Raw genomic sequence first — 71,802 nt, forward strand, 5'->3', positions numbered from 1 at the left:
AATGGACCTTCGTATGTGGGAGTCCATTTGCCTCTGGGGTCAGTTTGTGGTAGGATGATGCGTTTGATTACCAAGTCGCCAATTTGATACACTTGTCTCTTGACCTTTTTGTTGAATGCCCTGGTCATGCGCTTCTGATATATCTGCCCGTGACATACAGCCGCAAGTCTCTTCTCATCCATCAAATTTATCTGATCGAGTCGAGTCTGAATCCATTCGTCCTCGTCTAAGCCCGCCTCTTTCATGATCCTTAGAGAGGGAATCTGAACTTCCACTGGTAAAACGGCTTCCATTCCGTAGACTAAAGAGAAAGGAGTTGCCCCTGTCGAAGTTCGCACGGAAGTACGATAACCATGAAGAGCAAATGGTAACATCTCATGCCAGTCTTTGTATGTTACCGTCATCTTTTGTATAATCTTCTTAATATTCTTATTAGCCGCTTCTACAGCGCCGTTCATCTTTGGCCGGTACGGAGAAGAGTTATGGTGTTTTATTTTGAACTGCGTGCAGAGTTCAGTAATCATCTTGTTGTTCAAATTAGTGCCATTGTCAGTGATAATTCTCTCAGGGACGCCGTATCGGCAGATGAGGCTGTTCTTGATGAATCGTGCCACCACATTCTTAGTAACAGAAGCAAATGAGGCTGCCTCCACCCACTTTGTGAAGTAATCAATAGCAACAAGGATGAAACGATGTCCATTAGAGGCGGTAGGTTTAATTTCGCCAATCACATCAATGCCCCACATTGCAAAGGGCCAAGGCGTTGTCAACACGTTTAAGGGAGTAGGAGGCACATGTACTTTATCCGCATAGATCTGGCACTTATGACAAGTTCTGGAGTGATGGTGGCAATCAGTTTCCATGGTAGACCAATAATACCCTGACCTCAGAATCTTCTTGGCCATTGTATGTCCACTAGAATGAGTCCCAAAGATACCGTCGTGCATGTCTTCCATAATCTTCTCTGATTCCTTTCTATCCACACAGCGAAGCAAAGTCGAATCATGGTTACGTTTGTACAATATTCCATTACTCAAAAAGAATTTAGCGGAGAACTTCCTCAGAAATTTCCTGTCATTGATGGATGTCCCTTCAGGGTATTCCTGAGCTTCTAAATATCTTTTTATCTCGTGGAACCAAGGCTTCTCTTCTACTTCATCAGCGTTAAGTTCATAACAATATGCTGGTTCGTCTAGTCGTTCAATGGTAATCCGGGGAGCTTCATTGTCCCATCTGACTCTGAACATAGATGACATGGTAGCCAATGCGTCTGCCAACTGGTTCTCCTCTCGGGGAATATGTTCGAATGTGATCTCTTCAAAGTATGGGATTAATGTCAACACCTGCTCTCGATAGGGGATGAGGTTCGGATGTTTAGTGTCCCATTCTCCTTTGACCTGACTGATTACTAAGGCTGAGTCTCCATACACCCTCAAAAACTTGATTCTCAGGTCTATAGCAGCTCTGAGTCCCAAAATACATGCTTCATACTCAGCCATATTGTTGGTACACTCAAAACATAGTCTAGCGGTGAAAGGCGTATGGCCACCCTTGGGGGAAATGATCACGACGCCAATACCGTTGCCCAATGCGTTAGACGATCCATCAAAAACCATAGTCCATCGGGATCCCACTTCGGGTCCTTCATTCGGTCCAGGTTCTTCATAATCAGTAACAAGCATAACATCCTCATCTGGGAACTCAAAATTCATAGACTGATAATCATTCACGGCCTGATGAGCCAAATGATCAGCTAGCACGCTTCCTTTGATTGCTTTTTGGGTGGTATACTGGATATCATACTCTGTTAAAATCATCTGCCATCTTGCTATTCTTCCGGAGAGGGCGGGTTTCTCAAATATGTATTTGATAGGATCCATCTTAGAAATCAACAAAGTGGTGTGATTCAACATATACTGTCTTAGTCGGCGAGCAGCCCAGGCCAAAGCACAGCAAGTTTTCTCGAGCAGTGAGTATCTTGTTTCACAGTCGGTAAACTTTTTGCTAAGGTAGTATATGGCATACTCTTTTCGACCGGACTCGTCATGTTGTCCCAACACGCACCCCATTGAGTTTTCTAAAACGGTTAAATACATGATTAGAGGTCTTCCCTCAACTGGTGGCACCAGAATTGGAGGTTCTTGGAGGTACTTCTTGATTTTGTCGAAAGCTTCTTGACATTCATCATTCCATATCATCTCTTGATTTTTTCTCAGTAACTTGAAGATGGGTTTGCAAGTAGCGGTCAAATGGGAAATAAATCGGGCAATGTAATTCAAACGTCCCAAGAAACCTCTGACTTCTTTATCCGTACGGGGAACTGGCATCTCTTGAATAGCTCTCACCTTGGCTGGGTCGACCTCAATACCTTTACCACTGACAATAAAGCCCAAGAGTTTACCAGATCTTACTCCAAAGGTGCATTTGTTCGGGTTCAATCTCAACTTGTATTTCTTCAGCCTCTCAAACAGTTTGTATAAATGATCGAGATGTTCTTCTTCAGTATGAGACCTGGCTATCATATCGTCCACATATACTTCTATTTCATGATGGATCATGTCATGGAACAAAACCACCATAGCACGCTGGTATGTTGCTCCTGCGTTCTTTAAACCAAACGGCATTACTTTATAACAGAAGGTGCCCCATTGCGTCACAAACGTAGTCTTCTCCATGTCCTCAGGTGCCATTTTGATCTGGTTATAACCCGAGAATCCATCCATGAAGGAGAATACCTTGTGTTGAGCGGTGTTGTCTACCAGAACATCAATGTGTGGCAGTGGGAAATCATCCTTGGGACTCGCTCTATTCAAATCTCTGTAATCCACACACATTCGCACCTTACCATCCTTCTTTGGCACTGGTACCACATTAGCAACCCATTGAGGATAAGAAGTAACCGCCAGAAAACCAGCATCGAATTGTTTCATGACTTCGGCCTTGATTTTCTCGGACATTTCAGGACGCATGCGACGAACCTTTTGCTTAACAGGACGACAATCTTCCTTCGTCGGTAAACGATGCACTACTATATCGGTATCCAGCCCTGGCATGTCTTCGTAAGACCAAGCAAAAATCTCCACATAGTCATGTAGCATTTGAATCAATCTTCTTTTGACACTGATTTCCAAGCCTGCTCCTATTTTGACTTCTCTCTTGTCCACCTCGGTACCCAGATTTACAGTCTCAACTGACTCCTCATGCGGCTGTATAGTCCTTTCTTCTTGTAGTAACAGTCTGGCAAGTTCTTCAGGTACTTCACAATCTTCCTCACTTCCATCTTCGGCTCGGTAGATCGGATTTTCAAAGTCATAATGAACAGTAGTAGAACTATTATCAACAGGATCCAGAGTGGATAGGGATCTGCAATTCGTTACGTGCGTGTGTGTAAGAAAACATAGCTTGTTTGAAAGATAATAGGAAAGACAAAGAGCGCAATATTTGAATGCAAAACGTCCATTGATTTATTGAATATAAATATGCTTATGAAAATGACAAAACCCTTAACAAATTAGCTATTGTGCCTCGGGCATAGACACAATGCTTTAAGAAGTTTGATTGTAAAAGAAAATTAAAATTTGCAATTCTAGAATAAACAATAACAATTACTCCTGACTAAAGGAAATCGGGATAATGTCTTCAGTCTTCCAATTGTTGAGTCCGTCACCAATTGTTGGGAAAATCCAGCTATCCAAGTCGCAATCAATATCAGCATCCTCCATAGCATTAATCTGATTTTTGACTATCTTTCCAGAGTTAAACCCCAGGCCAGCTTTATCAGACTTGTACGGTACATTGATCAGTTGACCCCAACCAGCACGATCACCATTTTCAATCGCGGCTTGAGCATCTTTCAGAGAGATCATGACAGGGGGAGCACGAACAACCTTGGGCACAAGGGGAGTTGGCTTAAGGACAGGACTGGGTGGAGGAACCACTTCAAATGACTGAGAAGGAGTCTCAAAGAATTCACCATCCATCTCGACGTATTTGAAGGCTTGCACACTACTGACAATATACTCTTCTTCTCCACATACAGTGACAACCATGCCTGCTATTGGATACTTCAGCTTTTGATGAAGCGACGAAGCTACCGCACCTGCCCCATGGATCCAAGGGCGCCCCAACAAGCAGGAGTAGGCGGGACGAATGTCCATCACGTGAAAGGTAGTGTTGAAGACTTGAGGTCCTATCTTGATAGGGAGAACCACTTCACCATAGACAACACTCTTCGCACCATCGTAAGCACGCACCACAACATCACTAGGTTTCAGTTCAATGCCTTTGTAGTCAAATTTATCGAGTACAGCTTTCGGGAGCACATTCAAGGAAGAGCCGTTGTCGATCAACACGTGAGCCAGGGTGATCCCCTCACACTCGATGGAGATATGCAGAGCTTTATTGTGATTCTTTCCTGCTGGCGTCAGGTCAGCATCGGAAAAGCCTAGGCCATTGTCAACAGTCAAATTAGCAACATAATGTTCGAATTGATCGACGGATGTTTCTTGAGGCACATGAGCGGTCTTCAAGAATTTCATCAATGCATTGGCATGGGATTCAGAGGATAATAACAAGGACAACATTGAGATTTTAGACGGAGTATGCCCCAATTGTTCCACTACATCAAAATCGCTCTTACGGATGATTTTCAGCATCTCTTCCATTTCCTGTTTGGCAACATCTTCAGAAGTAACTTCGACCGATGTCTCTGACTGAGGAGGATTGACTGGTCTTTTTCCTCGAATTTCGGGAGCGGGAGGTGAGATTTCTGGGGAGTAGATCCTTCCACTTCGAGTAACTTTACTAGTCCCCACAATATCATTAGGATTAGCAGAACTACCAACTTGCTTTATGCCATGGATGTAAACGTCGCCTCCATAGTTCCACGGAATAGCTTTGCTGGAGGAATATGGCACGGGGCCAGGTGCGGTAATAATCAGGGGAGCCACTTTGGGCTCAGCGGTAATCTTCACAGGCACTCTAGTAGCGGTAATCTTCACTGGAGCTTTGGACCTAGCAATCACAGATACCTCTTCAATAGAGTTGTCCACCTTAGGAACCCTTTCAAATAGAATTGTACGATCATCCATCAGCCGTTGAATGCCGTTCTTCAACTTCAAACAATCATTGGGTCGGAGTACACAGAGATCGCAATCTTCAGCACAACCTGGAAATAAACCAGCTTGCAATAAATTCTTCTTAACGATCAGGAGAGGAGATGCTAAATCAGCAACGTCAGTAACGTGAGAATTGTCGTCCACAACATTAACATTCTGGTCATGATTAGGCATAGGTGTTGTGATGACATTGGGGGTCGCCGGAGGATCAAATTCAATTTCTCCAGCGTCGATCATATCCTGAATCTTGTTCTTCAACAACCAGCAATCATTCGTATCATGCCCGGGGCTATCGGAGTGATAGGCACACCTGGCGTTGGGATTATAACGAGGAGAAGTAGTGTTGGGATTTGCAGGAGGGCCTCTGAGGGTAATCAAATTGGCCTTTAACATACTCTGCAGTGCTTGGGTTAAAGTCATATTGATCTTGGTAAACTGTCTTCTCGACCTGTCTTGTCTGTGTTGGAAGTTCTGAGATGGCGGTGCGGCAATTGTAACTGCCCCAACAGTATGGTCACGATTCTTCTTGTTATGCTTCCTCTCACTGTACACAGCATTTGATTCATTCTTTCCCTGATAGGACTTTTTGGTGCTTGCAGAAGTAGCTGCCTGTATCTTTCCACTTCGAATGCCGCTTTCAACCCGTTCACCTGTCAAGATAAGTTCAGTGAAACCTGACGAGGAACTTCCCAGTAGATGGCTGTAGAATGGGCCAGTCAGTGTACCCATGAACATGTCCACTAACTCTCGATCAGTCATAGGGGGTTTGACTCTGCCAGCCAAATCTCTCCACTTTTGAGCATATTCTTTGAAACTTTCTTTAGAGCCCATAGTCATATTTTGTAGCTGTAGCCGAGTAGGCGCTAACTCAGAATTATACTGGTAGTGCTTGTAGAAAGCTGTTGCTAAATCAGTCCATGTGCGGATGTTAGAGCTCTCAAGCTGATAATACCACTCTAACTGTGTGCCAGACAGACTCTCTTGGAAGAAATGGATCCACAGTTTCTTATCAGTAGTGTGCGGCTGAATCTTTCTCACATAAGCCCTTAGATGCATCTGAGGACAAGAGGCACCATCATACTTAGTGAAAATGGGAACCTTGAATTTGCGGGGAATGACCACATCAGAGACCAGACCCAAGTTTTCGAAATCCAGACCGGGCACTTTCTGCCCCTCCATAGCTAGCATACGTTCTTCCAGCAACTTGTACTTATCATCCTTCGGAGAGTACTGTTCATGTTCATAATCTTCATCGTCGTCCTCAGAATTGACGAGATTAGGATTCTCATCTTCCGAATCATTCTCGGTCTCTTCTTCTGAATCCTTCGGAATTCTAATCTTGACTCCTGTAACCTGTCCCTTAAGCCTTCTCCCCGGGTTGATGTAACCCACAGGCTTCTGGTCCTTCTTCTTCTCCATCAAAAGAGCTTTCAGTTCTTCCTGCCCCTTAGATAAGCTCAGCATCATTTCCTGGAATTGAGCATTCTGGGCCTGGAGATCTTTGACAGTTTGTTCGAGAGCCATTGTTCAATCTGTTTGAATCTGCTGGAATCTGTTTGATAGGAAAATCGTGAGAACACTGATCCTTTAGAATACCTGTTATGCGATGCAATGCAATGTATGAAATGTTTTCAAGGACTTTCGGGATTTAACTTTGCATAAACTAACAAAAAGAGCTTTTTTTTTTCTTTTCTCTTTTGTTTTTGCTTTTGTTTTCACTTTTCTGTTTCTTTTTTTTTAGCAGAGTTAAATCCCTAAATCCTTGAAATGGTTAGTACAATGCCATGATGTTATGATGTTATGTTGTTATGATGTCATGTTGTTAGATAAATAACAAGCACAAGCAAGTCACACAACAATCATTCCTAGGTTTTAAGGCTTGCGTGAGTTCCATAGGTAAATACCCTCCCCACTGAAGTTTGGTTGGTTCAACCTGTCTTAGAATAGTAACCGGGTTCTAGAAGGATCTCAAATCATTGACCTTTCCTTAAGTCCACTTCAGTGCAACACCAAGTGGTTGACCGAAGCTTCCCTAAAGTCCAATCTCAAAGAGTGTAGTATCGAGTCTCAACCAACTCCAGTCGGAACCGAAGCCAGTTATCTCACTACTTTCTAATGGCCAGGATGAGTCAATTAGGGTTCTAAAGGTCTGGTTAATGCTTTTATGACACCACGCGAATGCCAAATATTTCCTCAACTAACATGAGGAACATCAGGACATCCAAAGTGCCACATTAACCGTAGCCATCATTTTGACCATTCCAGTATACGCCGGACAGTCGCGATGATCTCTTGCTACTTACCTAAGGTACACTAGATCCGGGTGTAGGATCTTTCACTCAAGCATAACATACCCAAGCAATCCCTTAAAAATAAATCAGACAAATTGAATAAGTGATCTTGTTTTTAAGGTAACCTCTCTTTTTAAGGTCCCCAGCAGAGTCGCCAGTTCTGTCATACGGTGAACTGGACTTTTTGTGGTTTTAATCGCAATGTCGCGGTTAGCAAGAGTCGCCACCGACTTTTCTTTTATCCAATAAGGAAAGGTGGAAAAGAACAGGAAAGACCTTAATTTAGATTTTGGGTTCGGGAGGTACATTATACAAAGGGAAGGTGTTAGCACCCTTTGTATCCATGGTTATCCATGGGCTCTTAATTGCTCGATCACTTATATTATTTTTGTCTAAAAAAAGTGTTTGTGAATTGTTTAGAACAATTGTTTTGAAAAGAGAATTTAACTTTGCAATGATTCTTGTATGAATGTATACAAAGTGATTATCTCGTTTAGTTTTGAAAATTGTTTAGAAAAATATAACTCGGTAATGATTCTAGTATGAATGTATACCAAGTGGTGATTTTCTGAAGGTATTTTGAAATGTGTGAGGTGTGAAAAAATGTTTTAGGTTGTGAGCCAGCAATTAAGAGTTATACCGACCCAAGGTCTTTAGGAGTATTTCCTATCCTTATGAGGGTAAAACTGTCCTTATTATTGAGAAATAAGTAGTTTTATCCTTTGGATGTAAAAGGGTCATCGTAGGGTCATCGATTGGTCATTGAAGGCAACAGTTACGAGGATACCTTAGCATTCGAAGGGACTATCATCTTTTAACCGTAGGCAACATCGGAGGGTCATCGAGGGACAAAGTTGTATATTCGAAGGCAACATCCGAGGGACTATAATTTATTTTATGATGATTTAACCGAAGGGTCTTTGCTAAGGGTATCCCCACGTTCGCGGGACATGACCGTAATATCGTAATCGTAAGGCAACAAAGAGAGGTCCAAGATCACTTATTCAAAGGCAAAGTTTTACAATTAATTATATAATTAGGATGAAACTCCACATTAAAATTATTAAAAATAATATATTAAAAAATTAATACATTAGAAATTAATACATTAAAAATTAATTTAGGGTGAAACTCCACAAGGGTATCCCACAAATAAAGTGGAATACCTAGCCAATAACCTTTTCCTGGGATATGTGAACCTTTACGAAACTCAAAAAAAAAGAAACATGTCAGAACACCAAATCAGGGTGCAATCGAAGATTACACCGGAGAAATATCACAACAATAAATAGGATAGGATGAATAATGCATGGCTATGATAAAACATAAAAAAAACAGACTAGAAGAATCAGGTACTGTCTCGTTCGCCTCTGCCTCGCCTAGCGAAGGCCACGGATTTTGAATTTGAAAACAGCCCCATGTTAGGAACTTTGAATTTTATGGCATTTTATCACAGGAATAACATGGTCAAACATTCAGGGTATTCAGGCATATTTAAATTCCCATACGAAAGCAAATTATATATCAACATTTAATCATGATGCATTATATATGTAGATATGGCCAATTGAAAGTATAAACAATAGAGATACGCAAACCTGTTTGCCAATTCAAGGTTGAAGGGATTGACCACTTGTAGTATCGGAATAAGTTAGGCAGCGGGAATTGGACGGCGATGGCTTCGGTGCAGATGGGCTGCCTTCAGGGTTTCTTTACTCTGAATTCTCCGGGTAGGCAGGGTTCCTATGCCAAAGTTTCTATCCGTCCTTCTCTGTTCTCTCTCTTTCTTTTTCCTCAAGGTTTTGTTCCAAGGAAACCTCAGAGTGTTTTGCTTCTCTTCCTTCTTTCTCCAGTGAATCTCCCAGTGTAAACTCCAAGTCTCACTTCAGTATTTATAGACTAATTTCGTGGGTAATGGGCTTGAAATGAGGGGGACCCAAGTCCAAAATAATTTGTTATATTTTATTTATATATTTATTTTAATTATTTAATTAATTAATTAATTAATTAAATTTTTTTCTTTTTTTTTTTTTTTTTTTTTTTTTTTTCGTTTTTTTTTTTCGTTTTTTTTTTTTTTTTTTTTTTTAGGAAAAATGATGGGTAATTTTTGGGGTATGACAGTCTCTTAGGCTAGACTTCAGTCGTACCTCTTGGGCGAGATTCATATGTTGGATCCTGCCTGAGGAAACTCCAAGTCCCTTGGACAAGGAGGTTAGATAACCTGTTTGATGGGAACTCTTAGTCCCACAGGTGAAATTATATTGAGCCTGGTTGAAGAGACTATAAGTCTCTAACGCGAGGATTTGGACCTCTCGAGCAAAGCGTATTTTAAGCCCTCAAACAAGTCTCTGAACTAAGTCTCTTAAGCTAGAATTTAGTCGCGCCTCTTAGGCAAGATTCATATGTCAGATTCCGCCCGAGGAAACTCTAAATCCATTAGGCAAGAAGTTTTAATTTCCTATTTGATGAGAACTCTTAGTCCCATAGGTAAATTTAGATTGAGAATGGATGAAGAGACATTAAGTCCTTCATGCAAGGCGTTAGACCTCTTGTGTGGGACTTCTATCAAGCCCTCAAACGAAACTTTAAACTAAGTCTCTTATGCTAGATTTCATTTGCACCTCTTGGGAGATTCATATGTTGGATCCTGCCTAAGTAATCTCTAAGTCCCTTGGAAGAGAAGTTTAAATACCCTGTTTTATGGGAACTCTTATTCCTACTTGTGAAGTTAAATTGATTCGGGCTGACGAGACTATTAGTTCCTCAAGCGAGGCGTTGGACCTCTCGGATAGGACTTCTATCAAGGCCTCATACAAGACTTTGAACTAAGTTCTTAAGGTAGACTTTAGTCGCGTCTCCTAGGCGAGATTTCATAAAGGTTGTCATTAACAACATGTTGTCTATATTATCTTTCCCTCATAACAAACTTCAATATCATAAAATTATCCTTTTCATCATCGTTGCGGATAAGATCATTTAAGAGAGAAAGAAAAAGATATATTTCAAAGCGATAATAAAGGATAGAATATGATATGAAATTGGTAGAAGATGATACACTCATAAATTTTAAAAAATCGAGGACGATATTATAGAAATAGTGAGTCATAAATTGAAATAAAATAAATAATAAAGAAACATAGAGGAAAAGAGAATGTGGAAAAAAAAGATGAATAGAGAAAGAGAAAAGAGACGTTCAAAGTGGTTGAGAGAAATAAGATTGAGTATTTAAATCAATGTGATCTAAATATGTTTTAAAGTTAATATTGAATTGATGACGGAAAAAAAAGAAGAAAAAAAAGTGAATAATGATGTAGTGGATACTCAGACTATTCAATTTAATGCTTACCTTTTATGACTTTTTTTATTGGAATTAAATTAATAAAGTTATTGAATGTGAAATCTGTTTTGATTTTAATTAATAAATATGAAAATAAATGATAAATATAATGTTTGAAATGCAATATAATTTCAAGTAAGTTATATCGTAAAATATATTATGTTTTAAATATTAAATTAAATTATAAACTAACTTAGTTAATTTCTATTTGTCAGCGCTTGTAGCTCAGTGGATAGAGCGTCTGTTTCCTAAGCAGAAAGTCATAGGTTCAACCCCTATCTAGCGCGATAACGGTTTTGTTCTGAAAAAATTAAATAATTGCCTAACATAAATCAAAATTATACAATAGATTTTCACGAAAATGGTTTATTTTATTCTTTCATATATTTTTATATAAAAAAAGGTTAAAAGAATAAAAAAAATGATCCTCAAACGAGACTTTGTACAAAGTCTCTTAAGCTAGACTTTAGTCGCGCCTCTTTGGCTTGATTCATATTTTGGATTCTGCCATAGAAAACTCCAAGTACGTCAGCAGAGGAGTTTAGATAGTCTGCTTTATGGGAGCTCTTAGTCCCACATGCAAAGTTATAATGAGCATGGCTGACTAAACTATTAAGTTCCTTAAGCAAGGAATTACACCTGCCGGGTGGGACTTCTATCAAGCCTAAGACATGAATTTGAACATAGTCTCTTAGGCTAGACTTCAGTCGTACCTCTTGGGAGAGATTCATATGTTGGATCCTTCCTGAGGAAACTCCAAGTCCCTTGGACAAGGAGGTTAGATAACCTGTTTGATGGGAACTCTTAGTCCCACAGGTGAAATTATATTGAGCCTGGTTGAAGAGGCTATAAGTCCCTAACGCGAGGATTTGGACCTCTCGAGCAAAGCGTATTTTAAGCCCTCAAACAAGTCTCTGAACTAAGTCTCTTAAGCTAGAATTTAGTCGCGCCTCTTACGCAAGATTCATATGTCAGATTCCGCCCGAGGAAACTCTAAATCCATTAGGCGAGAAGTTTTAATTTCCTATTTGATGAGAACTCTTAGTCCCATAGGTAAATTTAGATTGAGAATGGATGAAGAGACATTAAGTCCTTCATGCAAGGCGTTAGACCTCTTGTGCGGGACTTCTATCAAGCCCTCAAACGAAACTTTAAACTAAGTCTCTTATGCTAGATTTCATTTGCACCTCTTGGGAGATTCATATGTTGGATCCTGCCTAAGTAATCTCTAAGTCCCTTGGAAGAGAAGTTTAAATACTCTGTTTTATTGGAACTCTTATTCCTACTTGTGAAGTTAAATTGATCCGGGCTGACGAGACTATTAGTTCCTCAAGCGAGGCGTTGGACCTCTCGGATAGGACTTCTATCAAGGCCTCATACAAGACTTTGAACTAAGTTCTTAAGGTAGACTTTAGTCGCGTCTCCTAGGCGAGATTTCATAAAGGTTGTCATTAACAACATGTTGTCTATATTATCTTTCCCTCATAACAAACTTCAATATCTTAAAATTATCCTTTTCATCATCGTTGCTGATAAGATCATTTAAGAGAGAAAGAAAAAGATATATTTGAAGCGATAATAAAGGATAGAATATGATATGAAATTGGTAGAAGATGATACACTCATAAATTTTAAAAAATCGAGGACGATATTATAGAAATAGTGAGTCATAAATTGAAATAAAATAAATAATAAAGAAACATAGAGGAAAAGAGAATGTGGAAAAAAAAGATGAATAGAGAAAGAGAAAATAGACGTTCAAAGTGGTTGAGAGAAATAAGATTGAGTATTTAAATCAATGTGATCTAAATATGTTTTAAAGTTAATATTGAATTGATGACGGAAAAAAAAGAAGAAAAAGAAGTGAATAATGATGTAGTGGATACTCAGACTATTCAATTTAATGCTTACCTTTTATGACTTTTTTTATTGGAATTAAATTAATAAAGTTATTGAATGTGAAATCTGTTTTTATTTTAATTAATAAATATGAAAATAAATGATAAATATAATGTTTGAAATGCAATATAATTTCAAGTAAGTTATATCGTAAAATATATTATGTTTTAAATATTAAATTAAATTATAAACTAACTTAGTTAATTTCTATTTTTAGCGCTTGTAGCTCAGTGGATAGAGCGTCTGTTTCCTAAGCAGAAAGTCATAGGTTCAACCCCTATCTAGCGCGATAACGGTTTTGTTCTGAAAAAATTAAATAATTGCCTAACATAAATCAAAATTATACAATAGATTTTCACGAAAATGGTTTATTTTATTCTTTCATATATTTTTATATAAAAAAAGGTTAACAGAATAAAAAAAATGATCCTCAAACGAGACTTTGTACAAAGTCTCTTAAGCTAGACTTTAGTCGCGCCTCTTTGGCTTGATTCATATTTTGGATTCTGCCATAGAAAACTCCAAGTACGTCAGCAGAGGAGTTTAGATAGTCTGCTTTATGGGAGCTCTTAGTCCCACATGCAAAGTTATAATGAGCATGGCTGACTAAACTATTAAGTTCCTTAAGAAAGGAATTACACCTGCCGGGTGGGACTTCTATCAAGCCTAAGACATGAATTTCAACATAGTCTCTTAGGCTAGACTTCAGTCGTACCTCTTGGGTGAGATTCATATGTTGGATCCTGCCTGAGGAAACTCCAAGTCCCTTGGACAAGGAGGTTAGATAACCTGTTTGATGGGAACTCTTAGTCCCACATGTGAAATTATATTGAGCCTGGTTGAAGAGACTATAAGTCCCTAACGCGAGGATTTGGACCTCTCGAGCAAAGCGTATTTTAATCCCTCAAACAAGTCTCTGAACTAAGTCTCTTAAGCTAGAATTTAGTCGCGCCTCTTACGCAAGATTCATATGTCAGATTCCGCCCGAGGAAACTCTAAATCCATTAGGCGAGAAGTTTTAATTTCCTATTTGATGAGAACTCTTAGTCCCATAGGTAAATTTAGATTGAGAATGGATGAAGAGACATTAAGTCCTTCATGCAAGGCGTTAGACCTCTTGTGCGGGACTTCTATCAAGCCCTCAAACGAAACTTTAAACTAAGTCTCTTATGCTAGATTTCATTTGCACCTCTTGGGAGATTCATATGTTGGATCCTGCCTAAGTAATCTCTAAGTCCCTTGGAAGAGAAGTTTAAATACCCTGTTTTATTGGAACTCTTATTCCTACTTGTGAAGTTAAATTGATCCGGGCTGACGAGACTATTAGTTCCTCAAGCGAGGCGTTGGACCTCTCGGATAGGACTTCTATCAAGGCCTCATACAAGACTTTGAACTAAGTTCTTAAGGTAGACTTTAGTCGCGTCTCCTAGGCGAGATTTCATAAAGGTTGTCATTAACAACATGTTGTCTATATTATCTTTCCCTCATAACAAACTTCAATATCATAAAATTATCCTTTTCATCATCGTTGCTGATAAGATCATTTAAGAGAGAAAGAAAAAGATATATTTGAAGCGATAATAAAGGATAGAATATGATATGAAATTGGTAGAAGATGATACACTCATAAATTTTAAAAAATCGAGGACGATATTATAGAAATAGTGAGTCATAAATTGAAATAAAATAAATAATAAAGAAACATAGAGGAAAAGAGAATGTGGAAAAAAAAGATGAATAGAGAAAGAGAAAAGAGACGTTCAAAGTGGTTGAGAGAAATAAGATTGAGTATTTAAATCAATGTGATCTAAATATGTTTTAAAGTTAATATTGAATTGATGACGGAAAAAAAAGAAGAAAAAAAAGTGAATAATGATGTAGTGGATACTCAGACTATTCAATTTAATGCTTACCTTTTATGACTTTTTTTATTGGAATTAAATTAATAAAGTTATTGAATGTGAAATCTGTTTTTATTTTAATTAATAAATATGAAAATAAATGATAAATATAATGTTTGAAATGCAATATAATTTCAAGTAAGTTATATCGTAAAATATATTATGTTTTAAATATTAAATTAAATTATAAACTAACTTAGTTAATTTCTATTTGTCAGTGCTTGTAGCTCAGTGGATAGAGCGTCTGTTTCCTAAGCAGAATGTCATAGGTTCAACCCCTATCTAGTGCGATAACGGTTTTGTTCTGAAAAAATTAAATAATTGCCTAACATAAATCAAAATTATACAATAGATTTTCACGAAAATGGTTTATTTTATTCTTTCATATATTTTTATATAAAAAAAGGTTAAAAGAATAAAAAAAATGATCCTCAAAGAGACTTTGTACAAAGTCTCTTAAGCTAGACTTTAGTCGCGCCTCTTTGGCTTGATTCATATTTTGGATTCTGCCATAAAACTCCAAGTACGTCAGCAGAGGAGTTTAGATAGTCTGCTTTATGGGAGCTCTTAGTCCCACATGCAAAGTTATAATGAGCATGGCTGACTAAACTATTAAGTTCCTTAAGCAAGGAATTACACCTGCCGGGTGGGACTTCTATCAAGCCTAAGACATGAATTTGAACATAGTCTCTTAGGCTAGACTTCAGTCGTACCTCTTGGGTGAGATTCATATGTTGGATCCTGCCTGAGGAAACTCCAAGTCCCTTGGACAAGGAGGTTAGATAACCTGTTTGATGGGAACTCTTAGTCCCACAGGTAAAATTATATTGAGCCTGGTTGAAGAGACTATAAGTCCCTAACGCGAGGATTTGGACCTCTCGAGCAAAGCGTATTTTAAGCCCTCAAACAAGTCTCTGAACTAAGTCTCTTAAGCTAGAATTTAGTCGCGCCTCTTACGCAAGATTCATATGTCAGATTCCGCCCGAGGAAACTCTAAATCCATTAGGCGAGAAGTTTTAATTTCCTATTTGATGAGAACTCTTAGTCCCATAGGTAAATTTAGATTGGATATGGATGAAGAGACATTAAGTCCTTCATGCAAGGCGTTAGACCTCTTGTGCGGGACTTCTATCAAGCCCTCAAACGAAACTTTAAACTAAGTCTCTTATGCTAGATTTCATTTGCACCTCTTGGGAGATTCATATGTTGGATCCTGCCTAAGTAATCTCTAAGTCCCTTGGAAGAGAAGTTTAAATACCCTGTTTTATGGGAACTCTTATTCCTACTTGTGAAGTTAATTTGATCCGGGCTGACGAGACTATTAGTTCCTCAAGCGAGGCGTTGGACCTCTCGGATAGGACTTCTATCAAGGCCTCATACAAGACTTTGAACTAAGTTCTTAAGGTAGACTTTAGTCGCGTCTCCTAGGCGAGATTTCATAAAGGTTGTCATTAACAACATGTTGTCTATATTATCTTTCCCTCATAACAAACTTCAATATCATAAAATAATCCTTTTCATCATCGTTGCTGATAAGATCATTTAAGAGAGAAAGAAAAAGATATATTTCAAAGCGATAATAAAGGATAGAATATAATATGAAATTGGTAGAAGATGATACACTCATAAATTTTAAAAAATAGAGGACGATATTATAGAAATAGTGAGTCATAAATTGAAATAAAATAAATAATAAAGAAACATAGAGGAAAAGAGAATGTGGAAAAAAAAGATGAATAGAGAAAGAGAAAAGAGACGTTCAAAGTGGTTGAGAGAAATAAGATTAAGTATTTAAATCAATGTGATCTAAATATGTTTTAAAGTTAATATTGAATTGATGACGGAAAAAAAAGAAGAAAAAAAAGTGAATAATGATGTAGTGGATACTCAAACTTTTCAATTTAATGCTTACCTTTTATGACTTTTTTTATTGGAATTAAATTAATAAAGTTATTGAATGTGAAATCTGTTTTTATTTTAATTAATAAATATGAAAATAAATGATAAATATAATGTTTGAAATGCAATATAATTTCAAGTAAGTTATATCGTAAAATATATTATGTTTTAAATATTAAATTAAATTATAAACTAACTTAGTTAATTTCTATTTGTCAGCGCTTGTAGCTCAGTGGATAGAGCGTCTGTTTCCTAAGCAGAAAGTCATAGGTTCAACCCCTATCCAGCGCGATAACGGTTTTGTTCTGAAAAAATTAAATAATTGCCTAACATAAATCAAAATTATACAATAGATTTTCACGAAAATGGTTTATTTTATTCTTTCATATATTTTTATATAAAAAAAGGTTAAAAGAATAAAATAAATGATCCTCAAACGAGACATTGTACAAAGTCTCTTAAGCTAGACTTTAGTCGCGCCTCTTTGGCTTGATTCATATTTTGGATTCTGCCATAGAAAACTCCAAGTACGTCGGCAGAGGAGTTTAGATAGTCTGCTTTATGGGAGCTCTTAGTCCCACATGCAAAGTTATAATGAGCATGGCTGACAAAACTATTAAGTTCTTTAAGCAAGGAATTACACCTGTCGGGTGGGACTTCTATCAAGCCTAGGACATGAATTTGAACATAGTCTCTTAGGCTAGACTTCAGTCGTACCTCTTGGGTGAGATTCATATGTTGGATCCTGCCTGAGGAAACTCCAAGTCCCTTGGACAAGGAGGTTAGATAACCTGTTTGATGGGAACTCTTAGTCCCACAGGTGAAATTATATTGAGCCTGGCTGAAGAGACTATAAGTCCCTAACGCGAGGATTTGGACCTCTCGAGCAAAGCGTATTTTAAGCCCTCAAACAAGTCTCTGAACTAAGTCTCTTAAGCTAGAATTTAGTCGCGCCTCTTAGGCAAGATTCATATGTCAGATTCCGCCCGAGGAAACTCTAAATCCATTAGGCAAGAAGTTTTAATTTCCTATTTGATGAGAACTCTTAGTCCCATAGGTAAATTTAGATTGAGAATGGATGAAGAGACATTAAGTCCTTCATGCAAGGCGTTAGACCTCTTGTGCGGGACTTCTATCAAGCCCTCAAACAAAACTTTAAACTAAGTCTCTTATGCTAGATTTCATTTGCACCTCTTGGGAGATTCATATGTTGGACCCTACCTAAGTAATCTCTAAGTCCCTTAGAAGAGGAGTTTAAATACCCTGTTTTATGGGAACTCTTATTCCTACTTGTGAAGTTAAATTGATCCGGGCTGACGAGACTATTAGTTCCTCAAGCGAGGCGTTGGACCTCTCGGATAGGACTTCTATCAAGGCCTCATACAAGACTTTGAACTAAGTTCTTAAGGTAGACTTTAGTCGTGTCTCCTAGGCGAGATTTCATAAAGGTTGTCATTAACAACATGTTGTCTATATTATCTTTCCCTCATAAAAAACTTCAATATCATAAAATTATCCTTTTCATCATCGTTGCTGATAAGATCATTTAAGAGAGAAAGAAAAAGATATATTTGAAAGCGATCAGATAGAATATGATATGAAATTGGTAGAAGATGATACACTCATAAATTTTAAAAAATCGAGGACGATATTATAGAAATAGTGAGTCATAAATTGAAATAAAATAAATAATAAAGAAACATAGAGGAAAAGAGAATGTGGAAAAAAAAGATGAATAGAGAAAGAGAAAAGAGGCGTTCAAAGTGGTTGAGAGAAATAAGATTGAGTATTTAAATCAATGTGATCTAAATATGTTTTAAAGTTAATATTGAATTGATGACGGAAAAAAAAGAAGAAAAAAAAGTGAATAATGATGTAGTGGATACTCAGACTATTCAATTTAATGCTTACCTTTTATGACTTTTTTTATAAGAATTAAATTAATAAAGTTATTGAATGTGAAATCTGTTTTTATTTTAATTAATAAATATGAAAATAAATGATAAATATAATGTTTGAAATGCAATATAATTTCAAGTAAGTTATATCGTAAAATATATTATGTTTTAAATATTAAATTAAATTATAAACTAACTTAGTTAATTTCTATTTGTCAGCGCTTGTAGCTCAGTTGATAGAGCGTCTGTTTCCTAAGCAGAAAGTCATAGGTTCAACCCCTATCTAGTGCGATAACTGTTTTGTTCTGAAAAAATTAAATAATTGCCTAACATAAATCAAAATTATACAATAGATTTTCACGAAAATGGTTTATTTTATTCTTTCATATATTTTTATATAAAAAGAGGTTAAAAGAATAAAAAAATGATCCTCAAACGAGACATTGTACAAAGTCTCTTAAGCTAGACTTTAGTCGCGCCTCTTTGGCTTGATTCATATTTTGGATTCTGCCATAGAAAACTCCAAGTACGTCGGCAGAGGAGTTTAGATAGTCTGCTTTATGGGAGCTCTTAGTCCCACATGCAAAGTTATCATGAGCATGGCTGACAAAACTATTAAGTTCCTTAAGCAAGGAATTACACCTGCCGGGTGGGACTTCTATCAAGCCTAAGACATGAATTTGAACATAGTCTCTTAGGCTAGACTTCAGTCGTACCTCTTGGGTGAGATTCATATGTTGGATCCTGCCTGAGGAAACTCCAAGTCCCTTGGACAAGGAGGTTAGATAACCTGTTTGATGGGAACTCTTAGTCCCACAGGTGAAATTATATTGAGCCTGGCTGAAGAGACTATAAGTCCCTAACGCGAGGATTTGGACCTCTCGAGCAAAGCGTATTTTAAGCCCTCAAACAAGTCTCTGAACTAAGTCTCTTAAGCTAGAATTTAGTTGCGCCTCTTAGGCAAGATTCATATGTCAGATTCCGCCCGAGGAAACTCTAAATCCATTAGGCGAGAAGTTTTAATTTCCTATTTGATGAGAACTCTTAGTCCCATAGGTAAATTTAGATTGAGAATGGATGAAGAGACATTAAGTACTTCATGCAAGGCGTTAGACCTCTTGTGCGGGACTTCTATCAAGCCCTCAAACGAAACTTTAAACTAAGTCTCTTATGCTAGATTTCATTTGCACCTCTTGGGAGATTCATATGTTGGACCCTGCCTAAGTAATCTCTAAGTCCCTTAGAAGAGGAGTTTAAATACCCTGTTTTATGGGAACTCTTATTCCTACTTGTGAAGTTAAATTGATCCGGGCTGACAAGACTATTAGTTCCTCAAGCGAGGCGTTGGACCTCTCGGATAGGACTTCTATCAAGGCCTCATACAAGACTTTGAACTAAGTTCTTAAGGTAGACTTTAGTCGTGTCTCCTAGGCGAGATTTCATAAAGGTTGTCATTAACAACATGTTGTCTATATTATCTTTCCCTCATAAAAAACTTCAATATCATAAAATTATCCTTTTCATCATCGTTGCTGATAAGATCATTTAAGAGAGAAAGAAAAAGATATATTTGAAAGCGATCAGATAGAATATGATATGAAATTGGTAGAAGATGATACACTCATAAATTTTAAAAAATCGAGGACGATATTATAGAAATAGTGAGTCAGAAATTGAAATAAAATAAATAATAAAGAAACATAGAGGAAAAGAGAATGTGGAAAAAAAAGATGAATAGAGAAAGAGAAAAGAGACGTTCAAAGTGGTTGAGAGAAATAAGATTGAGTATTTAAATCAATGTGATCTAAATATGTTTTAAAGTTAATATTGAATTGATGACGGAAAAAAAAGAAGAAAAAAAAGTGAATAATGATGTAGTGGATACTCAGACTATTCAATTTAATGCTTACCTTTTATGACTTTTTTTATAAGAATTAAATTAATAAAGTTATTGAATGTGAAATCTGTTTTTATTTTAATTAATAAATATGAAAATAAATGATAAATATAATGTTTGAAATGCAATATAATTTCAAGTAAGTTATATCGTAAAATATATTATGTTTTAAATATTAAATTAAATTATAAACTAACTTAGTTAATTTCTATTTGTCAGCGCTTGTAGCTCAGTGGATAGAGCGTCTGTTTCCTAAGCAGAAAGTCATAGGTTCAACCCCTATCTAGCGCGATAACTGTTTTGTTCTTAAAAAATTAAATAATTGCCTAACATAAATCAAAATTATACAATAGATTTTCACGAAAATGGTTTATTTTATTCTTTCATATATTTTTATATAAAAAAAGGTTAAAAGAATAAAAAAAATGACCCTCAAACGAGACATTGTACAAAGTCTCTTAAGCTAGACTTTAGTCGCGCCTCTTTGGCTTGATTCATATTTTGGATTCTGCCATAGAAAACTCCAAGTACGTCGGCAGAGGATTTTAGATAGTCTGCTTTATGGGAGCTCTTAGTCCCACATGCAAAGTTATAATGAGCATGGCTGACAAAACTATTAAGTTCCTTAAGCAAGGAATTACACCTGCCGGGTGGGACTTCTATCAAGCCTAAGACATGAATTTGAACATAGTCTCTTAGGCTAGACTTCAGTCGTACCTCTTGGGTGAGATTCATATGTTGGATCCTGCCTGAGGAAACTCCAAGTCCCTTGGACAAGGAGGTTAGATAACCTGTTTGATGGGAACTCTTAGTACCACAGGTGAAATTATATTGAGCCTGGCTGAAGAGACTATAAGTCCCTAACGCGAGGATTTGGACCTCTCGAGCAAAGCGTATTTTAAGCCCTCAAACAAGTCTCTGAACTAAGTCTCTTAAGCTAGAATTTAGTCGCGCCTCCTAGGCAAGATTCATATGTCAGATTCCGCCTGAGGAAACTCTAAATCCATTAGGCGAGAAGTTTTAATTTCCTATTTGATGAGAACTCTTAGTCCCATAGGTAAATTTAGATTGAGAATGGATGAAGAGACATTAAGTCCTTCATGCAAGGTGTTAGACCTCTTGTGCGGGACTTCTATCAAGCCCTCAAACGAAACTTTAAACTAAGTCTCTTATGCTAGATTTCATTTGCACCTCTTGGGAGATTCATATGTTGGACCCTGCCTAAGTAATCTCTAAGTCCCTTAGATGAGGAGTTTAAATACCCTGTTTTATGGGAACTCTTATTCCTACTTGTGAAGTTAAATTGATCCGGGCTGACGAGACTATTAGTTCCTCAAGCGAGGCGTTGGACCTCTCGGATAGGACTTCTATCAAGGCCTCATACAAGACTTTGAACTAAGTTCTTAAGGTAGACTTTAGTCGTGTCTCCTAGGCGAGATTTTATAAAGGTTGTCATTAACAACATGTTGTCTATATTATCTTTCCCTCATAAAAAACTTCAATATAATAAAATTATCCTTTTCATCATCGTTGCTGATAAGATCATTTAAGAGAGAAAGAAAAAGATATATTTGAAAGCGATCAGATAGAATATGATATGAAATTTGTAGAAGATGATACACTCATAAATTTTAAAAAATCGAGGACGATATTATAGAAATAGTGAGTCATAAATTGAAATAAAATAAATAATAAAGAAACATAGAGGAAAAGAGAATGTGGAAAAAAAGATGAATAGAGAAAGAGAAAAGAGACGTTCAAAGTGGTTGAGAGAAATAAGATTGAGTATTTAAATCAATGTGATCTAAATATGTTTTAAAGTTAATATTGAATTGATGACGGAAAAAAAAGAAGAAAAAAAAGTGAATAATGATGTAGTGGATACTCAGACTATTCAATTTAATGCTTACCTTTTATGACTTTTTTTATAAGAATTAAATTAATAAAGTTATTGAATGTGAAATCTGTTTTTATTTTAATTAATAAATATGAAAATAAATGATAAATATAATGTTTGAAATGCAATATAATTTCAAGTAAGTTATATCGTAAAATATATTATGTTTTAAATATTAAATTAAATTATAAACTAACTTAGTTAATTTCTATTTGTCAGCGCTTGTAGCTCAGTGGATAGAGCGTCTGTTTCCTAAGCAGAAAGTCATAGATTTTCAAAATTATACAATAGATTTTCACGAAAATGGTTTATTTTATTCTTTCATATATTTTTATATAAAAAAAGGTTAAAAGAATAAAAAAAAATGATCCTCAAACGAGACATTGTACAAAGTCTCTTAAGCTAGACTTTAGTCGCGCCTCTTTGGCTTGATTCATAGTTTGGATTCTGCCATAGAAAACTCCAAGTACGTCGGCAGAGGAGTTTAGATAGTCTGCTTTATGGGAGCTCTTAGTGCCACATGCAAAAAAAAAATGATCCTCAAACGAGACATTGTACAAAGTCTCTTAAGCTAGACTTTAGTCGCGCCTCTTTGGCTTGATTCATATTTTGGATTCTGCCATAGAAAACTCCAAGTACGTCGGCAGAGGAGTTTAGATAGTCTGCTTTATGGGAGCTCTTAGTCCCACATGCAAAGTTATAATGAGCATGGCTGACAAAACTATTAAGTTCCTTAAGCAAGGAATTACACCTGCCGGGTGGGACTTCTATCAAGCCTAAGACATGAATTTGAACATAGTCTCTTAGGCTAGACTTCAGTCGTACCTCTTGGGTGAGATTCATATGTTGGATCCTGCCTGAGGAAACTCCAAGTCCCTTGGACAAGGAGGTTAGATAACCTGTTTGATGGGAACTCTTAGTCCCACAGGTGAAATTATATTGAGCCTGGCTGAAGAGACTATAAGTCCCTAACGCGAGGATTTGGACCTCTCGAGCAAAGCGTATTTTAAGCCCTCAAACAAGTCTCTGAACTAAGTCTCTTAAGCTAGAATTTAGTTGCGCCTCTTAGGCAAGATTCATATGTCAGATTCCGCCCGAGGAAACTCTAAATCCATTAGGCGAGAAGTTTTAATTTCCTATTTGATGAGAACTCTTAGTCCCATAGGTAAATTTAGATTGAGAATGGATGAAGAGACATTAAGTACTTCATGCAAGGCGTTAGACCTCTTGTGCGGGACTTCTATCAAGCCCTCAAACGAAACTTTAAACTAAGTCTCTTATGCTAGATTTCATTTGCACCTCTTGGGAGATTCATATGTTGGACCCTGCCTAAGTAATCTCTAAGTCCCTTAGAAGAGGAGTTTAAATACCCTGTTTTATGGGAACTCTTATTCCTACTTGTGAAGTTAAATTGATCCGGGCTGACGAGACTATTAGTTCCTCAAGCGAGGCGTTGGACCTCTCGGATAGGACTTCTATGAAGGCCTCATACAAGACTTTGAACTAAGTTCTTAAGGTAGACTTTAGTCGTGTCTCCTAGGCGAGATTTCATAAAGGTTGTCATTAACAACATGTTGTCTATATTATCTTTCCCTCATAAAAAACTTCAATATCATAAAATTATCCTTTTCATCATCGTTGCTGATAAGATCATTTAAGAGAGAAAGAAAAAGATATATTTGAAAGCGATCAGATAGAATATGATATGAAATTGGTAGAAGATGATACACTCATAAATTTTAAAAATCGAGGACGATATTATAGAAATAGTGAGTCATAAATTGAAATAAAATAAATAATAAAGAAACATAGAGGAAAAGAGAATGTGGAAAAAAAAGATGAATAGAGAAAGAGAAAAGAGACATTCAAAGTGGTTGAGAGAAATAAGATTGAGTATTTAAATCAATGTGATCTAAATATGTTTTAAAGTTAATATTGAATTGATGACGGGAAAAAAAAGAAGTGAATAATGATGTAGTGGATACTCAGACTATTCAATTTAATGCTTACCTTTTATGACTTTTTTTATTGGAATTAAATTAATAAAGTTATTGAATGTGAAATCTGTTTTTATTTTAATTAATAAATATCAAAATAAATGATAAATATAATGTTTGAAATACAATATAATTTCAAGTAAGTTATATCGTAATATATATTATGTTTTAAATATTAAATTAAATTATAAACTAACTTAGTTAATTTTTATTTGTCAGCGCTTGTAGCTCAGTGGATAGAGCGTCTGTTTCCTAAGCAAAAAGTCAGAGGTTTTTGTTCTGAAAAAATTAAATAATTGCCTAACATAAATCAAAATTATACAATAGATTTTCACGTAAATGGTTTATTTTATTCTTTCATATATTTTTATATAAAAAAAGGTTAAAAGAATAAAAAAAATGATCCTCAAACGAGACTTTGTACAAAGTCTCTTAAGCTAGACTTTAGTCGCGCCTCTTTGGCTTGATTCATATTTTGGATTCTGCCATAGAAAACTCCAAGTACGTCAGCAGAGGTATTTAGATAGTCTGCTTTATGGGAGCTCTTAGTCCCACATGCAAAGTTATAATGAGCATGGCTGACAAAACTATTAAGTTCCTTATGCAAGGAATTACACCTGCCGGGTGGGACTTCTATCAAGCCTAAGACATGAATTTGAACATAGTCTCTTAGGCTAGACTTCAGTCGTACCTCTTGGGCGAGATTCATATGTTGGATCCTGCCTGAGGAAACTCCAAGTCCCTTGGACAAGGAGGTTAGATAACCTGTTTGATGGGAACTCTTAGTCCCACAGGTGAAATTATATTGAGCCTGGTTGAAGAGACTATAAGTCCCTAACGCGAGGATTTGGACCTCTCGAGCAAAGCGTATTTTAAGCCCTCAAACAAGTCTCTGAACTAAGTCTCTTAAGCTAGAATTTAGTCGCGCCTCTTAGGCAAGATTCATATGTCAGATTCCGCCCGAGGAAACTCTAAATCCATTAGGCGAGAAGTTTTAATTTCATGTTTGATGAGAACTCTTAGTCCCATAGGTAAATTTAGATTGAGAATGGATGAAGAGACATTAAGTCCTTCATGCAAGGCGTTAGACTTCTTATGCGGGACTTCTATCAAGCCCTCAAACGAAACTTTAAACTAAGTCTCTTATGCTAGATTTCATTTGCACCTCTTGGGAGATTCATATGTTGGATCCTGCCTAAGTAATCTCTATGTCCCTTAGAAGAGGAGTTTAAATACCCTGTTTTATGGGAACTCTTATTCCTACTTGTGAAGTTAAATTGATCCGGGCTGACGAGACTATTAGTTCCTCAAGCGAGGCGTTGGACCTCTCGGATAGGACTTCTATCAAGGCCTCATACAAGACTTTGAACTAAGTTCTTAAGGTAGACTTTAGTCGCGTCTCCTAGGCGAGATTTCATAAAGGATGTCATTAACAACATGTTGTCTATATTATCTTTCCCTCGTAACAACCTTCAAAATCATAAAATTATCCTTTTCATCATCGTTGCTGATAAGATCATTTAAGAGAGAAAGAAAAAGATATATTTGAAAGCGATAATAAAGGAAAGAATATGATATGAAATTGGTAGAAGATGATACACTCAGAAATTTTAAAAAATCGAGGACGATATTATAGAAAGAGTGAGTCATAAATTGAAATAAAATAAATAATAAAGAAACATAGAGGCAAAGAGAATGTGGAAAAAAAAGATGAATAGAGAAAGAGAAAAGAGACGTTCAAAGTGGTTGAGAGAAATAAGATTGAGTATTTAAATCAATGTGATCTAAATATGTTTTAAAGTTAATATTGAATTGATGACGAAAAAAAAAAAAAGTGAATAATGATGTAGTGGATACTCAGACTATTCAATTTAATGCTTACCTTTTATGACTTTTTTTATTGGAATTAAATTAATAAAGTTATTAAATGTGAAATCTATTTTTATTTTAATTAATAAATATGAAAATAAATGATAAATATAATGTTTGAAATACAATATAATTTCAAGTAAGTTATATCGTAATATATATTATGTTTTAAATATTAAATTAAATTATAAACTAACTTAGTTAATTTTTATTTGTCAGCGCTTGTAGCTCAGTGGATAGAGCGTCTATTTCCTAAGCAGAAAGTCATAGGTTCGACCCCTATCTAGCGCGATAACGGTTTTGTTCTGAAAAAATTAAATAATTGCCTAACATAAATCAAAATTATACAATAGATTTTCACGAAAATGGTTTATTTTATTCTTTCATATATTTTTATATAAAAAAAGGTTAAAAGAATAAAAAAAATGATCCTCAAACGAGACTTTGTACAAAGTCTCTTAAGCTAGACTTTAGTCGCGCCTCTTTGGCTTGATTCATATTTTGGATTCTGCCATAGAAAACTCCAAGTACGTCGGCAGAGGAGTTTAGATAGTCTGCTTTATGGGAGCTCTTAGTCCCACATGCAAAGTTATAATGAGCATGGCTGATAAAACTATTAAGTTCCTTAAGCAAGGAATTACACCTGCCGGGTGGGACTTCTATCAAGCCTAAGACATGAATTTGAACATAGTCTCTTAGGCTAGACTTCAGTCGTACCTCTTGGGCGAGATTCATATGTTGGATCCTGCCTGAGGAAACTCCAAGTCCCTTGGACAAGGAGGTTAGATAACCTGTTTGATGGGAACTCTTAGTCCCAAAGGTGAAATTATATTGAGCCTGGTTGAAGAGACTATAAGTCCCTAACGCGAGGATTTGGACCTCTCGAGCAAAGCGTATTTTAAGCCCTCAAACAAGTCTCTGAACTAAGTCTCTTAAGCTAGAATTTAGTCGCGCCTCTTAGGCAAGATTCATATGTCAGATTCCGCCCGAGGAAACTCTAAATCCATTAGGCGAGAAGTTTTAATTTCATGTTTGATGAGAACTCTTAGTCCCATAGGTAAATTTAGATTGAGAATGGATGAAGAGACATTAAGTCCTTCATGCAAGGCGTTAGACTTCTTATGCGGGACTTCTATCAAGCCCTCAAACGAAACTTTAAACTAAGTCTCTTATGCTAGATTTCATTTGCACCTCTTGGGAGATTCATATGTTGGATCCTGCCTAAGTAATCTCTAAGTCCCTTAGAAGAGGAGTTTAAATACCCTGTTTTATGGGAACTCTTATTCCTACTTGTGAAGTTAAATTGATCCGGGCTGACGAGACTATTAGTTCCTCAAGCGAGGCGTTGGACCTCTCGGATAGGACTTCTATCAAGGCCTCATACAAGACTTTGAACTAAGTTCTTAAGGTAGACTTTAGTCGCGTCTCCTAGGCGAGATTTCATAAAGGTTGTCATTAACCACATGTTGTCTATATTATCTTTCCCTCGTAACAACCTTCAAAATCATAAAATTATCCTTTTCATCATCGTTGTTGATAAGATCATTTAAGAGAGAAAGAAAAAGATATATTTGAAAGCGATAATAAAGGAAAGAATATGATATGAAATTGGTAGAAGATGATACACTCAGAAATTTTAAAAAATCGAGGACGATATTATAGAAAGAGTGAGTCATAAATTGAAATAAAATAAATAATAAAGAAACATAGAGGCAAAGAGAATGTGGAAAAAAAAGATGAATAGAGAAAGAGAAAAGAGACGTTCAAAGTGGTTGAGAGAAATAAGATTGAGTATTTAAATCAATGTGATCTAAATATGTTTTAAAGTTAATATTGAATTGATGACGAAAAAAAAAAGAAAAGAAAAAGTGAATAATGATGTAGTGGATACTCAGACTATTCAATTTAATGCTTACCTTTTATGACTTTTTTTATTGGAATTAAATTAATAAAGTTATTAAATGTGAAATCTATTTTTATTTTAATTAATAAATATGAAAATAAATGATAAATATAATGTTTGAAATACAATATAATTTCAAGTAAGTTATATCGTAATATATATTATATTTTAAATATTAAATTAAATTATAAACTAACTTAGTTAATTTTTATTTGTCAGCGCTTGTAGCTCAGTGGATAGAGCGTCTGTTTCCTAAGCAGAAAGTCATAGGTTCGACCCCTATCTAGCATGATAACGGTTTTGTTCTGAAAAAATTAAATAATTGCCTAACATAAATCAAAATTATACAATAGATTTTCACGTAAATGGTTTATTTTATTCTTTCATATATTTTTATATAAAAAAAGGTTAAAAGAATAAAAAAAATGATCCTCAAACAAGACTTTGTACAAAGTCTCTTAAGCTAGACTTTAGTCGCGCCTCTTTGGCTTGATTCATATTTTGGATTCTGCCATAGAAAACTCCAAGTACGTCGGCAGAGGAGTTTAGATAGTCTGCTTTATGGGAGCTCTTAGTCCCACATGCAAAGTTATAATGAGCATGGCTGATAAAACTATTAAGTTCCTTAAGCAAGGAATTACACCTGCCGGGTGGGACTTCTATCAAGCCTAAGACATGAATTTGAACATAGTCTCTTAGGCTAGACTTCAGTCGTACCTCTTGGGCGAGATTCATATGTTGGATCCTGCCTGAGGAAACTCCAAGTCCCTTGGACAAGGAGGTTAGATAACCTGTTTGATGGGAACTCTTAGTCCCAAAGGTGAAATTATATTGAGCCTGGTTGAAGAGACTATAAGTCCCTAACGCAAGGATTTGGACCTCTCGAGCAAAGCGTATTTTAAGCCCTCAAACAAGTCTCTGAACTAAGTCTCTTAAGCTAGAATTTAGTCGCGCCTCTTAGGCAAGATTCATATGTCAGATTCCGCCCGAGGAAACTCTAAATCCATTAGGCGAGAAGTTTTAATTTCATGTTTGATGAGAACTCTTAGTCCCATAGGTAAATTTAGATTGAGAATGGATGAAGAGACATTAAGTCCTTCATGCAAGGCGTTAGACTTCTTATGCGGGACTTCTATCAAGCCCTCAAACGAAACTTTAAACTAAGTCTCTTATGCTAGATTTCATTTGCACCTCTTGGGAGATTCATATGTTGGATCCTGCCTAAGTAATCTCTAAGTCCCTTAGAAGAGGAGTTTAAATACCCTGTTTTATGGGAACTCTTATTCCTACTTGTGAAGTTAAATTGATCCGGGCTGACGAGACTATTAGTTCCTCAAGCGAGGCGTTGGACCTCTCGGATAGGACTTCTATCAAGGCCTCATACAAGACTTTGAACTAAGTTCTTAAGGTAGACTTTAGTCGCGTCTCCTAGGCGAGATTTCATAAAGGTTGTCATTAACCACATGTTGTCTATATTATCTTTCCCTCGTAACAACCTTCAAAATCATAAAATTATCCTTTTCATCATCGTTGCTGATAAGATCATTTAAGAGAGAAAGAAAAAGATATATTTGAAAGCGATAATAAAGGAAAGAATATGATATGAAATTGGTAGAAGATGATACACTCAGAAATTTTAAAAAATCGAGGACGATATTATAGAAAGAGTGAGTCATAAATTGAAATAAAATAAATAATAAAGAAACATAGAGGCAAAGAGAATGTGGAAAAAAAAGATGAATAGAGAAAGAGAAAAGAGACGTTCAAAGTGGTTGAGAGAAATAAGATTGAGTATTTAAATCAATGTGATCTAAATATGTTTTAAAGTTAATATTGAATTGATGACGAAAAAAAAAGAAAAGAAAAAGTGAATAATGATGTAGTGGATACTCAGACTATTCAATTTAATGCTTACCTTTTATGACTTTTTTTATTGGAATTAAATTAATAAAGTTATTAAATGTGAAATCTATTTTTATTTTAATTAATAAATATGAAAATAAATGATAAATATAATGTTTGAAATACAATATAATTTCAAGTAAGTTATATCGTAATATATATTATGTTTAAAATATTAAATTAAATTATAAACTAACTTAGTTAATTTTTATTTGTCAGCGCTTGTAGCTCAGTGGATAGAGCGTCTGTTTCCTAAGCAGAAAGTCATAGGTTCGACCCCTATCTAGCATGATAACGGTTTTGTTCTGAAAAAATTAAATAATTGCCTAACATAAATCAAAATTATACAATAGATTTTCACGTAAATGGTTTATTTTATTCTTTCATATATTTTTATATAAAAAAAAGGTTAAAAGAATAAAAAAAATGATCCTCAAACAAGACTTTGTACAAAGTCTCTTAAGCTAGACTTTAGTCGCGCCTCTTTGGCTTGATTCATATTTTGGATTCTGCCATAGAAAACTCCAAGTACGTCGGCAGAGGAGTTTAGATAGTCTGCTTTATGGGAGCTCTTAGTCCCACATGCAAAGTTATAATGAGCATGGCTGATAAAACTATTAAGTTCCTTAAGCAAGGAATTACACCTGCCGGGTGGGACTTCTATCAAGCCTAAGACATGAATTTGAACGTAGTCTCTTAGGCTAGACTTCAGTCGTACCTCTTGGGCGAGATTCATATGTTGGATCCTGCCTGAGGAAACTCCAAGTCCCTTGGACAAGGAGGTTAGATAACCTGTTTGATGGGAACTCTTAGTCCCAAAGGTGAAATTATATTGAGCCTGGTTGAAGAGACTATAAGTCCCTAACGCGAGGATTTGGACCTCTCGAGCAAAGCGTATTTTAAGCCCTCAAACAAGTCTCTGAACTAAGTCTCTTAAGCTAGAATTTAGTCGCGCCTCTTAGGCAAGATTCATATGTCAGATTCCGCCCGAGGAAACTCTAAATCCATTAGGCGAGAAGTTTTAATTTCATGTTTGATGAGAACTCTTAGTCCCATAGGTAAATTTAGATTGAGAATGGATGAAGAGACATTAAGTCCTTCATGCAAGGCGTTAGACTTCTTATGCGGGACTTCTATCAAGCCCTCAAACGAAACTTTAAACTAAGTGTCTTATGCTAGATTTCATTTGCACCTCTTGGGAGATTCATATGTTGGATCCTGCCTAAGTAATCTCTAAGTCCCTTAGAAGAGGAGTTTAAATACCCTGTTTTATGGGAACTCTTATTCCTACTTGTGAAGTTAAATTGATCCGGGCTGACGAGACTATTAGTTCCTCAAGCGAGGCGTTGGACCTCTCGGATAGGACTTCTATCAAGGCCTCATACAAGACTTTGAACTAAGTTCTTAAGGTAGACTTTAGTCGCGTCTCCTAGGCGAGATTTCATAAAGGTTGTCATTAACAACATGTTGTCTATATTATCTTTCCCTCGTAACAACCTTCAAAATCATAAAATTATCCTTTTCATCATCGTTGCTGATAAGATCATTTAAGAGAGAAAGAAAAAGATATATTTGAAAGCGATAATAAAGGAAAGAATATGATATGAAATTGGTAGAAGATGATACACTCAGAAATTTTAAAAAATCGAGGACGATATTATAGAAAGAGTGAGTCATAAATTGAAATAAAATAAATAATAAAGAAACATAGAGGCAAAGAGAATGTGGAAAAAAAAGATGAAAAGAGAAAGAGAAAAGAGACGTTCAAAGTGGTTGAGAGAAATAAGATTGAGTATTTAAATCAATGTGATCTAAATATGTTTTAAAGTTAATATTGAATTGATGACGAAAAAAAAAAGAAAAGAAAAAGTGAATAATGATGTAGTGGATACTCAGACTATTCAATTTAATGCTTACCTTTTATGACTTTTTTTATTGGAATTAAATTAATAAAGTTATTAAATGTGAAATCTATTTTTATTTTAATTAATAAATATGAAAATAAATGATAAATATAATGTTTGAAATACAATATAATTTCAAGTAAGTTATATCGTAATATATATTATGTTTTAAATATTAAATTAAATTATAAACTAACTTAGTTAATTTTTATTTGTTAGCGCTTGTAGCTCAGTGGATAGAGCGTCTGTTTCCTAAGCAGAAAGTCATAGGTTCGACCCCTATCTAGCACGATAACGGTTTTGTTCTGAAAAAATTAAATAATTTCCTAACATAAATCAAAATTATACAATAGATTTTCACGTAAATGGTTTATTTTATTCTTTCATATATTTTTATATAAAAAAAGGTTAAAAGAATAAAAAAAATGATCCTCAAACAAGACTTTGTACAAAGTCTCTTAAGCTAGACTTTAGTCGCGCCTCTTTGGCTTGATTCATATTTTGGATTCTGCCATAGAAAACTCCAAGTACGTCGGCAGAGGAGTTTAGATAGTCTGCTTTATGGGAGCTCTTAGTCCCACATGCAAAGTTATAATGAGCATGGCTGATAAAACTATTAAGTTCCTTAAGCAAGGAATTACACCTGCCGGGTGGGACTTCTATCAAGCCTAAGACATGAATTTGAACATAGTCTCTTAGGCTAGACTTCAGTCGTACCTGTAACACCCCGATAATAATAAAATAATTATTTAAGTTGAGTTAATAATTTATTTATTAATTTAATTAAATAATTGGAAATTTTATTATTATTATTTTTGGATTATTATTATTATTCGGAAAATATATAAGTTGGAATTTAGAAAAATCCCATTTTTTGGTAAAAAGATTATTTTCACGTGAAAAGGGAAAAGAGGCAGAAAAGGGAAAAGGGCAAAAGCCAGAGAACGAAGGTTAAAGGAAGGGAAAGCTTGGAGCTCAGAGACTGCCGGATTTACTCAGGTAAGGGGGGTTTATCATCGATTAATGGGTATTATGGGATGATATGTGATGGGTAGTGAGAAACCATTGAATTGCTTCTGATGGAACGATGTATGATGAATTTGTGAATTTTTGGGATGAACGAAATTGGGTTAAAATTGAAGAAATTCGTAGGAATTAGAGGTAGAGAGGTTAGTAAATTGTGAAATCGAAAGTGTATGATTCGTATTAGATGAGATAAATGAATTGTGTGTAAAATTTGGACTGTGGAAGGTTGAATTGGATCGATCTCGTAGCAGCAAAAGCCATTGCAGATCTGGAACTTCTGGTTTCTGGTCATACGCGTATGGCACTAGGCAATACGTGTATGATATGGGTGGTACGCGTATGGATGAGGCCTTACGCGTATGAGTGGAAAAGATGATGTTTTGAACGTGAAATTGTCTCTGTTGGTACGCGTATGAGGATGTGGTACGCGTAGCATACGCGTATGGGCATGGGCAATACGCGTATGGATTTGGTCAGGAATGGGCAATACGCGTATGGGCATAGGCGATACGCGTATGGGCAGACTTGTGGTTTTTCTGAACTGTGGTTATGTAGTTTTTGGTTGTTTAGGCTGAGTGATGTAACTTAGCTGATGTATGACGTAGTAGGGATCATTTCCCGTTGTTTTGAGTAGTATAGGTATTAGTAGAGTGTGCTAATACTGTGTTTGATTATGCGGCATGATATGATATGCTTTTGTGATAAAATGTGTTGATGATGTGTGATGGTATGCATGATGCTGTGAATGTATCAGTTATGTATGCATTTGTGAATAGACTGTTTTATGGCTTAGAGTGTGAGCATATGTCTATTCTTGAGTTGTTGTTGTTGTTGCATTGCTAGGTGATTAGCATGCATATTGTGGCCCATTTGGGGTGGTAGCTAATTCCCATGGTGAGGAATTAGTGAGTAAATCATTTTGATTGTTGTTGATGTTTGCATGCTAGGTGATTAGCGTGCATAGCATGGCCCATTTGGGGTGGTAGCTAATTCCCATGGTGAGGAATTAGTGAGTGAGTCACTATGTCTCAAATGAGTGGGACTAGTGAGCTTGGTAGCCGTGCCTGGATTTGGACGGTGAGGTTGAACTATATGTTCACAAATAGTCGGTACCGCATGCATGGAGTCTCATTGCATAAAATGTGTATGGCGTATAATATGAATGGATGTATTCCAATATTATATGTGTGTTTGTGTTGATGTCGAGTACGAGCATGAGTTGCATTTGTGTTGAATATGATATTTGATGTGATGTGCCGTTACTGAACGTATGATGTGATTAGGGTGATTAATATGTTAAATTACTTAGCATTACATAATGTTTTATAATGCTTATTATATTGATTGAGGAACTCACCCTTACAACTATTTTTCAGGTAACGAGAAATGAGTTGAGTAGAAGTTAATGCTTGGAGTCTAGTGTAGTCTCCTTAGTGGGTCGTGCTCTGATAGATGTAACATCGGGATGGGTTGTCTTAACTTGTTTTGAATGTTTTACTGTTGGTTGAGAACCATTTTCCATGTAATGTTTTACATGATTGATGAAATTATATCCGCTGTGTTTTATGCAATTGTTTAAGTTTTAAATTAATAAAAGAGCATGACCTTTATATTGTTGAATAGTGTGGAAGATTGTGTGACACCCTTAAAGGGCATAATTACTCTGATGTTATATTTTGATATTTAATTAAATTATTGGGGTATTTTAGAAGGGTGTTACATTAGTGGTATCAGAGCATTGTCGGTCGAGTCGAGTCGTAATTATTCTGTTTCCCCTGTACGGGATGGGTGTTGTGTAACCCTATCAGTACTTATTGTTTTAGTTGTTGGGTTTTCAGAATAGAGATGGCTGGAAGAGGTAGAGATGATGCTGCGATTGCTGAGGCTCTGGGTATGCTAGCTGGAGTACTTGGAGGAAATCCGAATGTTGTGGGAATGGGAGCTGCTCGTCAACTGAGTGAGTTCCAGAAGAACAATCCTCCAATGTTCAAGGGAGCATACGATCCAGATGGTGCTCAGAAGTGGTTGAAGGAGATTGAGAGGATCTTCCGAGTGACTGAGTGTGCCGAAAACCAGAAGGTCAGGTTCGGTACGCATATGCTGTCAGAGGAAGCAGATGATTGGTGGGTTGCTACCCGCACTGAGTTGGAATCTGCTGGGAATGCTGAGATCACTTGGGCTGTGTTCAGAGAGAGATTCCTGAGGAAGTATTTTCCAGAGGATGTTAGAGGGAAGAAAGAGATAGAATTCTTGGAATTGAAGCAGAGTAACAAGTCTGTTACTGAGTATGCTGCTAAGTTCACAGAGCTGTCAAAGTATTATACTCCCTATAGTGAGGCTGCTGGAGAATTTTCTAAGTGTGTGAAGTTTGAGAACGGGCTGCGTCCCGAGATCAAACAGGCTATTGGATATCAGCGGATCAGAGTGTTTTCTGACTTGGTTGACTGTTGCAGGATTTTTGAGCAGGATTCCAAAGCCAGAGCAGAGAGTTATCAGCAAAGGGTTGATAGGAAAGGCAAGAGTCAGAATGACCGTGGAAAACCGTATGCAGCTGGCAAAGGTTTTCAGAGACAGAGTGGGATGAAGAGGCCTAGTGGGGGAGACTCTAGTGCTCCTGCTAAGTGTTACAGATGTGGTCAGGCTGGACATCGTATCCATGAGTGTACCAGTAATGAGAAGAAATGTTTCAAGTGTGGAAAAGGTGGTCACTTGGCTGCAGACTGCCGGTTGAAGACTGTGACTTGTTTCAACTGTGGAGAGTTGGGTCATATCAGTCCACAGTGTCCTAAGTCGAAGAAAGAGAATCAGTCAGGAGGCAAGGTCTTTGCTTTATCAGGTTCCGAGACTTCTGCAGATGATCGTTTGATCCGAGGTACGTGTTATATTAATGGCTTTCCTCTTGTAGCTATTATTGACACCGGTGCTACTCATTCCTTTATATCTTTGGATTGTGCTGTGAAACTTAAGTTAGAGATATCTGAGATGCTTGGAAGTATGGTGATTGATACTCCTGCGAAGGGTTCAGTGACTACTACTTCAGTTTGTTTGGATTGTCCTTTGAGTATTTTTGGTAGAGACTTTGGGATAGACCTTGTGTGTCTTCCACTAGTACAGGTTGATGTTATCCTGGGTATGAACTGGTTGGTGTTTAACCGAGTCTACATCAACTGTTTTGATAAGACTGTGATTTTTCCTGAGATTGAGGAAGGAAAGAATTTGTTCCTATCTGCAAGGCAGGTGAATGAGGCAGTAGTAGATGGGGCAGAGTTGTTTATGCTGTTAGCGACTATGGAAGCTAAAGATAAACTGGTGATTGGTGATCTAGCTGTGGTGTGTGATTTTCCTGATGTGTTTCCGGAAGAGGTGAATGAATTGCCGCCAGAGCGGGAAGTTGAGTTCTCGATTGATTTAGTACCTGGTACTAGACCGATATCGATGGCTCCATATCGTATGTCTGCTGTTGAGTTAGCTGAATTGAAGAGTCAGTTGGAAGATTTGTTGGATAAGAAATTTATTCGTCCGAGTGTGTCACCGTGGGGTGCACCAGTGTTATTGGTTAAGAAGAAAGAAGGTACTATGAGGTTGTGTGTGGACTACAGGCAACTGAATAAAGTGACGATCAAGAATCGATATCCTTTGCCGAGAATTGATGATTTGATGGATCAATTGGTTGGTGCGAGTGTGTTCAGCAAGATAGATTTGAGATCTGGGTATCATCAGATACGTGTGAAAACTGAGGATATTCAGAAGACTGCTTTCAGAACAAGGTATGGACATTATGAGTATTCTGTGATGCCTTTTGGTGTGACTAATGCGCCTGGTGTATTCATGGAGTATATGAATAGGATTTTCCATCCGTACCTAGACCAGTTTGTTGTGGTGTTTATTGATGACATTTTGGTGTATTCGAAATCTGAAGAAGAGCATGCTGAGCATTTGAGAGTGGTTTTAGAAGTTCTCCGAGAAAAGAAGTTATTTGCTAAACTGTCTAAGTGTGAATTTTGGTTAGAAGAGGTTAGTTTTCTTGGTCATGTGATTTCAAGAGGTGGTGTTGCTGTTGATCCTTCTAAGATAGAAGCGGTATCTAAGTGGGAAGCTCCGAAGTCTGTTGTTGAGATTCGAAGTTTTCTTGGTTTGGCTGGTTATTATAGGAAGTTCATTGAGGGATTTTCTAAGTTGGCGTTACCGTTGACGATGTTGACTAGAAAGGGGCAAGCGTTTGTTTGGGATTCAAAATGTGAAGAAGGTTTCCAAGAGTTAAAGAGAAGGTTGACTACTGCTCCTATTCTGATATTACCGAGTTCGTCGGAATCATTTGAGGTTTACTGTGATGCTTCATTGTTGGGTTTGGGTGGTGTGTTGATGCAGAACAAGCAGGTTATAGCTTATGCTTCGAGACAACTGAGGATTCATGAGAGGAACTATCCGACACACGATTTAGAGTTGGCAGTTGTTGTATTTGTTCTGAAGTTATGGAGGCATTATTTGTACGGGTCAAGATTTGAGGTTTTCAGTGACCATAAAAGTTTGAAGTACTTGTTTGATCAGAAAGAGCTGAATATGAGACAGAGGAGATGGTTAGAATTTCTGAAGGATTATGACTTTGGTTTGAATTACCATCCGGGTAAAGCAAACGTGGTGGCTGATGCATTGAGTCGGAAATCATTGCATATGTCTATGTTAATGGTTAAAGAGTTGGATTTAATTGAGCAGTTTAGAGATTTGAGTTTGGTGTGTGAGAGTACTCACAATAGTGTTAAATTGGGAATGTTGAAGTTAACGAGTGGCATTCTGGATGAGATTAGAGAGGGTCAGAAATCCGATGTGTTTTTGGTTGATAAGTTGACTTTAGTGAATCAAGGTCAAGGTGGTGAATTCAGAGTTGATGAGAATGGTGTTTTGAAAATTGGTAATCGGGTGTGTATTCCGGATGTTACCGAACTTAAGAAGAGTATTCTGGAGGAAGGACATCGTAGTGGCTTGAGTATTCATCCTGGAGCTACAAAGATGTATCATGATTTGAAAAAGCTATTTTGGTGGCCGGGAATGAAAAGAGAAATTGCGAGTTTTGTTTATTCTTGTTTGACTTGTCAGAAGTCAAAGATTGAGCATCAGAAGCCGTCTGGGCTAATGCAACCGTTGGCTATTCCAGAGTGGAAGTGGGATAGTATCAGTATGGATTTTGTTTCTGGGTTGCCGAGGACAAGTAAGAATTTTGAAGCTATTTGGGTGATTGTGGATAGATTGACGAAGTCGGCTCATTTCATTCCGATCAGAATGGATTATCCGTTAGAAAGATTAGCCGAGTTGTATATTGAGAAGGTTGTAAGTTTGCATGGTATTCCGTCGAGTATCGTTTCAGACAGAGATCCTAGATTTACATCGAAGTTTTGGGAAGGTTTGCAGAAGGCTTTGGGAACTAAGCTGAGATTGAGTTCTGCATATCATCCGCAGACGGATGGTCAGACTGAGAGGACGATTCAGTCACTAGAGGATCTTTTGAGAGCTTGTGTTTTGGAAAAGGGAGGTGCTTGGGATTGTTATTTGCCTTTGATTGAGTTTACCTACAACAATAGTTTTCATTCGAGCATTGGTATGGCACCGTTTGAAGCTTTGTATGGTAGGAGATGTCGGACACCGTTATGTTGGTATGAGTCCGGTGAGAGTGCTGTGGTTGGACCAGAGATTGTTCAACAGACTACAGAAAAGATTAAGATGATTCAGGAGGAGATGAGAATTGCTCAGAGTCGTCAGAAGAGTTATCACGACAAGAGGAGGAAGTCACTTGAGTTCCAAGAGGGAGATCACGTGTTTCTTCGTGTTACTCCGATAACTGGAGTTGGTCGAGCTTTGAAGTCGAAGAAGTTGACACCTCGTTTTATTGGTCCTTATCAGATTTTGGAGAGGATAGGAGAGGTAGCCTATCGTATCGCTTTACCGCCGTCGCTTGCGAATTTGCATGAGGTTTTTCATGTGTCTCAGTTGAGGAGGTACATTCATGATCCGTCGCATGTAGTCCAAGTAGATGATGTACAGGTGAGAGATAACCTGACTGTTGAAACATCACCTATGAGGATCGAGGATCGAGAGTTGAAGCAGTTGCGGGGTAAAGAGATTGCCTTGGTGAAGGTAGCGTGGGGAGGACCAGCAGGTGGCAATGTGACTTGGGAACTGGAGAGTAAGATGAAGGAGTCTTACCCAGAGTTGTTCGCTTGAGGTATGTTTTCGAGGACGAAAACTCTTTTAGTGGGGGAGAGTTGTAACACCCCGATAATAATAAAATAATTATTTAAATTGAGTTAATAATTTATTTATTAATTTAATTAAATAATTGGAAATTTTATTATTATTATTTTTGGATTATTATTATTATTCGGAAAATATATAAGTTGGAATTTAGAAAAATCCCATTTTTTGGTAAAAAGATTATTTTCACGTGAAAAGGGAAAAGAGGCAGAAAAGGGAAAAGGGCAAAAGCCAGAGAACGAAGGTTGAAGGAAGGGAAAGCTTGGAGCTCAGAGACTGCCGGATTTACTCAGGTAAGGGGGGTTTATCATCGATTAATGGGTATTATGGGATGATATGTGATGGGTAGTGAGAAACCATTGAATTGCTTCTGATGGAACGATGTATGATGAATTTGTGAATTTTTGGGATGAACGAAATTGGGTTAAAATTGAAGAAATTCGTAGGAATTAGAGGTAGAGGGGTTAGTAAATTGTGAAATCGAAAGTGTATGATTCGTATTAGATGAGATAAATGAATTGTGTGTAAAATTTGGACTGTGGAAGGTTGAATTGGATCGATCTCGTAGCAGCAAAAGCCATTGCAGATCTGGAACTTCTGGTTTCTGGTCATACGCGTATGGCACTAGGCAATACGCGTATGATATGGCTGGTACGCGTATGGATGAGGCCTTACGCGTATGAGTGGAAAAGATGATGTTTTGAACGTGAAATTGTCTCTGTTGGTACGCATATGAGGATGTGGTACGCGTAGCATACGCGTATGGGCATGGGCAATACGCGTATGGATTTGGTCAGGAATGGGCAATACGCGTATGGGCATAGGCGATACGCGTATGGGCAGACTTGTGGTTTTTCTGAACTGTGGTTATGCAGTTTTTGGTTGTTTAGGCTGAGTGATGTAACTTAGCTGATGTATGACGTAGTAGGGATCATTTCCCGTTGTTTTGAGTAGTATAGGTATTAGTAGAGTGTGCTAATACTGTGTTTGATTATGCGGCATGATATGATATGCTTTTGTGATAAAATGTGTTGATGATGTGTGATGGTATGCATGATGCTGTGAATGTATCCGTTATGTATGCATTTGTGAATAGACTGTTTTATGGCTTAGAGTGTGAGCATATGTCTATTCTTGAGTTGTTGTTGTTGTTGCATTGCTAGGTGATTAGCATGCATATTGTGGCCCATTTGGGGTGGTAGCTAATTCCCATGGTGAGGAATTAGTGAGTAAATCATTTTGATTGTTGTTGATGTTTGCATGCTAGGTGATTAGCGTGCATAGCATGGCCCATTTGGGGTGGTAGCTAATTCCCATGGTGAGGAATTAGTGAGTGAGTCACTATGTCTCAAATGAGTGGGACTAGTGAGCTTGGTAGCCGTGCCTGGATTTGGACGGTGAGGTTGAACTATATGTTCACAAATAGTCGGTACCGCATGCATGGAGTCTCATTGCATAAAATGTGTATGGCGTATAATATGAATGGATGTATTCCAATATTATATGTGTGTTTGTGTTGATGTCGAGTACGAGCATGAGTTGCATTTGTGTTGAATATGATATTTGATGTGATGTGCCGTTACTGAACGTATGATGTGATTAGGGTGATTAATGTGTTAAATTACTTAGCATTACATAATGTTTTATAATGCTTATTATATTGATTGAGGAACTCACCCTTACAACTATTTTTCAGGTAACGAGAAATGAGTTGAGTAGAAGTTAATGCTTGGAGTCTAGTGTAGTCTCCTTAGTGGGCCGTGCTCTGATAGATGTAACATCGGGATGGGTTGTCTTAACTTGTTTTGAATGTTTTACTGTTGGTTGAGAACCATTTTCCATGTAATGTTTTACATGATTGATGAAATTATATCGGCCGTGTTTTATGCAATTGTTTAAGTTTTAAATTAATAAAAGAGCATGACCTTTATATTGTTGAATAGTGTGGAAGATTGTGTGACACCCTTAAAGGGCATAATTACTCTGATGTTATATTTTGATATTTAATTAAATTATTGGGGTATTTTAGAAGGGTGTTACAGTACCTCTTGGGCGAGATTCATATGTTGGATCCTGCCTGAGGAAACTCCAAGTCCCTTGGACAAGGAGGTTAGATAACCTGTTTGATGGGAACTCTTAGTCCCAAAGGTGAAATTATATTGAGCCTGGTTGAAGAGACTATAAGTCCCTAACGCGAGGATTTGGACCTCTCGAGCAAAGCGTATTTTAAGCCCTCAAACAAGTCTCTGAACTAAGTCTCTTAAGCTAGAATTTAGTCGCGCCTCTTAGGCAAGATTCATATGTCAGATTCCGCCCGAGGAAACTCTAAATCCATTAGGCGAGAAGTTTTAATTTCATGTTTGATGAGAACTCTTAGTCCCATAGGTAAATTTAGATTGAGAATGGATGAAGAGACATTAAGTCCTTCATGCAAGGCGTTAGACTTCTTATGCGGGACTTCTATCAAGCCCTCAAACGAAACTTTAAATTAAGTCTCTTATGCTAGATTTCATTTGCACCTCTTGGGAGATTCATATGTTGGATCCTGCCTAAGTAATCTCTAAGTCCCTTAGAAGAGGAGTTTAAATACCCTGTTTTATGGGAACTCTTATTCCTACTTGTGAAGTTAAATTGATCCGGGCTGACGAGACTATTAGTTCCTCAAGCGAGGCGTTGGACCTCTCGGATAGGACTTCTATCAAGGCCTCATACAAGACTTTGAACTAAGTTCTTAAGGTAGACTTTAGTCGCGTCTCCTAGGCGAGATTTCATAAAGGTTGTCATTAACAACATGTTGTCTATATTATCTTTCCCTCGTAACAACCTTCAAAATCATAAAATTATCCTTTTCATCATCGTTGCTGATAAGATCATTTAAGAGAGAAAGAAAAAGATATATTTGAAAGCGATAATAAAGGAAAGAATATGATATGAAATTGGTAGAAGATGATACACTCAGAAATTTTAAAAAATCGAGGACGATATTATAGAAAGAGTGAGTCATAAATTGAAATAAAATAAATAATAAAGAAACATAGAGGAAAAGAGAATGTGGAAAAAAAAGATGAATAGAGAAAGAGAAAAGAGACGTTCAAAGTGGTTTAGAGAAATAAGATTGAGTATTTAAATCAATGTGATCTAAATATGTTTTAAAGTTAATATTGAATTGATGACGAAAAAAAAAGAAAAGAAAAAGTGAATAATGATGTAGTGGATACTCAGACTATTCAATTTAATGCTTACCTTTTATGACTTTTTTTATTGGAATTAAATTAATAAAGTTATTGAATGTGAAATCTGTTTTTATTTTAATTAATAAATATGAAAATAAATGATAAATATAATGTTTGAAATACAATATAATTTCAAGTAAGTTATATCGTAATATATATTATGTTTTAAATATTAAATTAAATTATAAACTAACTTAGTTAATTTTTATTTGTCAGCGCTTGTAGCTCAGTGGATAGAGCGTCTGTTTCCTAAGCAGAAAGTCATAGGTTCGACCCCTATCTAGCGCGATAACGGTTTTGTTCTGAAAAAATTAAGTAATTGCCTACAAAGTCTCTTAAGCTAGACTTTAGTCGCGCCTCTTTGGCTTGATTCATATTTTGGATTCTGCCATAGAAAAATCCAAGTACGTCGGCAGAGGAGTTTAGATAGTCTGCTTTATGGGAGCTCTTAGTGCCACATGCAAAAAAAAAAATGATCCTCAAACGAGACATTGTACAAAGTCTCTTAAGCTAGACTTTAGTCGCGCCTCTTTGGCTTGATTCATATTTTGGATTCTGCCATAGAAGACTCCACGTACGTCGGCAGAGGAGTTTAGATAGTCTGCTTTATGGGAGCTCTTAGTCCCACATGCAAAGTTATAATGAGCATGGCTGACAAAACTATTAAGTTCCTTAAGCAAGGAATTACACCTGCCGGGTGGGACTTCTATCAAGCCTAAGACATGAATTTGAACATAGTCTCTTAGGCTAGACTTCAGTCGTACCTCTTGGGTGAGATTCATATGTTGGATCCTGCCTGAGGAAACTCCAAGTCCCTTGGACAAGGAGGTTAGATAACCTGTTTGATGGGAACTCTTAGTCCCACAGGTGAAATTATATTGAGCCTGGCTGAAGAGACTATAAGTCCCTAACGCGAGGATTTGGACCTCTCGAGCAAAGCGTATTTTAAGCCCTCAAACAAGTCTCTGAACTAAGTCTCTTAAGCTAGAATTTAGTCGCGCCTCTTAGGCAAGATTCATATGTCAGATTCCGCCCGAGGAAACTCTAAATCCATTAGGCGAGAAGTTTTAATTTCCTATTTGATGAGAACTCTTAGTCCCATAGGTAAATTTAGATTGAGAATGGATGAAGAGACATTAAGTCCTTCATGCAAGGCGTTAGACCTCTTGTGCGGGAGTTCTATCAAGCCCTTAAACGAAACTTTAAACTAAGTCTCTTATGCTAGATTTCATTTGCACCTCTTGGGAGATTCATATGTTGGACCCTGCCTAAGTAATCTCTAAGTCCCTTAGAAGAGGAGTTTAAATACCCTGTTTTATGGGAACTCTTATTCCTACTTGTGAAGTTAAATTGATCCGGGCTTACGAGACTATTAGTTCCTCAAGCGAGGCGTTGGACCTCTCGGATAGGACTTCTATCAAGGCCTCATACAAGACTTTAAACTAAGTTCTTAAGGTAGACTTTAGTCGTGTCTCCTATGCGAGATTTCATAAAGGTTGTCATTAACAACATGTTGTCTATATTATCTTTCCCTCATAAAAAACTTCAATATCATAAAATTATCCTTTTCATCATCGTTGCTGATAAGATCATTTAAGAGAGAAAGAAAAAGATATATTTGAAAGCGATCAGATAGAATATGATATGAAATTGGTAGAAGATGATACACTCATAAATTTTAAAAAATCGAGGACGATATTATAGAAATAGTGAGTCATAAATTGAAATAAAATAAATAATAAAGAAACATAGAGGAAAAGAGAATGTGGAAAAAAAAGATGAATAGAGAAAGAGAAAAGAGACGTTCAAAGTGGTTGAGAGAAATAAGATTGAGTATTTAAATCAATGTGATCTAAATATGTTTTAAAGTTAATATTGAATTGATGACGGGAAAAAAAAGAAGTGAATAATGATGTAGTGGATACTCAGACTATTCAATTTAATGCTTACCTTTTATGACTTTTTTTATTGGAATTAAATTAATAAAGTTATTGAATGTGAAATCTGTTTTTATTTTAATTAATAAATATCAAAATAAATGATAAATATAATGTTTGAAATACAATATAATTTCAAGTAAGTTATATCGTAATATATATTATGTTTTAAATATTAAATTAAATTATAAACTAACTTAGTTAATTTTTATTTGTCAGCGCTTGTAGCTCAGTGGATAGATCGTCTGTTTCCTAAGCAAAAAGTCATAGGTTTTTGTTCTGAAAAAATTAAATAATTGCCTAACATAAATCAAAATTATACAATAGATTTTCACGTAAATGGTTTATTTTATTCTTTCATATATTCTTATATAAAAAAAGGTTAAAAGAATAAAAAAAATGATCCTCAAACGAGACTTTGTACAAAGTCTCTTAAGCTAGACTTTAGTCGCGCCTCTTTGGCTTGATTCATATTTTGGATTCTGCCATAGAAAACTCCAAGTACGTCAGCAGAGGTATTTAGATAGTCTGCTTTATGGGAGCTCTTAGTCCCACATGCAAAGTTATAATGAGCATGGCTGACAAAACTATTAAGTTCCTTATGCAAGGAATTACACCCGCCGGGTGGGACTTCTATCAAGCCTAACACATGAATTTGAACATAGTCTCTTAGGCTAGACTTCAGTCGTACCTCTTGGGCGAGATTCATATGTTGGATCCTGCCTGAGGAAACTCCAAGTCCATTGGACAAGGAGGTTAGATAACCTGTTTGATGGGAACTCTTAGTCCCACAGGTGAAATTATATTGAGCCTGGTTGAAGAGACTATAAGTCCCTAACGCGAGGATTTGGACCTCTCGAGCAAAGCGTATTTTAAGCCCTCAAACAAGTCTCTGAACTAAGTCTCTTAAGCTAGAATTTAGTCGCGCCTCTTAGGCAAGATTCATATGTCAGATTCCGCCCGAGGAAACTCTAAATCCATTAGGCGAGAAGTTTTAATTTCATGTTTGATGAGAACTCTTAGTCCCATAGGTAAATTTAGATTGAGAATGGATGAAGAGACATTAAGTCCTTCATGCAAGGCGTTAGACTTCTTATGCGGGACTTCTATCAATCCCTCAAACGAAACTTTAAACTAAGTCTCTTATGCTAGATTTCATTTGCACCTCTTGGGAGATTCATATGTTGGATCCTGCCTAAGTAATCTCTATGTCCCTTAGAAGAGGAGTTTAAATACCCTGTTTTATGGGAACTCTTATTCCTACTTGTGAAGTTAAATTGATCCGGGCTGACGAGACTATTAGTTCCTCAAGCGAGGCGTTGGACCTCTCGGATAGGACTTCTATCAAGGCCTCATACAAGACTTTGAACTAAGTTCTTAAGGTAGACTTTAGTCGCGTCTCCTAGGCGAGATTTCATAAAGGTTGTCATTAACAACATGTTGTCTATATTATCTTTCCCTCGTAACAACCTTCAAAATCATAAAATTATCCTTTTCATCATCGTTGCTGATAAGATCATTTAAGAGAGAAAGAAAAAGATATATTTGAAAGCGATAATAAAGGAAAGAATATGATATGAAATTGGTAGAAGATGATACACTCAGAAATTTTAAAAAATCGAGGACGATATTATAGAAAGAGTGAGTCATAAATTGAAATAAAATAAATAATAAAGAAACATAGAGGCAAAGAGAATGTGGAAAAAAAAGATGAATAGAGAAAGAGAAAAGAGACGTTCAAAGTGGTGGAGAGAAATAAGATTGAGTATTTAAATCAATGTGATCTAAATATGTTTTAAAGTTAATATTGAATTGATGACGAAAAAAAAAAAGTGAATAATGATGTAGTGGATACTCAGACTATTCAATTTAATGCTTACCTTTTATGACTTTTTTTATTGGAATTAAATTAATAAAGTTATTAAATGTGAAATCTATTTTTATTTTAATTAATAAATATGAAAATAAATGATAAATATAATGTTTGAAATACAATATAATTTCAAGTAAGTTATATCGTAATATATATTATGTTTTAAATATTAAATTAAATTATAAACTAACTTAGTTAATTTTTATTTGTCACCGCTTGTAGCTCAGTGGATAGAGCGTCTGTTTCCTAAGCAGAAAGTCATAGGTTCGACCCCTATCTAGCGCGATAACGGTTTTGTTCTGAAAAAATTAAATAATTGCCTAACATAAATCAAATGTTATACAATAGATTTTCACGAAAATGGTTTATTTTATTCTTTCATATATTTTTATATAAAAAAAGGTTAAAAGAATAAAAAAAATGATCCTCAAACGAGACTTTGTACAAAGTCTCTTAAGCTAGACTTTAGTCGCGCCTCTTTGGCTTGATTCATATTTTGGATTCTGCCATAGAAAACTCCAAGTACGTCGGCAGAGGAGTTTAGATAGTCTGCTTTATGGGAGCTCTTAGTCCCACATGCAAAGTTATAATGAGCATGGCTGATAAAACTATTAAGTTCCTTAAGCAAGGAATTACACCTGCCGGGTGGGACTTCTATCAAGCCTAAGACATGAATTTGAACATAGTCTCTTAGGCTAGACTTCAGTCGTACCTCTTGGGCGAGATTCATATGTTGGATCCTGCCTGAGGAAACTCCAAGTCCCTTGGACAAGGAGGTTAGATAACCTGTTTGATGGGAACTCTTAGTCCCAAAGGTGAAATTATATTGAGCCTGGTTGAAGAGACTATAAGTCCCTAACGCGAGGATTTGGACCTCTCGAGCAAAGCGTATTTTAAGCCCTCAAACAAGTCTCTGAACTAAGTCTCTTAAGCTAGAATTTAGTCGCGCCTCTTAGGCAAGATTCATATGTCAGATTCCGCCCGAGGAAACTCTAAATCCATTAGGCGAGAAGTTTTAATTTCATGTTTGATGAGAACTCTTAGTCCCATAGGTAAATTTAGATTGAGAATGGATGAAGAGACATTAAGTCCTTCATGCAAGGCGTTAGACTTCTTATGCGGGACTTCTATCAAGCCCTCAAACGAAACTTTAAACTAAGTCTCTTATGCTAGATTTCATTTGCACCTCTTGGGAGATTCATATGTTGGATCCTGCCTAAGTAATCTCTATGTCCCTTAGAAGAGGAGTTTAAATACCCTGTTTTATGGGAACTCTTATTCCTACTTGTGAAGTTAAATTGATCCGGGCTGACGAGACTATTAGTTCCTCAAGCGAGGCGTTGGACCTCTCGGATAGGACTTCTATCAAGGCCTCATACAAGACTTTGAACTAAGTTCTTAAGGTAGACTTTAGTCGCGTCTCCTAGGCGAGATTTCATAAAGGTTGTCATTAACAACATGTTGTCTATATTATCTTTCCCTCGTAACAACCTTCAAAATCATAAAATTATCCTTTTCATCATCGTTGCTGATAAGATCATTTAAGAGAGAAAGAAAAAGATATATTTGAAAGCGATAATAAAGGAAAGAATATGATATGAAATTGGTAGAAGATGATACACTCAGAAATTTTAAAAAATCGAGGACGATATTATAGAAAGAGTGAGTCATAAATTGAAATAAAATAAATAATAAAGAAACATAGAGGCAAAGAGAATGTGGAAAAAAAAGATGAATAGAGAAAGAGAAAAGAGATGTTCAAAGTGGTTGAGAGAAATAAGATTGAGTATTTAAATCAATGTGATCTAAATATGTTTTAAAGTTAATATTGAATTGATGACGAAAAAAAAAAGAAAAGAAAAAGTGAATAATGATGTAGTGGATACTCAGACTATTCAATTTAATGCTTACCTTTTATGACTTTTTTTATTGGAATTAAATTAATAAAGTTTTTAAATGTGAAATCTATTTTTATTTTAATTAATAAATATGAAAATAAATGATAAATATAATGTTTGAAATACAATATAATTTCAAGTAAGTTATATCGTAATATATATTATGTTTTAAATATTAAATTAAATTATAAACTAACTTAGTTAATTTTTATTTGTTAGCGCTTGTAGCTCAGTGGATAGAGCGTCTATTTCCTAAGCAGAAAGTCATAGGTTCGACCCCTATCTAGCGCGATAACGGTTTTGTTCTGAAAAAATTAAATAATTGCCTAACATAAATCAAAATTATACAATAGATTTTCACGTAAATGGTTTATTTTATTCTTTCATATATTTTTATATAAAAAAAGGTTAAAAGAATAAAAAAAATGATCCTCAAACAAGACTTTGTACAAAGTCTCTTAAGCTAGACTTTAGTCGCGCCTCTTTGGCTTGATTCATATTTTGGATTCTGCCATAGAAAACTCCAAGTACGTCGGCAGAGGAGTTTAGATAGTCTGCTTTATGGGAGCTCTTAGTCCCACATGCAAAGTTATAATGAGCATGGCTGATAAAACTATTAAGTTCCTTAAGCAAGGAATTACACCTGCCGGGTGGGACTTCTATCAAGCCAAAGACATGAATTTGAACATAGTCTCTTAGGCTAGACTTCAGTCGTACCTCTTGGGCGAGATTCATATGTTGGATCCTTCCTGAGGAAACTCCAAGTCCCTTGGACAAGGAGGTTAGATAACCTGTTTGATGGGAACTCTTAGTCCCAAAGGTGAAATTATATTGAGCCTGGTTGAAGAGACTATAAGTCCCTAACGCGAGGATTTGGACCTCTCGAGCAAAGCGTATTTTAAGCCCTCAAACAAGTCTCTGAACTAAGTCTCTTAAGCTAGAATTTAGTCGCGCCTCTTAGGCAAGATTCATATGTCAGATTCCGCCCGAGGAAACTCTAAATCCATTAGGCGAGAAGTTTTAATTTCATGTTTGATGAGAACTCTTAGTCCCATAGGTAAATTTAGATTGAGAATGGATGAAGAGACATTAAGTCCTTCATGCAAGGCGTTAGACTTTTTATGCGGGACTTTTATCAAGCCCTCAAACGAAACTTTAAACTAAGTCTCTTATGCTAGATTTCATTTGCACCTCTTGGGAGATTCATATGTTGGATCCTGCCTAAGTAATCTCTATGTCCCTTAGAAGAGGAGTTTAAATACCCTGTTTTATGGGAACTCTTATTCCTACTTGTGAAGTTAAATTGATCCGGGCTGACGAGACTATTAGTTCCTCAAGCGAGGCGTTGGACCTCTCGGATAGGACTTCTATCAAGGCCTCATACAAGACTTTGAACTAAGTTCTTAAGGTAGACTTTAGTCGCGTCTCCTAGGCGAGATTTCATAAAGGTTGTCATTAACAACATGTTGTCTATATTATCTTTCCCTCGTAACAACCTTCAAAATCATAAAATTATCCTTTTCATCATCGTTGTTGATAAGATCATTTAAGAGAGAAAGAAAAAGATATATTTGAAAGTGATAATAAAGGAAAGAATATGATATGAAATTGGTAGAAGATGATACACTCAGAAATTTTAAAAAATCGAGGACGATATTATAGAAAGAGTGAGTCATAAATTGAAATAAAATAAATAATAAAGAAACATAGAGGCAAAGAGAATGTGGAAAAAAAAGATGAATAGAGAAAGAGAAAAGAGACGTTCAAAGTGGTTTAGAGAAATAAGATTGAGTATTTAAATCAATGTGATCTAAATATGTTTTAAAGTTAATATTGAATTGATGATGAAAAAAAAAGAAAAGAAAAAGTGAATAATGATGTAGTGGATACTCAGACTATTCAATTTAATGCTTACCTTTTATGACTTTTTTTATTGAAATTAAATTAATAAAGTTATTGAATGTGAAATCTGTTTTTATTTTAATTAATAAATATGAAAATAAATGATAAATATAATGTTTGAAATACAATATAATTTCAAGTAAGTTATATCGTAATATATATTATGTTTTAAATATTAAATTAAATTATAAACTAACTTAGTTAATTTTTATTTGTCAGCGCTTGTAGCTCAGTGGATAGAGCGTCTGTTTCCTAAGCAGAAAGTCATAGGTTCGACCCCTATCTAGCGCGATAACGGTTTTGTTCTGAAAAAATTAAGTAATTGCCTACAAAGTCTCTTAAGCTAGACTTTAGTCGCGCCTCTTTGGCTTGATTCATATTTTGGATTCTGCCATAGAAAACTCCAAGTACGTCGGCAGAGGAGTTTAGATAGTCTGCTTTATGGGAGCTCTTAGTCCCACATGCAAAGTTATAATGAGCATGGCTGATAAAACTATTAAGTTCCTTAAGCAAGGAATTACACCTGCCGGGTAGGACTTCGATCAAGCCTAAGACATGAATTTGAACATAGTCTCTTAGGCTAGACGTCAGTCGTACCTCTTGGGTGAGATTCATATGTTGGATCCTGCCTGAGGAAACTCCAAGTCCCTTGGACAAGGAGGTTAGATAACCTGTTTGATGGGAACTCTTAGTCCCAAAGGTGAAATTATATTGAGCCTGGCTGAAGAGACTATAAGTCCCTAACGCGAGGATTTGGACCTCTCGAGCAAAGCGTATTTTAAGCCCTCAAACAAGTCTCTGAACTAAGTCTCTTAAGCTAGAATTTAGTCGCGCCTCTTAGGCAAGATTCATATGTCAGATTCCGCCCGAGGAAACTCTAAATCCATTAGGCGAGAAGTTTTAATTTCCTATTTGATGAGAACTCTTAGTCCCATAGGTAAATTTAGATTGAGAATGGATGAAGAGACATTAAGTCCTTCATGCAAGGCGTTAGACCTCTTGTGCGGGACTTCTATCAAGCCCTCAAACGAAACTTTAAACTAAGTCTCTTATGCTAGATTTCATTTGCACCTCTTGGGAGATTCATATGTTGGATCCTGCCTAAGTAATCTCTATGTCCCTTAGAAGAGGAGTTTAAATACCCTGTTTTATGGGAACTCTTATTCCTACTTGTGAAGTTAAATTGATCCGGGCTGACGAGACTATTAGTTCCTCAAGCGAGGCTGTCATACCCCAAAATTTGCCCATCAATAGTTCAAGACATTTTCCAGGGGCATTCCGACTCATTTTATGGCACTGATCTTAAAGGGACAAAGGCCCAGCTCACGAATGGCCCAATCCAGAAAATGGCCCAAACTGGCCTGTTCGCTACACGCTCGCCTAGCGAACGTTACGTTCGCTACACGCTCGCCTAGCGAACGTTCGCTACACGCTCGCCTAGCGAAGCAAACGTTCGCTACCAGCTCGCCTAGCGAAGCTGACAGACAACAAAAAATTTCGGGCTTCGTTCTGAGCCCATTAGGTCATGAAAAAGGGCATTATAAATACCAGCACTTCAGTAATGAAAAGAGGACGAAAAAAAGGAGAGAGAAGAACTCTAGCAAGCAAACCCTAGCGCTCACAGACGGAAAACCCTGAAGGAAGCCCTGAAGGAAAAGCCGGCGGCGGCAAGGTCACTTCCGCTCAATTCGATCCGATCAGCCAATTCAAGGTTACAATTCGATTACAAACAGGTTGGCATTGCTATTACTACTCTATGTTCTTAATTTGCACATGGTATCATGATTGAATTTATGAAACTATCTTAAGTTTCACATATGAATTTAAGTATGCATGAACCGTTGAATGTCTAACCACATAATCTCTGTAATGAATGCTATAAAGTGTGAAGCTTGCTGCCATTATATCGTTATTAAAACCGGAATCCGCAGCCGTTCGCTAGCACATCGCTAAGCGAGCATGCAGCGAGTATTCGCTAAGCCTTCGCTAGGCGAGGCAGGCGCGAACCTGACAGTAGCCAACTTTTCTGTTCTGACTTTTCATTCATGTTTTATCATAGCCAGGCATTGTTTATTTGATCCTATTACTGTTGTGATTTCTTTTGCGGTGTAATCCTCGATTGCACCCTGATTTGGTATGCTAACCCGTTTGTTAAATTTTGCAAAGGTTCATATGTCCCAGAAAAAAAGACCGCCGTTAGGTCTTCCACTTTATTTGTGGGATACCCTTGTGGAGGCTCACCCTAAATTGCTTAATTAATTTTAATGTGTTAATTTTAATAATTAATTTTAATGTATTAATTTTAATGTATTATTTTTAATGTATTGATTTTAATGTGGAGATTCATCCTAATTACCTAATTAACTTTAAAATATGACCTTTAAAATATGACCTTTAAATAAGTGATCTTGGACCTCTCTTTGTTACCCTACGATTACGGTATTACGGTCATGTCCCGCGAATGTAGGGATACACTTAGCAAAGACCCTTCGATTAAATCATCATAAAATAAATCATAGTCCCTCGGGTGTTGCCTTCGAATATATGATTTTGTCCCTCGATGACCCTTCGGTGTAGCCTACGGTTAAATGATGATCGTCCCTCCGAATGCTAAGGTATCCCTACAACTGTTGCCTTCAATGACCTATCGATGACCCTACGATGACCCTTTTACATCCAAAGGATAAAACTACTTACTTCTCAATAGTAAGGACAGTTTTATCCTCACAAGGATAGGAAATGCCCATAACGACCTTAGGAAGGTATAACTCTCAATTACTGGATCATAACCTAAAACATTTTCCACCCTCACACTTTGCAAGTCCTAGAAAATCACCACTTGGTATACATTCATACTAGAATCATTACCAAGTTATATTTTTCTAAACTGTTTTCCAAAATCAAACGAGATAAATACTTTGTATACATTCATACGAGAATCATTACAAAGTTAAACTCTCTTTTCGAAACATTTTTAAACAATTCACCAACACTTTTCAGACAAAAATATAAGTGATCCAGCAATTAAGAGCCCATGGATAACCATGGATACAAAGGGTGCTAACACCTTCCCTTTGTATAATGTACCTCCCGAACCCGAAATCTATTGAGGTCTTTCCTGTTCTTTTCCACCTTTCCTTATTGGATAAAAGAAAAGTCGGTGGCGACTCTTGCTATCCGCGACATTGCGATAAAAAGCAAAACACCCCAAGTCAGTTCACCGTATGACAGAACTGGCGACTCTGCTGGGGACGATTACAAGAGAGGTTACCTTAAAAAACAAGATCACTTATTTAAAATTGTCTGATTTACTTTTAAGGGATTGCTTGGGTATTCTTGAGTGAAAGATCCTACACCCGGATCTAGTGTACCTTAGGTAAGTAGCAATAGATCATCGCGACTATCCGGCGTATACTGGAATGGTCAAAATGATGGCTACGGTTAATGTGACACTTTGGTTGTCCTGATGTTCCTCATGTTACTTGAGGAAAAATTTGGCTTCCGCGTGGTGTCATCAAAGCATTAACCAGACCTTTAGAACCCTAATTGACTCATCCTGGCCATTAGAAAGTAGTGAGATAACTGACTTCGGTTCCGACTGGGGTTGGTTGAGACTCGATACTACACTCTTTGAGATTGGACTTTAGGGAAGCTTCGGTCAACCACTTGGTGTTGCACTGAAGTGGACTTAAGGAAAGGTCGATGATTTGAGATCCTTTTAGAACCCGGTTACTATTCTAGGACAGGTTGAACCAACTAAACTTCAGCGGGGAGGGTACTTACCTATGGAACTCATGCAAGCCTTAAAACCTAGAAATGATGGTTATGTGACTTGTTTGTGCTTGTTATTTATTTAACCTCATAACATCATGACATCATAACATTGTACTAACCATTTCAAGGACTTAGGGATTTAACTTTGCTCTGTTTTGTACAAAAAAAAAACAAAAAAAAAAACAAAAAACAAAAAAAAACAAAAAAAAAACAAAAAAAAAACAAAAAAAAAAGTTTCCTTTTTTGGTAGTCTATACAAAGTTAAATTCCAAAAGGCCTTGAAAACATTTCATACATTGCATAGCATAACATAACATTGCATAACAGGTACTCTAAAGGGATCAGTGTTCTCACGGTTTTCCTCCAAACAGAAAAATGGACCTCGGACAAACTGTCAAGGATCTCCATGCTCAGAATGCTCAACTCCAGGAGATGATCTTGAACTTATCCAAGGGGCAGGAGGAACTGAAAGCTCTCTTGCTCGAGAAGAAGAAAGACAAGAAACCTGTGAGTTACATTAACCCGGGAAGAAGGCTTAAAGGACAGGCCACAAGAGTCGAGATTCGAATTCCGAAGGATCAAGAAGAGGAAACAGAGACAGATTCAGAAGATGAGAATGCTGATCCTTTCAACCCTGAGGATGACGATGAAGATTACGAGAATGAACAGTACTCTCCAAGAGATGGCAAGTACAAGTTGCTAGAAGAACGTATGCTAGCTATGGAGGCTCAGAAGACGCCCGGTCTGGATTTCGAAAGCTTGGGTCTGGTCTCTGATGTAGTTAATCCCCGCAAATTCAAGGTCCCCGCTTTCACTAAGTATGATGGGGCATCTTGTCCTCAAATGCATCTGAGAGCTTATGTGAGAAAGATTCAGCCATATACCGCTGATAGGAAACTATGGATCCATTTCTTCCAAGAGAGTCTGTCTGGCACACAGTTAGAATGGTACTATCAGCTCGAAAGCTCTGACATCCGCACCTGGACTGATTTAGCGACAGCTTTCTACAAGCACTACCAGTATAACTCTGAACTAGCGCCTACTCGGCTACAGTTGTAGAATATGACTATGGGCTCTAAAGAAAGCTTCAAAGAATATGCTCAAAAATGGAGAGATTTGGCTGGCAGAGTCAAACCCCCTATGACAGATCAAGAATTAGTGGACATGTTCATGAGCACACTGACTGGCCCATTCTACAGCCATCTATTGAGAAGTTCCTCATCGGGTTTCACTAAACTTATATTAACTGGTGAACATGTTGAAAGCGGCATTCGAAGTGGGAAGATACAGGCGACTACCTTTGATCCTCCGGAGACTCCTAATGGCGTCACTGCCCCTCTGCCTAATCATGACGAGACTGTCAATGCTGTGGAAGATACTGATAACAATTATGACTTGGATAGCTGGATTTTCCCAATAATTGATGACGGACTCAATAATTGGAAGGCTAAAGACACTATCCCGATTTCCTTTAGTCAGGAGTAATTGTTATTGCTATTTTTGTGTTTCAAAGCATTGTGTCTATACCCGGGGCACAATAGCTATTTTTTTCAAGGGTTTTTGTCATTTTCATAAGCATATTCATATTCAATACATCAATGGACTTTTTGCATTCAAATATTGCGCTCTTTATCTTTCCTGTCATTTTTCAAACAAGCTATGTTTTCTTGCACACACTCACGTAACAATTTGTCGATCCATATCCACTCTGGATCCCGTTGGTAATGACTCTGCTACTGCTCATTATGACTTTGAAAATCCGATCGACCAAGCCGAGGATGGAAGTGAGGAAGATTGTGAAGTCCCTGGAGAACTTGCCCGACTACTGCAAGAAGAAAAGACTATACAGCCGCATGAGGAATCAATTGAAATTGTAAATTTGAGTACTGAAATAAACAAGAAAGAAGTCAGAGGTTTCTGGGGGCACTCGAATTACATTGCCCGATTCATTCCACACTTGACTGCTACTTGCAAACCCATCTTCAAATTACTAAAAAAGAAAAATCGAGAGATGGTATGGAATGATGAATGACAAAATCAAGAAGTATCTCCAAGAACCTCCCATCCTGATACCACCAGTTGAAGGAAGACCTCTAACTATGTATTTGACCATGCTAGAAAATTCAATAGGGTGTGCTGGGGCAACATGACGAGTCTGGTCGAAAAGAGCATGCCATATACTGCCTTAGCAAAAGGTACCGACTGTGAAACAAGATACTCACAGCCCGAGAAAGCTTGCTGTGCTTTGGCTTGGGTTGCTCGCCGACTAAGACAGTATATGTTGAATCATACCACTTTATTGATTTCTAAGATGGATTCTATCAAATATCTATTTGAGAAACCTGCTGTCTCCTGAGAGAGTTATCACTGATAATGGTACTAAACTGAACTCTGCATGCAGTTCAAAATAAAACACCATAACTCTTCTCCGTACCGGCCAAAGATGAACGGCGCCGTGGGGACTGCTAACAATATCAAGAAGGTCATGCAAGAAATGACAGTAACATACAAAGACTGGCATGAGATGTCACCCTTTACTCTTTATGGTTATCGCACTTCAGTGCGCACTTCGACAGGGGGCAACTCTGTTCTCTTTAGTCTATGGAATGGAATGGAAGTTCAGATCCCCTCTCTAAGAATTGTGAAAGATGCAGGCTTAGATGAGGATGAAGGGATTCAAACTCGACTCGATCAGATAAATTTGATTGATGAAAAGAGACTTGCGGCTGTTTGTCATGGGCAGATATATCAGAAGCGCATGACCCAGGCATTTAACAAAAAGGTCAAGAGACGAGTGTACCAAATCGGCGACTTAGTTATCAAGCGTATCATTCTACCACAAGGTGATCCCAGGGGCAAATGGACTCCCACATACGAAGGGCCATTTGTAGTTAAGAAGGTATTCTCTGGTGGAGCCATGATGCTTGCTACAATGGACGGCGAAGAGTTCCCGCATCCCGTGAACGCAGACATAGTTAAAAAATACTACGCATAAAAGAGACCCGCTAGGTCGACGTACCTAGGCAAAAGTTAGGGCATCCCGGCGAACCAAAAGGGTTCGGGAAAAAATTAGGGATAAACATAAAAGACGTACACCCGGCAAGTCGAAAACCTGAAAAGGCGGCTTGAGCAAAAAAGGGTATCCCGGTGGACTGAAAACCTGAAAAGGCGGTCCAGGCAAAAATTAGGGATTAAAGCGTATGACTATACCCCGTTCTCTGTCTGCTTCGACCAAGTTCAAGGGACTGAACAAGCCAATCACTTCTATCCGACAGCAGGAGATGAGATGCTTGAAGACATAATGACAGTAGTGGGATTAGAATCGATAGGACTTTTTCTGCATAGCTTTCTCTTTGTTTGCCTGACAATTTCCTCTTACTAGGATTTCTGTCTTCTTGTACACAAATTGCCTGTTTATAGGCCCTCTTTCAAAATCAATACAATTTCATTTCCAAAAAGATGCTTTTGTTTTACTTTCTCTGTTTTGTTTGCGTAAATGTCCATTGATTTAACTTGAATTGATATATGCATTTGAATATGATCAATGTTTATCAAAATACGTGCATAAAATAGCAATGGCAGTTACTAAAAGACTTCAGGATCGAGGATAAGGTCTAACCAGGCTTTCCGACCAGTCCGGTTACAAATCCATTCCCCAACAAAAACCAGCTATTTCCCAGAAGAGGTTGGCATCGCCAGACAGACTGGTCATCTCTTCCATCCCCAGCCAGGCTCTGTCGAATGTTTCTACCATCAGACAGAAATCAAATACCCCAGCTGAGACAGGGTCATCAATACAAATATCCCCGACCAGAAGAATGAGATTTATTTTCCCAGTAGAGTCCCCTGGAAGAACGTTTCAGACACATAGTGCATTCATTACATCATTTCACATCACATACATGCATATAATGTTCGCATTTATTCCAGACGCATAATTCACTCATTTACATCATTTCACAGCACACGCATGCATACAACATTTGCATCTCATGCATCATGACATGGCATGAAGCTAACTTTATTTTTCAGGTCAATTATCCTCCTGACACAGTCAAAACAAAGGACCATTCAGACGGACATCTTTATCAATTACATTCAAGATTCAACTATATCCCTCAGATACTGCCTAGCGTACGGTATATTCCGAGGTGTAGTCTAGTGTACGACTACTTTCTTCTTCAGATACATCTTTCAGATATACTCCGTGTCACCATTCATTCTGACATCCTCCTAACGATGGCATCTATAAGCCCATCCCAGACATTTATTGCAAATACAACATGTACAAATACTATCAGATATAGCCTAGCGTACGGTTCATTCTGATTCAGCTCAACATATAACTCCTTCCACTCAGATACGATCTAACGGACGATCCATTCTGATCTTCAACTACTCCCAACACGGTCTAATGTACGACCCAGTTGGACCTTCACTTCTCAGGTACTGCCTAGCATACGGTCCACCCTGATTCATCTCAACACATGACTCCTTCAACTCAGATACGATCTAGCGTACGATCCATTCTGACCTTCAATAACTCAGATACAGTCTAATGTACGACCAAGTTAGACCTTCAAATCTTCAAATACCACTCAAATACAGTCTAATGTACGACCAAGTTAGACCTTCAAGTCCTCAGATTCTGCAGTGACAGTCTAATGTACGACCAAGTTAGACCTTCAAGTCCTCAGATTCTGCTCAGTGACAGTCTAATGTACGACCAAGTTAGACCTTCAAGTCCTCAGATTCTGCTCAGTGACAGTCTAATGTACGACCAAGTTAGACCTTCAAGTCAGATTCTGCAAATACAGTCTAATGTACGACCAAGTTAGACCTTCAAGTCAGATTCTGCAAATACAGTCTAATGTACGACCAAGTTAGACCTTCAAGTCAGATTCTGCAAATACAGTCTAATGTACGACCAAGTTAGACCTTCAAGTCAGATTCTGCTCAGTGACAGTCTAATGTACGACCAAGTTAGACCGTCAAGTCCTCGGATTCTGCCCAGATACAGTCTAATGTGCGACCAAGTTAGACCAGATTCTGCTCAGTGACAGTCTAATGTACGACCAAGTTAGACCGTCAAGTCCTCGGATTCTGCCCAGATACAGTCTAATGTACGATCAAGTTAGACCAGATTCTGCTCAGTGACAGTCTAATGTACGACCAAGTTAGACCGTCAAGTCCTCGGATTCTGCCCAAATACAGTCTAATGTACGACCAAGTTAGACCAGATGCTGCTCAAATACAGTCTAATGTACGACCAAGTTAGACCAGATGCTGCTCAAATACAGTCTAATGTACGACCAAGTTAGACCAGATGTTGCTCAAATACAGTCTAATGTACGACCAAGTTAGACCAGATGCTGCCCGAATACAGTCTAATGTACGACCAAGTTAGACCTTCATCTCCTCAGATGCTACCTAGTGACAGATACGGTTTAATGTACGACCCAGTTAGACCTTCATCTGCTCAGATGCTACCTAGTGACAGGTACATTTCTGAATTGTAGTCTAGCGTACGACTACCCCCTTTTCATCATCAGATCCAGCCTAACGGACGGCTGATTCTGCTCACATACAGTCTAATGTACGACCCAATTAGACCTTCAAGTCCTCAGGTGCTACCTAGTATGCGATCTAGCGTACGATCCATTCTGACCTCTCATCCCCAAGCACAGCCTAACGAACGGCTCATTCCGCAACTTGGATAAGATCTAGTGTACGATCCATTCTGATCTTTCCTCCCCAGCAAGGTCATCCGCCTAATGAACAACTCACTCTGGTATTCAGATACGGTCTAGCGTGTGATCCATTCTGATTCTTTATCCCCAGCAGCGTATAACACACTCTGACTCCCCGGCGAAGTCGACAGCATAATGGAGGACTCACTATACGGTCTAACGTACGACCCGGTATGACACCCATGTCTTCAGATATCGTCTAACATACGACACAATCTGAAGCTCTCATCATCAAACTTCCTGGATGGTACCTTTAAGCCCATCTTCATCAAGACTAACCTAATTGACAAATGCAAATTTTTGGGGCGTTCTAAGTGTTCAATAATCTTCCACCTCCAGACCACGAATGGCGTACATACCATCCTAACTCTCTCGGTTCAAGAATATTGAACAGGGGCAGCTGTCATACCCCAAAATTTGCCCATCAATAGTTCAAGACATTTTCCAGGGGCATTCCGACTCATTTTATGGCACTGATCTTAAAGGGACAAAGGCCCAGCTCACGAATGGCCCAATCCAGAAAATGGCCCAAATTGGCCTGTTCGCTACACGCTCGCCTAGCGAACGTTACGTTCGCTACACGCTCGCCTAGCGAACGTTCGCTACACGCTCGCCTAGCGAAGCAAACGTTCGCTACCAGCTCGCCTAGCGAAGCTGACAGACAACAAAAAATTTCGGGTTTCGTTCTGAGCCCATTAGGTCATGAAAAAGGGCATTATAAATACCAGCACTTCAGTAATGAAAAGAGGACGAAAAAAAGGAGAGAGAAGAACTCTAGCAAGCAAACCCTAGCGCTCACAGACGGAAAACCCTGAAGGAAGCCCTGAAGGAAAAGCCGGCGGCGGCAAGGTCACTTCCGCTCAATTCGATCCGATCAGCCAATTCAAGGTTACAATTCGATTACAAACAGGTTGGCATTGCTATTACTACTCTATGTTCTTAATTTGCACATGGTATCATGATTGAATTTATGAAACTATCTTAAGTTTCACATATGAATTTAAGTATGCATGAACCGTTGAATGTCTAACCACATAATCTCTGTAATGAATGCTATAAAGTGTGAAGCTTGCTGCCATTATATCGTTATTAAAACCGGAATCCGCAGCCGTTCGCTAGCACATCGCTAAGCGAGCATGCAGCGAGTATTCGCTAAGCCTTCGCTAGGCGAGGCAGGCGCGAACCTGACAGTAGCCAACTTTTCTGTTCTGACTTTTCATTCATGTTTTATCATAGCCAGGCATTGTTTATTTGATCCTATTACTGTTGTGATTTCTTTTGCGGTGTAATCCTCGATTGCACCCTGATTTGGTATGCTAACCCGTTTGTTGAATTTTGCAAAGGTTCATATGTCCCAGAAAAAAAGACCGCCGTTAGGTCTTCCACTTTATTTGTGGGATACCCTTGTGGAGGCTCACCCTAAATTGCTTAATTAATTTTAATGTGTTAATTTTAATAATTAATTTTAATGTATTAATTTTAATGTATTATTTTTAATGTATTGATTTTAATGTGGAGATTCATCCTAATTACCTAATTAACTTTAAAATATGACCTTTAAATAAGTGATCTTGGACCTCTCTTTGTTACCCTACGATTACGGTATTACGGTCATGTCCCGCGAATGTAGGGATACACTTAGCAAAGACCCTTCGATTAAATCATCATAAAATAAATCATAGTCCCTCGGGTGTTGCCTTCGAATATATGATTTTGTCCCTCGATGACCCTTCGGTGTAGCCTACGGTTAAATGATGATCGTCCCTCCGAATGCTAAGGTATCCCTACAACTATTGCCTTCAATGACCTATCGATGACCCTACGATGACCCTTTTACATCCAAAGGATAAAACTACTTACTTCTCAATAGTAAGGACAGTTTTATCCTCACAAGGATAGGAAATGCCCATAACGACCTTAGGAAGGTATAACTCTCAATTACTGGATCATAACCTAAAACATTTTCCACCCTCACACTTTGCAAGTCCTAGAAAATCACCACTTGGTATACATTCATACTAGAATCATTACCAAGTTATATTTTTCTAAACTGTTTTCCAAAATCAAACGAGATAAATACTTTGTATACATTCATACGAGAATCATTACAAAGTTAAACTCTCTTTTCGAAACATTTTTAAACAATTCACCAACACTTTTCAGACAAAAATATAAGTGATCCAGCAATTAAGAGCCCATGGATAACCATGGATACAAAGGGTGCTAACACCTTCCCTTTGTATAATGTACCTCCCGAACCCGAAATCTATTGAGGTCTTTCCTGTTCTTTTCCACCTTTCCTTATTGGATAAAAGAAAAGTCGGTGGCGACTCTTGCTATCCGCGACATTGCGATAAAAAGCAAAACACCCCAAGTCAGTTCACCGTATGACAGAGGCGTTGGACCTCTCGGATAGGACTTCTATCAAGGCCTCATACAAGACTTTGAACTAAGTTCTTAAGGTAGACTTTAGTCGCGTCTCCTAGGCGAGATTTCATAAATGTTGTCATTAACAACATGTTGTCTATATTATCTTTCCCTCGTAACAACCTTCAAAATCATAAAATTATCCTTTTCATCATCGTTGCTGATAAGATCATTTAAGAGAGAAAGAAAAAGATATATTTGAAAGCGATAATAAATGAAAGAATATGATATGAAATTGGTAGAAGATGATACACTCAGAAATTTTAAAAAATCGAGGACGATATTATAGAAAGAGTGAGTCATAAATTGAAATAAAATAAATAATAAAGAAACATAGAGGAAAAGAGAATGTGGAAAAAAAAGATGAATAGAGAAAGAGAAAAGAGACGTTCAAAGTGGTTGAGAGAAATAAGATTGAGTATTTAAATCAATGTGATCTAAATATGTTTTAAAGTTAATATTGAATTGATGACGAAAAAAAAAAGAAAAGAAAAAGTGAATAATGATGTAGTGGATACTCAGACTATTCAATTTAATGCTTACCTTTTATGACTTTTTTTATTGGAATTAAATTAATAAAGTTATTGAATGTGAAATCTGTTTTTATTTTAATTAATAAATATGAAAATAAATGATAAATATAATGTTTGAAATACAATATAATTTCAAGTAAGTTATATCGTAATATATATTATGTTTTAAATATTAAATTAAATTATAAACTAACTTAGTTAATTTTTATTTGTCAGCGCTTGTAGCTCAGTGGATAGAGCGTCTGTTTCCTAAGCAGAAAGTCATAGGTTTGACCCCTATCTAGCGCGACAACGGTTTTGTTCTGAAAAAATTAAATAATTGCCTAACATAAATCAAAATTATACAATAGATTTTCACGTAAATGGTTTATTTTATTCTTTCATATATTTTTATATAAAAAAAGTTTAAAAGAATAAAAAAATGATCCTCAAACGAGACTTTGTACAAAGTCTCCTAAGCTAGACTTTAGTCGCGCCTCTTTGGCTTGATTCATATTTTGGATTCTGCCATGGAAAACTCCAAGTACGTAGGCAGAGGAGTTTAGATAGTCTGCTTTATGGGAGCTCTTAGTCCCACATGCAAAGTTATAATGAGCATGGCTGATAAAACTATTAAGTTCCTTAAGCAAGGAATTACACCTGCTGGGTGGGACTTCTATCAAGCCTAAGACATGAATTTGAACATAGTCTCTTAGGCTAGACTTCAGTCGTACCTCTTGGGTGAGATTCATATGTTGGATCCTGCCTGAGGAAACTCCAAGTCCCTTGGACAAGGAGGTTAGATAACCTGTTTGATGGGAACTCTTAGTCCCAAAGGTGAAATTATATTGAGCCTGGCTGAAGAGACTATAAGTCCCTAACGCGAGGATTTGGACCTCTCGAGCAAAGCGTATTTTAAGCCCTCAAACAAGTCTCTGAACTAAGTCTCTTAAGCTAGAATTTAGTCGCGCCTCTTAGGCAAGATTCATATGTCAGATTCCGCCCGAGGAAACTCTAAATCCATTAGGCGAGAAGTTTTAATTTCCTATTTGATGAGAACTCTTAGTCCCATAGGTAAATTTAGATTGAGAATGGATGAAGAGACATTAAGTCCTTCATGCAAGGCGTTAGACCTCTTGTGCGGGACTTCTATCAAGCCCTCAAACGAAACTTTAAACTAAGTTTCTTATGCTAGATTTCATTTATACCTCTTGGGAGATTCATATGTTGGATCCTGCCTAAGTAATCTCTAAGTCCCTTAGAAGAGGAGTTTAAATACCCTGTTTTATGGGAACTCTTATTCCTACTTGTGAAGTTAAATTGATCCGGGCTGACGAGACTATTAGTTCCTCAAGCGAGGCGTTGGACCTCTCGGATAGGACTTCTATCAAGGCCTCATACAAGACTTTGAACTAAGTTCTTAAGGTAGACTTTAGTCGCGTCTCCTAGGCGAGATTTCAAAAATGTTGTCATTAACAACATGTTGTCTATATTATCTTTCCCTCGTAACAACCTTCAAAATCATAAAATTATCCTTTTCATCATCGTTGCTGATAAGATCATTTAAGAGAGAAAGAAAAAGATATATTTGAAAGCGATAATAAAGGAAAGAATATGATATGAAATTGGTAGAAGATGATACACTCAGAAATTTTAAAAAATCGAGGACGATATTATAGAAAGAGTGAGTCATAAATTGAAATAAAATAAATAATAAAGAAACATAGAGGAAAAGAGAATGTGGAAAAAAAAGATGAATAGAGAAAGAGAAAAGAGACGTTCAAAGTGGTTGAGAGAAATAAGATTGAGTATTTAAATCAATGTGATCTAAATATGTTTTAAAGTTAATATTGAATTGATGACGAAAAAAAAAAAAGTGAATAATGATGTAGTGGATACTCAGACTATTCAATTTAATGCTTACCTTTTATGACTTTTTTTATTGGAATTAAATTAATAAAGTTATTGAATGTGAAATCTGTTTTTATTTTAATTAATAAATATGAAAATAAATGATAAATATAATGTTTGAAATACAATATAATTTCAAGTAAGTTATATCGTAATATATATTATGTTTTAAATATTAAATTAAATTATAAACTAACTTAGTTAATTTTTATTTTTCAGCGCTTGTAGCTCAGTGGATAGAGCGTCTGTTTCCTAAGCAGAAAGTCATAGGTTCGACCCCTATCTAGCGCAATAACGGTTTTGTTCTTAAAAAATTAAATAATTGCCTAACATAAATCAAAATTATACAATAGATTTTCATGTAAATGGTTTATTTTATTCTTTCATATATTTTTATATAAAAAAAGATTAAAAGAATAAAAAAAATGATCCTCAAACGAGACTTTGTACAAAGTCTCTTAAGCTAGACTTTAGTCGCACCTCTTTGGCTTGATTCATATTTTGGATTCTGCCATAGAAAACTCCAAGTACGTCGGCAGAGGAGTTTAGATAGTCTGCTTTATGGGAGCTCTTAGTCCCACATGCAAAGTTATAATGAGCATGGCTGATAAAACTATTAAGTTCCTTAAGCAAGGAATTACACCTGCCGGGTGGGACTTCTATCAAGCCTAAGACATGAATTTGAACATAGTCTCTTAGGCTAGACTTCAGTCGTACCTCTTGGGCGAGATTCATATGTTGGATCCTGCCTGAGGAAACTCCAAGTCCCTTGGACAAGGAGGTTAGATAACCTGTTTGATGGGAACTCTTAGTCCCAAAGCTGAAATTATATTGAGCCTAGTTGAAGAGACTATAAGTCCCTAACGCGAGGATTTGGACCTCTCGAGAAAAGCGTATTTTAAGCCCTCAAACAAGTCTCTTAAGCTAGAATTTAGTCGCGCCTCTTAAGCAAGATTCATATGTCAGATTCCGCCCGAGGAAACTCTAATTCCATTAGGCGAGAAGTTCTAATTTCATGTTTGATGAGAACTCTTAGTCCCATAGGTAAATTTAGATTGAGAATGGATGAAGAGACATTAAGTCCTTCATGCAAGGCGTTAGACTTCTTATGCGGGACTTCTATCAAGCCCTCAAACGAAACTTTAAACTAAGTCTCTTATGCTAGATTTCATTTGCACCTCTTGGGAGATTCATATGTTGGATCCTGCCTAAGTAATCTCTAAGTCCCTTAGAAGAGGAGTTTAAATACCCTGTTTTATGGGAACTCTTATTCCTACTTGTGAAGTTAAATTGATCCGGGCTGACGAGACTAGTACTTCCTCAAGCGAGGCGTTGGACCTCTCGGATAGGACTTCTATCAAGGCCTCATACAAGACTTTGAACTAAGTTCTTAAGGTAGACTTTAGTCGCGTCTCCTAGGCGAGATTTCATAAAGGTTGTCATTAACAACATGTTGTCTATATTATCTTTCCCTCGTAACAACCTTCAAAATCATAAAATTATCCTTTTCATCATCGTTGCTGATAAGATCATTTAAGAGAGAAAGAAAAAGATATATTTGAAAGCGATAATAAAGGAAAGAATATGATATGAAATTGGTAGAAGATGATACATTCAGAAATTTTAAAAAATCGAGGACGATATTATAGAAAGAGTGAGTCATAAATTGAAATAAAATAAATAATAAAGAAACATAGAGGAAAAGAGAATGTGGAAAAAAAAGATGAATAGAGAAAGAGAAAAGAGACGTTCAAAGTGGTTGAGAGAAATAAGATTGAGTATTTAAATCAATGTGATCTAAATATGTTTTAAAGTTAATATTGAATTGATGACGGAAAAAAAAGAAAAAAAACAGTGAATAATGATGTAGTGGATACTCAGACTATTCAATTTAATGCTTACCTTTTATGACTTTTTTTATTGGAATTAAATTAATAAAGTTATTGAATTTGAAATTTGTTTTTATTTTAATTAATAAATATGAAAATAAAAAATAAATATAATGTCTGAAATGCAATATAATTTCAAGTAAGTTATATCGTATAATATATTATATTTTAAATATTAAATTAAATTATAAACTAACTTAGTTAATTTTTAATTGTCAGCGCTTGTAGCTCAGTGGATAGAGCGTCTGTTTCCTAAGCAGAAAGTCATAGGTTCGACCCCTATCTAGTGCGATAACGGTTTTGTTCTGAAAAAATTAAATAATTGCCTAACATAAATCAAAATTATACAATATATTTTCACGTAAATGGTTTATTTTATTCTTTCATATATTTTTATATAAAAAAAAGGTTAAAACAATAAAAAAACTATTAAGTTCCTTAAGCAAGGAATTACACCTGCCGGGTGGGACTTCTATCAAGCCTAAGACATGAATTTGAATATAGTCTCTTAGGCTAGACTTCAGTCGTACCTCTTTGGCGAGATTCATATGTTGGATCCTACCTAAAAAATTAGGTAATTGCCTAACATAAATCAAAATTATACAATATATTTTCACGTAAATGGTTTATTTTATTCTTTCATATATTTTTATATAAAAAAAGGTTAAAAGAATAAAAAAAACTATTAAGTTCCTTAAGCAAGGAATTACACCTGCCGGGTGGGACTTCTATCAAGCCTAAGACATGAATTTGAACATAGTCTCTTAGGCTAGACTTCAGTCGTACCTCTTGGGCGAGATTCATATGTTGGATCCTGCCTGAGGAAACTCCAAGCCCCTTGGACAAGGAGCTTAGATAACCTGTTTGATGGGAACTCTTAGTCCCACAGGTGAAATTATATTGAGCCTGGTTGAAGAGACTATATGTCCCTAACGTGAGGATTTGGACCTCTCGAGCAAAGTGTATTTTAAGCCCTCAAACAAGTCTCTGAACTAAGTCTCTTAAGCTAGAATTTAGTCGCGCCTCTTAGGCAAGATTCATATGTCAGATTCCGCCCGAGGAAACTCTAAATCCATTAGTCGAGAAGTTTTAATTTCCTGCTTGATGAGAACTCTTAGTCCCATAGGAAAATTTAGATTGAGAATGGATGAAGAGACATTAAGTCCTTCATGCAAGACGTTAGACCTCTTGTGCGGGACTTCTATCAAGCCCTCAAACGAAACTTTAAACTAAGTCTCTTTATACTAGATTTCATTTGCTCCTCTTGGGAGATTCATATGTTGGATCATGCCTAAGTAATCTCTAAGTCCCTTAGAAGAGGAGTTTAAATACCCTGTTTTATGGGAACTCTTGTTCCTACTTGTGAAGTTAAATTGATCCGGGCTGACGAGACTATTAGTTCCTCGAGCGGGGCGTTGGACCTCTCGGATAGGACTTCTATCAAGGCCTCATACAAGACTTTGAACTAAGTTCTTAAGGTAGACTTTAGTCGCGTCTCCTAGGGGAGATTTCATAAAGGTTGTCATTAACAACATGTTGTCTATATTATCTTTCCCTCGTAACAACCTTCAAAATCATAAAATTATCCTTTTCATCATCGTTGCTGATAAGATCATTCAAGAGAGAAAGAAAAAGATATATTTGAAAGCGATAATAAAGGAAAGAATATGATATGAAATTGGTAGAAGATGATACACTCAAAAATTTTAAAAAATCGAGGACGATATTATAGAAAGAGTGAGTCATAAATTGAAATAAAATAAATAATAAAGAAACATAGAGGAAAAGAGAATGTGGAAAAAAAAGATGAATAGAGAAAGAGAAAAGAGACGTTCAAGGTGGTTGAGAGAAATAAGATTGAGTATTTAAATCAATGTGATCTAAATATGTTTTAAAGTTAATATTGAATTGATGACGGGAAAAAAAGAAAAAAAAAACAGTGAATAATGATGTAGTGGATACTCAGACTATTCAATTTAATGCTTACCTTTTATGACTTTTTTTATTGGAATTAAATTAATAAAGTTATTGAATTTGAAATCTGTTTTTATTTTAATTAATAAATATGAAAATAAAAAATAAATATAATGTTTGAAATGCAATATAATTTCAAGTAAGTTATATCGTATAATATATTATATTTTAAATTGTCAGCGCTTGTAGCTCAGTGGATAGAGCGTCTGTTTCCTAAGCAGAAAGTCATAGGTTCGACCCCTATCTAGTGCGATAACGGTTTTGTTCTGAAAAAATTAAATAATTGCCTAACATAAATCAAAATTATACAATATATTTTCACGTAAATGGTTTATTTTATTCTTTCATATATTTTTATATAAAAAAAAGGTTAAAACAATAAAAAAACTATTAAGTTCCTTAAGCAAGGAATTACACCTGCCGGGTGGGACTTCTATCAAGCCTAAGACATGAATTTGAATATAGTCTCTTAGGCTAGACTTCAGTCGTACCTCTTTGGCGAGATTCATATGTTGGATCCTACCTAAAAAATTAGGTAATTGCCTAACATAAATCAAAATTATACAATATATTTTCACGTAAATGGTTTATTTTATTCTTTCATATATTTTTATATAAAAAAAGGTTAAAAGAATAAAAAAAACTATTAAGTTCCTTAAGCAAGGAATTACACCTGCCGGGTGGGACTTCTATCAAGCCTAAGACATGAATTTGAACATAGTCTCTTAGGCTAGACTTCAGTCGTACCTCTTGGGCGAGATTCATATGTTGGATCCTGCCTGAGGAAACTCCAAGCCCCTTGGACAAGGAGGTTAGATAACCTGTTTGATGGGAACTCTTAGTCCCACAGGTGAAATTATATTGAGCCTGGTTGAAGAGACTATATGTCCCTAACGTGAGGATTTGGACCTCTCGAGCAAAGTGTATTTTAAGCCCTCAAACAAGTCTCTGAACTAAGTCTCTTAAGCTAGAATTTAGTCGCGCCTCTTAGGCAAGATTCATATGTCAGATTCCGCCCGAGGAAACTCTAAATCCATTAGTCGAGAAGTTTTAATTTCCTGCTTGATGAGAACTCTTAGTCCCATAGGAAAATTTAGATTGAGAATGGATGAAGAGACATTAAGTCCTTCATGCAAGACGTTAGACCTCTTGTGCGGGACTTCTATCAAGCCCTCAAACGAAACTTTAAACTAAGTCTCTTATACTAGATTTCATTTGCTCCTCTTGGGAGATTCATATGTTGGATCATGCCTAAGTAATCTCTAAGTCCCTTAGAAGAGGAGTTTAAATACCCTGTTTTATGGGAACTCTTGTTCCTACTTGTGAAGTTAAATTGATCCGGGCTGACGAGACTATTAGTTCCTCAAGCGGGGCGTTGGACCTCTCGGATAGGACTTCTATCAAGGCCTCATACAAGACTTTGAACTAAGTTCTTAAGGTAGACTTTAGTCGCGTCTCCTAGGGGAGATTTCATAAAGGTTGTCATTCACAACATGTTGTCTATATTATCTTTCCCTCGTAACAACCTTCAAAATCATAAAATTATCCTTTTCATCATCGTTGCTGATAAGATCATTCAAGAGAGAAAGAAAAAGATATATTTGAAAGCGATAATAAAGGAAAGAATATGATATGAAATTGGTAGAAGATGATACACTCAAAAATTTTAAAAAATCGAGGACGATATTATAGAAAGAGTGAGTCATAAATTGAAATAAAATAAATAATAAAGAAACATAAAGGAAAAGAGAATGTGGAAAAAAAAGATGAATAGAGAAAGAGAAAAGAGACGTTCAAGGTGGTTGAGAGAAATAAGATTGAGTATTTAAATCAATGTGATCTAAATATGTTTTAAAGTTAATATTGAATTGATGACGGGAAAAAAAGAAAAAAAAAACAGTGAATAATGATGTAGTGGATACTCAGACTATTCAATTTAATGCTTACCTTTTATGACTTTTTTTATTGGAATTAAATTAATAAAGTTATTGAATTTGAAATCTGTTTTTATTTTAATTAATAAATATGAAAATAAAAAATAAATATAATGTTTGAAATGCAATATAATTTCAAGTAAGTTATATCGTATAATATATTATATTTTAAATATTAAATTAAATTATAAACTAACTTAGTTAATTTTTATTTGTCAGCGCTTGTAGCTCAGTGGATAGAGCGTCTGTTTCCTAAGCAGAAAGTCATAGGTTCGACCCCTATCTAGTGCGATAACGGTTTTGTTCTGAAAAAATTAAATAATTGCCTAACATAAATCAAAATTATACAATATATTTTCACGTAAATGGTTTATTTTATTCTTTCATATATTTTTATATAAAAAAAAGGTTAAAACAATAAAAAAACTATTAAGTTCCTTAAGCAAGGAATTACACCTGCCGGGTGGGACTTCTATCAAGCCTAAGACATGAATTTGAATATAGTCTCTTAGGCTAGACTTCAGTCGTACCTCTTTGGCGAGATTCATATGTTGGATCCTGCCTAAAAAATTAGGTAATTGCCTAACATAAATCAAATATATACAATATATTTTCACGTAAATGGTTTATTTTATTCTTTCATATATTTTTATATAAAAAAAGGTTAAAAGAATAAAAAAAACTATTAAGTTCCTTAAGCAAGGAATTACACCTGTCGGGTGGGACTTCTATCAAGCCTAAGACATGAATTTGAACATAGTCTCTTAGGCTAGACTTCAGTCGTACCTCTTGGGCGAGATTCATATGTTGGATCCTGCCTGAGGAAACTCCAAGTCCCTTGGACAAGGAGGTTAGATAACCTGTTTGATGGGAACTCTTAGTCCCACAGGTGAAATTATATTGAGCCTGGTTGAAGAGACTATAAGTCCCTAACGCGAGGATTTGGACCTCTCGAGCAAAGTGTATTTTAAACCCTCAAACAAGTCTCTGAACTAAGTCTCTTAAGCTAGAATTTAGTCGCGCCTCTTAGGCAAGATTCATATGTCAGATTCCGCCCGAGGAAACTCTAAATCCATTAGGCGAGAAGTTTTAATTTCCTGCTTGATGAGAACTCTTAGTCCCATAGGAAAATTTAGATTGAGAATGGATGAAGAGACATTAAGTCCTTCATGCAAGGCGTTAGACCTCTTGTGCGGGACTTCTATCAAGCCCTCAAACGAAACTTTAAACTAAGTCTCTTATGCTAGATTTCATTTGCTCCTCTTGGGAGATTCATATGTTGGATCATGCCTAAGTAATCTCTAAGTCCCTTAGAAGAGGAGTTTAAATACCCTGTTTTATGGGAACTCTTATTCCTACTTGTGAAGTTAAATTGATCCGGGCTGACGAGACTATTAGTTCCTCAAGCGAGGCGTTGGACCTCTCGGATAGGACTTCTATCAAGGCCTCATACAAGACTTTGAACTAAGTTCTTAAGGTAGACTTTAGTCGCGTCTCCTAGGCGAGATTTCATAAAGGTTGTCATTAACAAAATGTTGTCTATATTATCTTTCCCTCGTAACAAACTTCAAAATCATAAAATTATCCTTTTCATCATCGTTGCTGATAAGATCATTTAAGAGAGAAAGAAAAAGATATATTTGAAAGCGATAATAAAGGAAAGAATATGATATGAAATTGGTAGAAGATGATACACTCAGAAATTTTAAAAAATCGAGGACGATATTATAGAAAGAGTGAGTCATAAATTGAAATAAAATAAATAATAAAGAAACATAGAGGAAAAGAGAATGTGGAAAAAAAAG

At 36.6% G+C, this 71,802-nt stretch overlaps 19 non-coding genes across 19 annotated transcripts; all 19 read left to right on the top strand.

The window, feature by feature from the left end:
• Positions 1 to 10,959: 10,959 nt before the first annotated feature.
• On the top strand, positions 10,960 to 11,032 carry TRNAR-CCU (transfer RNA arginine (anticodon CCU)). The gene has a single exon. It is a non-coding gene; the product is annotated as a tRNA-Arg (tRNA).
• A 1,828-nt stretch (positions 11,033 to 12,860) lies between these two features.
• TRNAR-CCU (transfer RNA arginine (anticodon CCU)) lies at positions 12,861 to 12,933 on the top strand. The gene has a single exon. It is a non-coding gene; the product is annotated as a tRNA-Arg (tRNA).
• Positions 12,934 to 14,762: 1,829 nt separating this feature from the next.
• On the top strand, positions 14,763 to 14,835 carry TRNAR-CCU (transfer RNA arginine (anticodon CCU)). The gene has a single exon. It is a non-coding gene; the product is annotated as a tRNA-Arg (tRNA).
• A 1,827-nt stretch (positions 14,836 to 16,662) lies between these two features.
• On the top strand, positions 16,663 to 16,735 carry TRNAR-CCU (transfer RNA arginine (anticodon CCU)). Its single transcript has one exon. It is a non-coding gene; the product is annotated as a tRNA-Arg (tRNA).
• Positions 16,736 to 18,560: 1,825 nt separating this feature from the next.
• Positions 18,561 to 18,633, top strand: TRNAR-CCU (transfer RNA arginine (anticodon CCU)). Its single transcript has one exon. It is a non-coding gene; the product is annotated as a tRNA-Arg (tRNA).
• Positions 18,634 to 20,457: 1,824 nt separating this feature from the next.
• TRNAR-CCU (transfer RNA arginine (anticodon CCU)) lies at positions 20,458 to 20,530 on the top strand. The gene has a single exon. It is a non-coding gene; the product is annotated as a tRNA-Arg (tRNA).
• Positions 20,531 to 26,220: 5,690 nt separating this feature from the next.
• Positions 26,221 to 26,293, top strand: TRNAR-CCU (transfer RNA arginine (anticodon CCU)). The gene has a single exon. It is a non-coding gene; the product is annotated as a tRNA-Arg (tRNA).
• A 1,830-nt stretch (positions 26,294 to 28,123) lies between these two features.
• TRNAR-CCU (transfer RNA arginine (anticodon CCU)) lies at positions 28,124 to 28,196 on the top strand. Its single transcript has one exon. It is a non-coding gene; the product is annotated as a tRNA-Arg (tRNA).
• A 1,829-nt stretch (positions 28,197 to 30,025) lies between these two features.
• Positions 30,026 to 30,098, top strand: TRNAR-CCU (transfer RNA arginine (anticodon CCU)). The gene has a single exon. It is a non-coding gene; the product is annotated as a tRNA-Arg (tRNA).
• A 1,831-nt stretch (positions 30,099 to 31,929) lies between these two features.
• On the top strand, positions 31,930 to 32,002 carry TRNAR-CCU (transfer RNA arginine (anticodon CCU)). The gene has a single exon. It is a non-coding gene; the product is annotated as a tRNA-Arg (tRNA).
• A 10,429-nt stretch (positions 32,003 to 42,431) lies between these two features.
• Positions 42,432 to 42,504, top strand: TRNAR-CCU (transfer RNA arginine (anticodon CCU)). Its single transcript has one exon. It is a non-coding gene; the product is annotated as a tRNA-Arg (tRNA).
• Positions 42,505 to 46,238: 3,734 nt separating this feature from the next.
• Positions 46,239 to 46,311, top strand: TRNAR-CCU (transfer RNA arginine (anticodon CCU)). Its single transcript has one exon. It is a non-coding gene; the product is annotated as a tRNA-Arg (tRNA).
• Positions 46,312 to 48,142: 1,831 nt separating this feature from the next.
• On the top strand, positions 48,143 to 48,215 carry TRNAR-CCU (transfer RNA arginine (anticodon CCU)). Its single transcript has one exon. It is a non-coding gene; the product is annotated as a tRNA-Arg (tRNA).
• A 1,829-nt stretch (positions 48,216 to 50,044) lies between these two features.
• TRNAR-CCU (transfer RNA arginine (anticodon CCU)) lies at positions 50,045 to 50,117 on the top strand. The gene has a single exon. It is a non-coding gene; the product is annotated as a tRNA-Arg (tRNA).
• A 12,408-nt stretch (positions 50,118 to 62,525) lies between these two features.
• On the top strand, positions 62,526 to 62,598 carry TRNAR-CCU (transfer RNA arginine (anticodon CCU)). Its single transcript has one exon. It is a non-coding gene; the product is annotated as a tRNA-Arg (tRNA).
• A 1,820-nt stretch (positions 62,599 to 64,418) lies between these two features.
• TRNAR-CCU (transfer RNA arginine (anticodon CCU)) lies at positions 64,419 to 64,491 on the top strand. Its single transcript has one exon. It is a non-coding gene; the product is annotated as a tRNA-Arg (tRNA).
• A 1,816-nt stretch (positions 64,492 to 66,307) lies between these two features.
• TRNAR-CCU (transfer RNA arginine (anticodon CCU)) lies at positions 66,308 to 66,380 on the top strand. Its single transcript has one exon. It is a non-coding gene; the product is annotated as a tRNA-Arg (tRNA).
• A 1,862-nt stretch (positions 66,381 to 68,242) lies between these two features.
• On the top strand, positions 68,243 to 68,315 carry TRNAR-CCU (transfer RNA arginine (anticodon CCU)). The gene has a single exon. It is a non-coding gene; the product is annotated as a tRNA-Arg (tRNA).
• A 1,900-nt stretch (positions 68,316 to 70,215) lies between these two features.
• TRNAR-CCU (transfer RNA arginine (anticodon CCU)) lies at positions 70,216 to 70,288 on the top strand. The gene has a single exon. It is a non-coding gene; the product is annotated as a tRNA-Arg (tRNA).
• Positions 70,289 to 71,802: the final 1,514 nt, after the last annotated feature.

Source organism: Lathyrus oleraceus, chromosome 3, assembly GCF_024323335.1.
Source record: "Lathyrus oleraceus cultivar Zhongwan6 chromosome 3, CAAS_Psat_ZW6_1.0, whole genome shotgun sequence".
In the NCBI taxonomy this organism is placed as follows: Eukaryota; Viridiplantae; Streptophyta; class Magnoliopsida; order Fabales; family Fabaceae; genus Lathyrus; species Lathyrus oleraceus.